Genomic DNA, 50,719 nt, shown 5'->3' with positions numbered 1-50,719 from the left:
GAGGAGGAGGAAGAGATAAAGAGGTAAAGAAAGAGGAAAAAGAGGAAGAAGAAAGATGGGGTTGGGGGGAGGAAGAAATCCAATTAAAATTTATCCTAGGAATATTATCCCGTTCAGGAGCATGGGTGTCATGACATGTAACACATAAAGAAGTAAGCAGTATATTTGGCTTTGGAGCGAATAATAGTTGCAATATACAAAGCAAAGAAAATGATATTTATGGACTATGTTAAGAATCAATCTACAAATGACAGCTTTAACTACAGTTACAAAACCATATAAGTGTTATCAACCTTGACAATGTAAAAGCAGCAGCATATTTTAGAGTAGTTAGCTGAAGGCAGGAGGTTAATGGAGGTAAAGAAGTAAGTAGAAGGACAGAAGAACCAATTTCCTCATCTTACAAAATGAAGAGACAAGTGAAGCTTCTAAAAAAAAGAGAGAGTGGTCAGTTTCTCAGTAGAGGATTTGAGACTAAAAATATGGCTGATCTGGAAGGAGGCAAAAGTTTTATGAGGATTGGATAAATTTATTAAATAAATATGTATTATCTCAACTTTATAAATTTTGAAACAGCTATATACTATTATTTAGAGATGTGACAACTATCAGCAAAAACAAAAACTGAAATGGTTAAATAAGGCTGATCGTCAGAAGATACTTCTTTTTCAATATAAGCCCATAGGTACCATTTGATATGTTTAACCATATGTATGAATTCTTAAGTTTTTGCTAAGTTGGTTTTTTTCCCCTTCCTCAATGAAGTATTATCATTAAAGTCAAGAATTAGACAAGAATATTTAGTTGTTAATCTTAACTATTCAGTACTGTACTGGAAAGCCAGGCCAATTCAAAAGAAAAATATGTATTGGAACACAGGAAGAAAATTTGTCATTTGTGAGTAATATGGTGTTGAGAAAAATCAAACACAACAAATGAAAAATTATCACAGATTACTTAAATTCTGTAAGATGACCAAATATAAGAGCAGTATCAAAACTCGGTTTTCAGGGCACCTGGGTGGCTCAGTTGATTAAGCATCTTGATTCATGATTTTGGCTCAGGTCATGATCTCATGGTTGTGAGATCTAGCCCGACTTCCCTTCTGGCTCCACACTGAGCAGAGAGTCGCTTAAAGATTCTGTCCCTCTCTCTGCCCCTCCCCTCCTGACCCCTAGAAATAGATAAATAAATCTTTAAATAAATAAAAATCAGTTTATTTCCTAAGAAAAAATCAATCATAAGGTATTATGGAATTTGTCACAATAGCAACAGAAACATAAAAATAATCCTAATTAGAAATGGGTAATACATATTGGAAGAAAAATATAAAGATTTACTTAAAAACATAAACAAAGACATGCAAAAATGACAAGAACTACCATGTACCTGGATGGGTAATCTCAACATTTAAACTATTCTCTCCAAAGAGTTAATGACCTCAATGAATCTATTTCAAAATCCGAAAAATATTTTTAAAAGGCACAAAAATGTTATACTGTTATTATGGAATAATATTAAATGAACAAAAATAAAAGGAAAATTGAAAGTGAACAATACACACAGGAGTGGACCACAGCTTTAAAACACTGTGGTCCTGGTGCAGACATAGATATGGAGATCTAATATCAGAATAGCATCCAAAACAGAACCAGGTGTATTCAGTGTGTGATAAAAAAGGCTTGGAAAATCATTTAGACATGATTACTCAATGATAAATGGTGTTGGGACAATATGCAACGAGAACCGAAAGTCATATTCTTAGAAAAAGAAATTTCAGATCTAACTACATAGACTTAAATGTCAAAAAAAAAACTTTAAAATTTAAAAATATATAAAAGAAACTAGCAGTGAAAACGGCAGAAAATCAAGAGCCCATAAATAAACTACTTACATATTTAACTGTATGAAAATTTAAACTTTTATATGAAGGAAAATACCATAAACAGATAACCGATCATTAGTAGGGAATACACATCACAAACAATATATGAATAATATGTGTATTATTCATATACTTAAAGCATAATAAAAAAGTACTCACAAATGTATGAGCAGAGACTAGGAAAGGCAACTGCCATGAAATGAAATATAAATGGTTAAATGAATTTATGAAAAGATGCTCAAATTTATAAATAAGTATGGAAACACAAGTTAATACAAAAACGAAATAGTGTTTTTCTCCTGTTAGACTGACAGGAATTTAAGGGCTCTAAATATTCCAGTACTGATAAGAGAATATAGTAAATGGGCAAATCTGAGACTGTTTAAGTAAATTGTACAACTGTTTGAAGAACAACTTGACAATACCTATCAAAATGTAAAATGACCAAACCATATCATTCAAGACCCCTATCTTACGAAGAATAGTTTATTAAAATATAGGTACAAGAATATCCATTACAGCATAGTTGTAATATCATCATTTAGAAGTTCTGTAACTGTCCAAGGATAAGTAAATGGATAAAAGACATTTTGGTACATTCATTATTAGAAAATATGAAGCCATTAAGAAGAAAATAAGGCATTCAATACGCACTAACTCAGAAGAATGTTCATGGTACAGTGTGCAGTGCAAAAAAGCTTTGCAAAAATATACATTTTCTAAAATAATAATCTTAAAGCATATAGATGATGATATAAATATTTTTAAAAAGCCTGGAATAATAAATATCAAACTGATAACACTACCCATGGAAATTAAGATTGGAAAGTGAGACTATCACATTTTATGTACTTTTTGATTTAGTATTTGTTCAAGGGGTATCTACTACTGTTGTAATTTCAATAATTATAGTACTTCAGAATTTTCCAAAGTCTTACTTTAATTAAAAAAAAACAACCCCAGCAAATAATTCCTGGCAATCTAGCTCTAACATAGCTTTGAATACATTTTCAACTATAGCCCTCTCCCATTTCCAAAACCCCACCCATACATCCATACCATTTCTAAATCTCATCCACTTCCCCAAACAATCCTGCTTCATCATCTGAGTTTAAACGCCCATTCTCCCTAATATGTATTTTATCTCCAGGTAAGATTTAACCTCCTTGAAGGCAAAAATTGTCTTTTATATCTCTTTATCTCCCAAAGTATCCCACTGAAAATGTATCATACATTTTTGCTGAATTTAATATAAATTTACTGACATGCTGTATTGAATATACTTACAAATACTAGTTCAAATTTGCTTACCATTTTTAATGAAGCTCTAAGACTAGATAGTGTTTTTGGAGGAGGCAGTTCAAGATAGTAACGTACAAAAGATCCTGAACTTGCCTCTTCCCACAGACACATGGAATCTACAGCTACATATGTAATAATTACCTCTGAAAAGACCTGAAAACTAGCTAAGGAATGCCTTTACATTGGGCAAATGAGAAAGAGGCCACATTAAGGCAAACAGGAGAGCTTGAGACCCAACTCACCATAAACACCACCCCCAGTGCAGTGAACCACAATTGGGAGGGAACTCACAACCCTGAAACTTCTTCCCGAAGAGCAAAGGCTTAGTCCCCCAAATTGGACACCCCAACTTTTTTTTTTTAAAGATTTTATTTATTTTGAGAGAGAGAATGAGAGATAGAGAGCATGAGAGGGAAGAGGTTCAGAGGGAGAAGCAGACTCCCTGATCAGCAGGGAGCCCGATGTGGGACTCGATCCCGGGACTCCAGGATCATGACCTGAGCCGAAGGCAGTTGCTTAACCAAATGAGCCACTCAGGCGCCTTTTTTTTTTTTTTTTTTAAGATTTTTATTTATTTATTTGACAGAGACAGACACAACGAGAGCAGGAACACAACCAGGGGGAGTGGGAGAGGGAGAAGCAGGCTTCCCACCAAGGAGGGAGCCTGATACAGGGCTCGATTCCAGGACCCTGGGATCATGACCTGAGCTGAAGGCAGATGCTTTAACGACTGAGCCACCCAGGTGCCCCTGGACACCCCAACTTTTAAGACCCCCAAAATGTATGGTTTGAAAGCTAATGGGGCTCATGTCCACAAGACCCAAAGGACTGTAATGAACTGAGAAACAGCTCTTAAAAAGGGTTTGCATGCAGAATCACTCAGCACAGGGCCCAGCACAGAAGGAGCTATCTGAAAAGCTTCCAAACCCGAGTGAAAGAAACTCATTTGCTAACCTTAAAAGCACTGGCCAGAAGGGCAGAAGCTTTTTGGGATACTCTCAGGGGATGGAGGCTGCTGGGAGACACTTTTGACACTTTCCCCCCACCCACCCCTCATCATCTTCATACTCTCCCTCTACCAACCACTCTCCCAAGTGCCAGAATTCCCCAGAGGGAAGCTCTTACACTCCTCTGATCCCCAGTTTTTACATGTGGTGTCCCTGACCTTATGGCTGCAACTCAGGGGAAGCCCCTGATCACTTTGCCCTGGCAGGCCTGTGGGGCTTGCATTCCTGGGTCCCATGGGCTATAACAACTGGGAAGGCAGCTCTTGGCAGATTACCATCCCAAGGGTACTGCACAGATAGCAGACAGAAGCACATCCTCAGTCTTTCTGAGAAAGAGGCCTATTCCTAGGAGCTTTGGCCTAAGGGCCAGCCTTCTGGTCTAGCACACTTCTAGAGGCCTATAGAGATTCTCTCAGGAAACTGTTAAAACTAATAAATTCAGTAACATTAACAGGCTACAAAATATAAAAGATTTGTTGCATTTCTATATACTAATAATGAACTATCGAAAGAGAAATTAAGAAAAAACATTTACAGTTGCATCAAAAAGAGTGAAATACCTAGCAATAAAGTTAACCAAGGAAATTAAAGACCTGTATACTTAACACTGTAAGATATTGCTGAAAGAAACTGAAGACACAAATAAATGGAAAGATACTCTGTACTCACAGATGGGAAGAATTATTATTGTTAAAATGTCCATACTACCCAAAACAACATACAGATTCAGTGCAATTCTTACCAAAATTACAATGGCATTTAAGATAGAAATAGAAGAACAATCATAAAATGTGTATGGAAACAAGATCCTGAATAGTCAAAGCAACCTTGAGAAAAAAGAACAAAGCTGGATGCATCACACTCCCTGATTTCAAACTGCATTACAACGCTATAGTAATTAAAACTGAAGGGTACTGGTGGGGTGCCTGGGCAGCTCAGTCAGGTAAGCATCAGACTCTTGATTTCAGTGTAGATCTTAATCTCAGGGTCATGAGTTCAAGCCCCAGGATGGGGCTATATGATGGGCATGGAACCTACTTAAAAAACAAAACCACAAAACAAGGGAACAGAATCCGGAATCCAAAATTAAACCCATGGCATATATTGTCAATTAATTTACAACAAAGGAGGGCGCCTGGGTGGCTCAGATGGTTAAGCGTCTGCCTTCGGCTCAGGTCACGATCCCAGGGTCCTGGGATCGAGTCCCGCATCGGGCTCCTTGTTAAGCAGGGAGTCTGCTTCTCCCTCTCCCTCTGCCTTTCCCCCTGCTTCTTCTCTGTCTCTCCCGCAAATGAATAAATAAAAATCTTTAAAAAAAAAAAAAAAATTTACAACAAAGGAGCCAAGAATATACTATAAGGAAAGAACAGTCTCTTCAATAAATGGTGTTAACAGGGAAAACTGGACAGCCCCATACAAAAAAATGAAACTAGATCACTATTTTACACCATACACAAGTTAACACAAAATGGATTAAAGACCTGAACTTAAGACCTGAAATTACAGAACTCCTAGAAGAAAACATGGGTGGCGAGCTCCTTGACATTGGTCTTGGCGATGATTTTTTAGATAGGACTCTAAAAGCAAAAGCAACAAAAGCAAAAATAAATAAGTGGGACTGTATCAAAGTAAAAAGCCTCTGCACAGCAAAGGAAATCAACAAAATGAGAAGGCAACCTACAGAACAGCAGAAAATATTTGCAAATCACCTATCTGATAAAGGCTGAATATCTACAATACATAAAGAATTCATAACAACTCAATAGCAGAAAAAGAATCCAATTTAAAAAAAGGGCAAAAAGGGACACCTGGGTGACTCAGTCAAGTGTCTGCCTTTGGCTCAGGTCATGGTCCTGGGGTCCTGGGATTGAGCCCTGAGTTGGGCTCCCTGCTCAGTGGGGAGTCTGCTTCTCCCTTTCCCTCTGCCCATCCCCATCCCCGCTCATGTGTGCTTTCTCAAGAAAAAAAAAAAAATCTTAAAAAAAATTAGGCAAAATATATGAATAGACATTTCTTCAAAGAAGGCATACAGATGGCCAACAGGTACATGAAAATGTGCTAACATCACTAATCATCAGAGAAATGCATATCAAAACCACAAGGTATTGCCTCACACCTGTAAGAATGGCTATTATCAAAAAGACAAGAAATAACAAGAGTGGTTGAGGATGCGGAGGAAAAGGAACCCTTGTACATTGTTGGTGGGAATATAAATTGATTCAGCCACTGCAGAAAACAGTGTTAAGGTTCCTCAAAAAATTATATAGGTACCATGTGACCCAGCAATTCCACTACTGGGTATCTACCCAAAGAATATGAAAACACCAGTTCAAAGATATACATGCACCCCGACTTTCACTGCATTACCTAACACCAGCCAAGACACTGAAACAACATAAATGTCCACTGGTGAACAAATGGGTATGGGTAGACAGGATACACGCATGCATGTGCGTGTGCGCACACAAACACAGGCTAAGACTACTACTCAGCCATAAAAAGAATGAAATCTTGTCATTTGAATAACACGGAGAAACCCTGAGGGTATTATGCTAAGGGAAATAGGTCTAACAGAGAAAGACAAAGGCCATATGATTTCATTTATATGTGGAATCTAAAACAAAAATCAAAGAAAACCCAGACTCACAGAGAAGAGATTGGTAGCTGCCAGAAGATAGGGAGGTGGTGGTACGAGAGGACATGGTAAAGGCAATTAAGTACAAAGGTCCAGTTATAAAAGTAGTCACAGGGATACAATGTACAGCATAGGGAATATAGTTAGTAACATTTGCATTAACTTTGTAAGGTGACAGACAGTAACCAAACTTTGGTGATGACCATTTTGCAAAATAAATGTCAAATCCACTATCTTGTATACCTGAGACTAATATAATGTTTATGCCAATTATACCTCAAATTTTAAAAAATATGACTGTGGGCTACTGAGTTAAAATAATGAGGCTCAAAATAAACAACAAAAAACAAAAACAATGAGGCTCAAAGCCTGACTTTATTGCATGCAATAAATTAAGTCTGAAACACCCACCAGAGATGATGTGATGATTAAATGTGACATAAAAGTTCTCCTTCGATTTTCCTCCTTACCCTATTTTTTACTATGCAACTCCAATGTGCTCTGAGCACCTTTCCTCCACATCCACACTTGGATCTGATGAGTTCAGTTACAAGACATATCCCTGTATGACTTCTGGATAAGCCGAAAAGTACTTTAACATAATCTGTTTGTCCCTAATGATCCTGCACCCTCATCCTCTATATTTTATTCAGATCTATAACCTCTTTCCAAATCCTTGACTGTACTTTCATGGTCTTTGTTTCAAGGTCCAGCGAAAAAGAAAAGTTCCTCAAAGACTAAAAAAAGTTCTATTCTATTCTATCATGCAAGGTAATTCTGGCTTTGTCTTGTTTGTTGGATTTATCTTAAACCAGTTTCCTCAAGCTGGCAAAATAGTTTTAACAATTCCAGGCTTCAGAGTCACATACTTTAGTTCCCTGAGGTGAAAAAGTATCTCTTCTAGTGTCTGTCTCCTGAGAGCAAGTAAATCTCTTTCCCAGAAATCCTCAGAAAAACTCCCATGGCATTTCACTGGCCCATCTATATATGGTAAAACTGCTCAGTTCTAAGCCAAGCCCTGACAAAAGGAATGCCATGCCCTGACTGATTTAGGAGTTCCTAGGGGAATAAACTAATATAGGTCAATCAAGTCTACTCTGAGGATGGGGCCAGCTGTTCCTAAATCCTCAAGTCTACACTTGAGGATGGGGCCAGCTATTCCTAATTCACATGGTGAGACGGGATACTTAAGTGATAGTTAAAGAACTGTTAGGATAAATAAAAGAATGGGGCCATATAGGTAATCAGTAACATTCACCATAACCATTAATTAACATTTAATAATAAAAAGTCAGTGGGGTCTGTTCTCAAGTTCTCAAAACTGTGTGTCCTCATGGCAGTAATGACAGCTGCTATATTATAATGTATGTTACTAAAGATTTCTGCTTACAAAGTATGATTATAGCCCCAGTTTTTGCGTGAGGTTTTCTAAACAGTGATTTTGAAATAAGACATGACAAAAATGGGGATTTAACCTTACCCAAAATCCCCAAAAGTCTGTATATAATATATATTTCATATGCATTTAAAGTTTGAAAACACAAAAATGAACAAATTAGTGTTCTAAGCTTAAAATTCATCCCAATAACATTTCATCCCCATAGATTTCAGTTCCCATAAAAAACCACTTAAGTCTTAATTTGTATCAGGGCACCTGGGTGGCTCAGTCGGTTAAGCACCTCCCTTGAGCTCAGGTCATGATCCCAGGGTGCTGGGATTAAGCCCTGCATCCGGTTCCCTGCTCAGCAGGGAGCCTGCTTCTCCCTCTCCTGCTCCCCCTGCTTGTACTCTGTCAAATAAATTAAATAAAATCTTTAAAAAGTCTTAATTTGGGGCGCCTGGGTGGCTCAGTTGGTTAAGCGACTGCCTTCAGCTCAGGTCATGATCCTGGAGTCCCGGGATCAAGTCCCACATCGGGCTCCCTGCTCGGCGGGAAGTCTGCTTCTCCCTCTGACCCTTTCCCCTATCATGCTCTCTCTCTACCTCATTCTCTCTCTCAAATAAATAAAATCTTTAAAAAAAAAAAAAGTCTTAATTTGTACCAAAATTCTCAGCTACTTCTCAAATATACTACAAATAAACAGGGAAGTACATTTTTGCATTCAATAAGCCAGTTATTTGCCAACTGATTTAGTATTTTCAGCTAAAAACCGAGCTTACATTTCAGAATTACTGAGTCCCTTAGAAACTTTGAGAGGCTAACTGTAGCCTCCCGTCTTCTTGCCTATCATATAATTTAAAAATAAAGTTCCGTTCAGTAACATCAGTGGAAGCCAAATCTGTAATACTGACCTGTTACACCCTGAATATCATTAGTAGGATTGAACAGTCTTTCAGATGCCACACAGAGACACGGAAAGAAGAAACTGAAAGGGAAACACAAAAGTGTGAGAGTTAGAAACGAGGAGGAGGCAAAAAATTAGATGAGCCGGATGACTGTAAGATTCCTATCCCTATTCAACAGTGAACTTGAGGTCTAAGTTTGCCTCCCACCCCACAAAAAGGAAGTTTGGCCCAATAATGTCACATGCCTCATTTTTAATAAGTGTACCAAATTGCATTAGGCATTTTTTCTATTCAAATCAAACCATTTTAAAAATCAGGATAAAACGATTCTTGTGTCAGTCACCCTTACCTTGAGGTCAGGAAACTCTAGAAATAGTCAGTGAAATGCTGGCAACAATTCTCATTTCCTTTTTCTTATTCCATACATCCAACATCCCTTGGGATAATTTTAATAGTATGACAAAGCAGGATCTATGTCCTTCAGAAGAGTGACCAATGCATTCTACAGCAGGATGAAAAGAGATATCCAGAAGAAAGCTATGCCTATGACAAAATATTCTGAGTGAAAAGTCAGACATTCAGATAATAATTCTATGAGATTGTGCATTAAATTTGATCAGACATCTGTTACTTTGTCATTTGGAAACTGTCCTTCCTGATCTAATTCCCCTGGAGCTGTGTTATCACCTGCCTCTTTTGCCTCCCACACTGGCTGGTCAAAGAACCCCACTTCCCTGAACACACATTAGATCAGAACTGGCTCCATGAAAACTATCATGGCTATTCAGTCCTTTTGAACTCAGTGGAAAACTGGTCTCTCTCCTTCTGACACTGGTTAAGAATACGGATAATGGAAGATTGGAGGTGGCGAAGAACATTTTTAGAACACTTAAGACTACAACTAAGAATAAAGCCATTATAGAGGAAAAGCAAAGTCAAAAGAGAAGTGACCTACCTGAACTCAATTTCATTCCCTTGAACTTTTACTCCAGATAATAAAATCCCAGACTTATTTCTAAATTTGGAATAACTGAATTTTCTCTTTTTGACTTGAACACATGGGACTGTATGTTACCAATGTAGAGATTTTTTAGAATTAACATCATAGAGTCCATGGAAGAAACCACGCCTTTCACAGTAAGAAAAACTATCATGTCTTCAATTAGCTAATCAAACATTTCAATTTTACAGGTCTATTATTTTGACTCCTCCGCATAGGGGAAAAAAATTGTAAAGCAATCTTTTATACCATGTTCCTGTCAGTTTTATCAAAAAAAAAAAAAAATCAGGAGAAAAGTTACTGTGAGGATTAAATGAGCTAACATACAGAATAATGCCTATTAGTAAGAACTCAATACATGTTAGCTTTTTAGAATAAATTAAGTGGATAGTTAATAAGCTTAACACCCAAAATACAAAGCATAGGTTAACTTCTAATTGACTGGGCACTTCAGGAAAACCCTCTCCTTAATAAGAAAAGCTAGAAGAAAGTATGTTTAATAACCTTAGTAGAACCTAGCACCACTGTTTTAAACATATATTATGTTCTATTTCTTTCCAAAACAGATGAAGTGGCTTCCTTGGAAACACCAAATTAGATAAAAATATGGAAACCTGCTCCATCAATTGCTACTTTTGTCCTCTTGGGCAAGTTTAATCTCTCTGGGCCTATCTCATCTATAAAAATAGGAAGTGGGATGTTATAGGAGGATGAAATTAGTAATGGAAGCACAAAGTACCTTTAACTGTTCAATATGATTTACAATTTTTTATTAGTATTACTATTATTTCAAGAAAATGACTTATTTCTTAAAATAACATTTTTGGTGATTCCACTACAGCTTAGAAGTTTTCAGTTTAAAAGGCATGGAGGAAAAAAAAACCCTTAGCTATTAACTTCTATAACTTTCTGATGAACACAAACTTCACAATATCACCGTTTTCAGTCTAACTGAAGGCAATGCAACTAGAACCCAGGTTCCCTATCACCTAGCAAAATGTTCCTTCTTCTCTACCACACTGCACATATTTAAAATATATCCTTAGGCTTTATTTTTGAAACAGGTAAATAAAACTACTGATTATGAGTGCATGGAAAAAATATTCTAAATGCCAGGGAGAATATAAAAGCAGTAAACTGATAGTTTTAAGTATCTTTCAAGAGTGAAGTTCCTGCATTCCCCTTTTCAGACCAATACAGATTAAATATAAAATTGTGATCATGATTTGGTACAGACTGCAAGGTAAATAGGACACTATGAAAAAAGTGGTCATATACTTAAAATACCCCAAATGTTTAAATATTCAACTTAATAAAAGCCAAAATTCAGGTATAACTCAAGAAACTGAAATGCAAAAAAGTCTTTCATAAACTATATTCTTGTGTGGCCCTTTATTTTATATAGCTTGTTACTACTGGGAAGGATTGATGGATAACTTAAACTATGTACCTGTAAGAGATTTAAAAGTATATTTTAAAAGTAAAATAGAAAAACATCTTTAAAGTAGTCCACTTATTGAAGATGAAAACATCAAAAAACCTGAAATAAAACAATCCTGTGACCAGAGTAAATCCAAAAATATTATCAAAATAAATATTTAACCAAATATCAACATAATTCCATCAAGTACCATTAGCTCTTATATTTGAAATAGAACTAGGCTTTTAACATAATTGGCCTAGGACAATCATTTCTGCTAAACTATGCAAGAAAGGGGTGGGGGAACCAGGGATCCTACAATTCCTAAACACAAAAATAATAAAAAGTTATTTTATGTCCACTAATGCATAAGAAAACAAACTTGCATCCAGACAAGAAAGAAGTACAACAGGTTAAGTGTCAATCTTTACCAATTTATTTTATACAAAACAGTAGCAATGTAGAATATGGGAATTATCTTCCGCTGCCACACACGCAAGTTGTGAACATTCCAAGCCAATGTATACAGTTTGGAGGGGAAGGCTAAATGACAGCATCAACCATGCTACTGAACATAGGAATTTCTTATTTAAAAAGATTAAAAATTAGATAGCAATGTCTTCTTAATATTGCTCTCATCACATTGAAGACTGAAGAAAAATAAAAAGTGACTTTTTAAGATTAAAAAAAGAGGGAAAGGGAGAAACAAAGAGGCTGCTACAACACTGCCATACTGTCAAACCATCATACTTCAATATTTGCATACTTGATAGCAGCATTATTTTTACTGAACCGTGTGCAACTACATTTAGAAACACATCAAAGCAAAATATGGCAGTCATCAATCAAGATCCAAAAAAAAGAAAACAAACAAAAAATAACTCTAGGATGAACACACTATAAGTAGATGAACATTTATGGAGAATGAATCAATATCTACATTCTTGGACTGTTCCATTCTGCTCCAATAAAAGTGTCAACTCAAATTGTCAACTGTGCATTTTTGGAGGATTTGAGTTTTTCCAGTTCTTATTATACTGCATGCTTGGAACAAAGAGGGATTTAATTAACCCTTCTACACAATGAACTTTAAGTAGACCGCTGAAAATAAATTTACTACTTGTAAACACACACACACACACAAAAAAAATACAAGATTTTTTTATCTTTAAACAATCAGTGCTTCCAAAAGCGCATTATCTTCTATATCGACCTCTCTCCCCTCGGTCTCTGTCCCGGTCACATAATCGCTCTCTTTCTCTTTCTCTATCACGTCCTCTATCTCGTTCTCTGTCTCTTCTGTTATCTCTAGGGCGGTCTCGCTCTCGCTCCCGATCTCTTTCACGGGGTCTACTTCTCCGACCACTGACAACAGCTTGTGTGCGACGAAGGAAATCATCCACCCTCATGTCATAATCATGCTAGAAAAGGTAAGAAATGGGTTAGGTATGTCAAAAAAAAAAAAGAGGAACTTATGGTCCCTATATTGTAATTACTGTACGGTAGAGAAAAAAATCTAGAGAAATGCATTAATGGATTAATTCACAAAATGCAATTTTGATACTGCTTAGAAAAAGGATTTTAATGTCTTACTAGACACCTACAACAGAAATTATTCAAATCCTGTTGAAAGTCATTTTGTGCAGCTTGCTATATAACTTCAATGACTTTTCCATCTAATCTTTCTGATAAGATTCAGGCCAAAGTAATCACCTAGTGATGATTATCAATGATCATAGATACAAGCCTGATGCCAACTATGCTAAGTATCATCAATGTTTTTCTGCAATAGGTGAACCCTATTTTTTTCCTTGATTCTACAAACTAACCTGAACCAAGTCTGCCCTCTTATGGTAAAATGAGGAATTCTTACATTCCAAATTTCCTTTCAAACTAAACCAGTTAATGACAACTTACGAAATAGGACGTGATTTTAAGAAAATACTTCAGTAAGATTGTTAAGTCTACTCCACACAGATCTAATAATACATAAAAGGCTGAGGAGGATGAGAGAGGGTAAGATGAGCAACTGTCCAAGTTGTCACTGTGGCTACTTATAAGCTTGCTCCCTGCTCTAGCTTTCTACTCTTGATTCTCAACTCTTTACTTACTGAACTTGGTCTTTCTTCAAGTCAGCTCAAATATTCAGAACATAAGGTTCAAAACCACAGTTCCACCCTACCTCTCACATACAATGAATACATGAATATATTAGCATAAAATATATACAATAACCAAAAAATTACATAAAAAGGACAAGTACCCTTTAGTAAAAGAATCTTAGAATTCCTATTTTGAAAATTATGTAATCATTTATAACACCACAACTCAGGATGCCTGGGTGGCTCAGCTGGTTAAGCATCTGCCTTCAGTGCAGATCATGATCCCAGGGTCCTGGGATCAAGTCCCCCATCAGGCTCCTTGCTCAGCAGGGAGCCTGCCTCTCCCCCTGCTTGTGTACTCATTCTCTCTCTCCGAGAAATAAATAAATCTTTAAAAAAACAAAACAAAAAAACACCACAACTCATCTTAGCCAACTAAGATTTCATCATACATAGGCTGTGTATTTCTTCCTGTGTGACTGAAAAAAAAAGTCTATTAGTCAATTAGGATTCTCAAATTGTTTCATGGAATATTAAAGATCCTAAAATGATTTGATTTTGAAGAATTAGTATCTTTATGAGAATAAGAAAATAATTAACATAAAAGTATCTCAAAGATAGGCTGGGCTACTCTTGACTGGCCCTCTCAAATATAAATGCTCTTATTCATTTGGCCCAGCCAAAAAACTCATGTCAAGTACAGGGGCGGGAAGGAGGTCGGGGATGTCCAAACTGTACATCCTACTACAACAACCAAACTATCTTTCTAAGACTATCAAATTTATACACAAAGTAATTATAATAACAAGTACAAGGAGACAATTTCAGTTTAAAAAAATAAAAGTATTAGGGGGAAAAAAAGAATATCAACCATTTAATAAACAATCTCTAACTAGTGTAATGAAAACCCAGAAATCTCCAACTAGAGATTGCCTTTCATTCATTCTGTTTTGAAGTTATCAAAAAAAGCTTCCCATATCAACCATTATCAAATTATTAGAACCAATAATTACTAAAGGACAATTACTCATCTGCCTTTCTTAACATCTGTTTGTCATTTGTTAGCATCATCTTAAGAATCAGACAGCGGAGGTGAATTGACAAAATCTGGCAGAGAAACAAATAACTAAATGAGACTACAAATGACCTGTTAAGTAACTTAATACACACCATCTATACTATGAAAACTAAGTCCGAATATACAGAAAGCTTAGAAACACCTATTTGCAATAATAATTAGTTATAATTGAAGACCCCTGTACAGAAAGAAAATATCCTAATTACGATATCCCTATGACATTAGGAGTTACAAGTAGAACTTGCCTCAACTTGAGCAGTCTGCTTGATCAGTGAAAAGAAATACTGTCTATTTAAATAATCCAAAGGGATTAGCCATTTTTAATTAAAACAAGTTGTGAATTACTTCAAAACAGCATTCAGTAAGAATATGAAACAGTCCATCACTCAACATAATCTAGTATTCCCACATTTAATTATCAACAGAATTCAAAGTAGTTCCCTCACACTTGAGCCATCTCGTGCACTTACTACTCGTTTATCTCTGTATCTTGCTTCATGTGGTACTGGGTGATGTCCTGAGTAAGGGGGATGAGCTTGAGGAGGTGGAGCATGGTGCTGATAGTAAGGATGGTGTGGAGGTTGTTCCATTCCAGGGTAAGGAGCCTAAAAAAAGAAAACCACTTCCATAAATATCTACCAAATATCCGTGTAAATAAACCATTCTTAGAATTTCCCTATACAAACCACCTATCCCAAACAATTAATTTAATAATCTGTACGATCCATTTACTTTGACATTAAGGTTCTTCAAAATACCCTTTATGTGCTTGTTGAAAATATGTGCGTAATTAATTATATATCCTTTAAGATTTTAAATACTAACAGAACACAACAAACCATTACACAGTGCTTACAATGAACGAGGCACTGTCCTAAGCACTTTACACATCTTATTTCTCACAGCAACCCAATGAAATAGGTACTGGTATTCCTAGTATACAAAAGAGGAAACTGAGCCACCAACTGGTTAAGTAACTTGCTTAAAATCACTGCTAGTAAAAAGGTGGATCTGGGACATAGCATCAGGCATCCCGGCTCTAGGATCAATCATTAACCACTATGCAAACATCTACCCTTAAAAAATAAAAAGACCTCCAGGACCTACTGAATTTTTAAATGCCATTATAAAATGAGTTAAGGGCAAATTAAAGATTACTTTCCTAGTTAGTGCCAAGATAATATTCTGACTTTTTAAAAATTTCACAGAGTCTAAAGGAAAGCAATCTTATAATTCATCTATCTGTATACAGTACCTTAAGTGAAATAAGTCAGATGAAGAGGCCACATTACAGGCAGCATTTTAAAAAAAAAAAAAAAAGATAATAAGAACTACTTAAACTTCCAAGTTTTTTATTTCTCAGGAATTAATGCTTCGGCTATCCTCAATACCTTAAAAGATACTCTAAGAATATTCAGTTTTCTTACAGAAAGAAAAAAAAACTAAAAATCATGCACAAGAAAAAAAATTATACACAGGATTTAATTACCTTAATTTTTTAAAAGATTTTATTTATTTATTTTAGAGATAGAGAGCACAAGCAGGAGGGGGAGAAGGGGAGAGAATCTCAAGCAAACTCCATGCTGGAGCATGGAGCCTGATGTGTGGCTCGATCCCATGACCTGAGCAGAAAAAAAGAATCAGATGCCTAACCGACTGTACCACCCAGGGGCCCCTAACCTTATTTTATTTTATTTTATTATTTTTTAAAGATTTTATTTATTTATTAGAGAGAATGAGATAGAGAGAGAGCATGAGAGGGGAAAGGGTCAGAGGGAGAAGCAGACTTCCTGCTGAGCAGGGAGCCCGATGTGGGACTCGATCCCGGGACTCCAGGATCATGACCTGAGCCGAAGGCAGTCGCTTAACCAACTGAGCCACCCAGGCGCCCCGCCCTAACCTTATTTTAGAAAGAATTTACTGAGCATTGGGATCAAGCACTATGCTAAACTTTACATATATTTTGTAAATTATCTTCTCCACACTCCCATTAGGTCAACATTGATATTCATTAAATTTCAAACCATACAAAGACAGACACAACGTCCATTTCATTCACCAACCCAGCGTAAAGCGGGGTGCCTTGCACAGAATGGGTACTAAATATTAATTTGATGAGCCAAAGAATGAACAAATGCCCATTGAGTTTTACAGATAAGGAAAACTAAGAAACTTGTCCAAGGTCACAGAGTTGAGAAGGGAACGCATTTGAACCCAGGCAGTTTACAATACTAGCCACTACAGTAATAAACCATAACACTTAAACTTGCATTAACACAAATCAAATTATTCATTAGTCTTTAGTTTTAAAAATAGCCCCCCAACTACTTAGATTTATATTTTAAGTCTCTTAATGGGTAACTGCAACAATCACATTCCAAATAAGCATTCAAAATATATGGAACTGCGAATAAAATTAAATAATTTGCAAAAAAAGAATACAAACCATTCCTTGCCAAGGTGGTGGTGGTCCCATGTTATGAAATTCCCTCACATAATCATTGTAGGACTAAAATGAAAAATATTAATGTCAATAATAAAAATCAAACCCAAACTATAAAGTAAATCAGATCCTGGTTTTATGAACATTAAATATATAAAATAAAATACTTACCCCATTTAAAAACACATCTCGGCGAACTCCTGAAAATCGTCTGTTGGGAATAAGATTTGTGAAACTAAATTCAGGTAATTCATAAGCTAGTTCCAAGAATGTAATTTAAAGCTAAGCAAGAGTGAACCCAACTTACCTGTCTACTTCCTGGTATCGTGGATCCTTTAAATACCCTGTTCAAACATCAAGCATTTTAGTAAATCAAATTTATATTTTTTTATTATGGCATTATAATTAAATCTTCCTTACCACTCATTTCAATTCTTCCCATGAAATATAGTGATGCTATTAAGTGATGCTATTATTGTATTACTCCATTTTCAGATTTTCTTCTCAGATTACATGAGAATCTAGGAAGTAACTAAATAACTTACTGATATCACAGAATTATAAACTGCTAGAGAGGTTTTCATATGAATCTTCTAAAATCCACACCCCAATTCTCGCTAGATAGAAAATTTCTTCATTCTGCACCATAAGGAAAGTAAGGGCAGAGGAATTATCTTGAGGACACTGGTAACAGGACTTCCTTAAAACAAATGTTTACCTTCCATCTTAGGTATACACAAGCTTTGCTAAGTCAACCGGATAGTTTTAAAAAATGCAAACTTAAGAGGGAGAAAAAAAACTGTAAAGGTCACAAAAATGAAGATTATACATTTTAAGTGAAAGAACCATGGTGAAAAAAGAAATATTCTTTCTCCCCTTCTTTAGTAGGGACTTAGCAAATTAAAATGTAAAAACATTTGTGTGGCCATGTTACTGAGGAAAAACTAATTTCACTCTCTGGAATATCCCATTTTGGAAAAGAATGAGGTTTATCAAGCCACTTGTTATGTAAAAATGCTGTAATGCTCACTAACACCAATTTTCAAATTGCCTAATTTTTATAAGTATTACTGTTTTAAATAAGTATCTTCTCTTAAATAGTTTGCCTTTTTTAATTGTTAAGGGAAAGACTAGCTGAAAAGATGCTATGGAGATTAAAACCAAGTATTTCTCATTTCTCTCTAAAAACATGATGTTAAAGATTTTTATTTAGAAAATATCGTGTAACTCCAGTGTCTAATCAAAGTTATATACCACATAAGATATTAAGTATAACAGGAAATAAAAAACATAATAAAGTGTAAGATCACTGCTTTCCCTAACCACTTTTTAATCTCAAAACATTTGTGCAGTTTCCAGGGTGAAATAATTATAAATTAGCAACATCGGGTAATTAACAGATTATGATAATGAGTCACACTAAAATAGCCTTCACAAAGTAGAAGAATTTAAGTGACAACTACTGATAATTTCCTATGGTTTAAGGAGTCACATCCTAAAGTTTTCTCACTTTTAGAACTATAGGATTATAATAATGTTTCTGTGTTGTTGTTGTTGTTGTTGTTGTTTCATAATTTTAAGTCAAATATCTGCAGGATTATAAAATATTAACCTGGTCTCTGGTGAAACTCAGGGGCATAGTCAATCCTTGGTTTCTTTCTGCTGTTATGAATATCATAATCTTCTGGTCGACGCCTACACAAATTAGACACATTAGAAATTAAACCAAAAACTGCTGGTAGAACAAACAGCAATGCAAGAGTTTCTGACAGAAGTAAGTACAAAGAATAGCCCATTATTTCCTTTAAAATAACATCCTAATTTCTGGTGAACAAATCTTAAAATTTCTAAATTTTAATCCCTCTAATTATTATAAATCAATCCTTGAATGTATTGCTGGAAATAGATATTCTCTAAAATCCTCATACTATGACGAAAAACTTGGAAAGAGTAGTCTGCTCAAAATATGTAAATCAAATTTTAGTATTTTAAACAAAAGTAAATGAGCGGCCCTCAAACTAATGTAAATATCAGGTTTAACAAAACACTTTCCCAAATAAAGTCTCCATTCAGGTGAAAAAGCAAGGAAATAAAAAATAACTATCATCATTACACACAATACATTAACTCTAAAATCTATATATTCAAAGTTATTAGAAGTCTAAACAAAATTAAGAATGTCTTATTTCTTTTTGCTTTGCACAAAATTATGCTTTTCACATGATCATACAGAAAATTTGATACGTACTAAGTGACTTTACAGGAAAGTTTTGAAACTCTTGATACTTTGAAAAACTAATTTCTATAGTTAATAACATTTAGAGTTAAGGGAATTTTTTTCTAGAGACAATGCCTTAAAATAAAACTAGAACGTAACGGGGCAGTTTTAACAGAGTTCATAAAACAATTTCAAAGTATATTGTTTAGAAGGTGAAATTTTACTGTCTACAGAGGGCTGCTCTTTACGGTCTCCCATAAATCTCAATGGTTAATGTAATACATCATAAATACACTTCATTTTATTTAGCATTTGATAAAGAACTACACAAAAACAAAAATTCCAAGTTTTTTTGGTAATAAGTATCTTTTTACCTTTTATGTCAAATAAAAATTCTATAATAACCTGGCATCACTAGTTTTCCAGCTATTTCTTTATCAACTGCTTTCATTAACTTTTCCAACACAAGTTCACTCAAACTGCAAAGTGCAATAACCCCAAGCCCCCCAACAAAATAAAAACAGTTGCATCTACAATAAATAAGACTAAGAAAATGAAAAGCTGGTTTAAAAAATAAACATACCGCTTTCTTGTAGTTTGGGGAGTGCATTTACGACCGGTATAAAACATGATAGTAACAGTTCATATAGTAGTCCAACTACTGACTTTAAGCTGTAAGCCACATACATATATGGAGGCCCTGGCAGGCTTGAGAGAAGGTGTAGTGGTGTAATAAGTATAGTTTGCAGTCCATTGCAAAACTGAGGTAAAAACTTCACTTGTATATATTGTATTGCACTGGAAACCTCTTAGCTTAAAACTTCAAAAGACATCTTGGTGTTCAGTCCTTTAAGGCCAAAAATAAGGGGGCTCTGCCAGGTTTCCTCCTACCTACTCGACAGTGTCCTTTTTAAGCTCAAAGAAATGGGGACTCTTGTTGGATTATCTGTACCTACCACAGGATGTTTCCATCAAAAGGAAACTTAACCAAAGGTTTCATCCCATCAACCATACATCCAACAGTCTTTAGCAGAATATTTTAGGTTTAGCTGTATGCAAATCTACACAGGGAAAGGTGTTGGGTAGAAGGGCTTAAATCAGTCCTTTGCAAAGACTTCTCCAATTCTGTAACAAGTTAAACCCCCTTTTCCTGGAAAATGCTGCTTAGTTCATAAAGTAGTGATCAATAACCATGGCGATCCTCTAAAAAAACACTTTAAGTCCACAGGTACTGCCAGCATCTGGAAAAGTTGTAAATAGACACAGCAACAGCCCTTCTTTTCGGTTTGTTGCCGGGTCTCCCAGGGCCACTTGATCCCCTTTGGAAAGAACCTATTGTTTTCAGAAGCTCAGCAAGATGTGTGAATTCACTGGGTACATGTTAGAGAATATTTGGCAATGGGGTTAACACATCACGGTGGTAAAATTTGAAACAGTCCCAATAATGCTCCTCTTGAATATCAAAATAACTTAAAATATTTTATCCTCTAAATGAGGCGTCATCTTCAGAAAAACCATTAGTGATCCTTTATAAAAGTCCCATATCTGATAAGGCTTATCCAGAGACACACCTGAAAGAAAAGGCTTTTTACAAAATATTAACAATTTTTGCAAATAAAGACTTCCTCCTCTTCCTCCTTTCTAGCCTGTTCTTAGCAACAAAGGCCTACCTCATTTCAAATTGTATACATTGTATAATCAGAATATTATCTAATTTAAACTGGTTATCACTCTTTAGCAAATACTTTTTTTCTGCATAAGGAAAGATCCCCATTTTCCTCTTGAAAAATGACTGAGACCAAGGTGACCATGTGAAATCCTCAATGAAGCCACAAACTAGTCCATGCAGCTTGATTTGAGGATTTTCTCTTTCTTCTTTACCGCAGGACAAACTTTTGACGAATCACATTCCTCCATCATGTTATTCTGATACATGTGCCTATTATCAGTCCAAAGAACGTTTCTAACCTTCCCACATCCCGGACTGGTTCTCGACGGGATGGACGTCCTCTTGATCGGGGCTGAGAATGCATTCTTCTCTTGTGACGCATTTTATGAATGACCTGATACAAGTCAATACTTTCATCAGGGGGAAATAGAAGACAAAGCTGGGTTCCACATTCAAGTTCAATTTCCTAGAATAGGAAAGTAGCAATTTACAAGACGAAAACAGGAGAAACTTTCAATAGACTTGTTGTATTTTCCTGAAGTACAAGAACAAAAACTGACTTGGAGACTTCCTTCTCAAGGCTGATGATCATATGGGATTCCAAAAACTTCCTTGATATTTTTTATCCTTATATAAAGGGTAAAAACTGAAAGTGTAGAATCTCCAAAGTTTAACACACCAATGCAGTTGCTTAAAACTGTGACAATGGTCCTCTACAAACAAAGGAATATTTCTTTGTGCAAAATATAAAAATACCAGAACAGGGTATCTACCTTAACTCAGCGGAGGAAAAACATGTTAGTGTGTGCCAACAGCTTTATGATAATCAGGAACTGCAACATACACTAAAATACATTAGATTAACTACAAAGAGATACTGATGTATGGACTTTTTAAAATGAGTTTTTATTTTCAACTACCAACAGTTTCATTTATGAGCAATCAAAGCACACCACCTGTGGTTCAAAGTTATGTGTAGAAACTATGGGGGTCAAAGATTTGGGTTTATTTTAAACCACCACACTTTTGATTTCATTTGCAGACTTGAAAACCTGGGTACATATACTTTTCATACAGCTTCCTTCTATTCAGAAAACTTGAATGAAAATGTTATAATGGCACTTCGAAAATTATACAAAGTGCAATAATAATACAATGAAAAACCATTTAAAATCAGGACCAGAATTTCTCTTCAGAAAGTCTTCTTTCAATTGTATTAATGAAAACACCATATAAAGATGCCTGTTTTTCAACATTTATGGAGGTCTTACTAAACGGTCAAAATCACAGTAATCATGAATTCCAAATAAGAGTATTTTCCCTTAATCTATCACATGAATTCTTTCAAAAATGGTTTAGAAATGCCCTTCGATAAAAATATCTAAAAGGACTGATTAAATGTGTGTATTTTAAATAATCAATTAAAACAACAAACCTGTCCATCACGTCCAATCTTTACTGGTTTATGTTCATTCCAAGGATTGGTGAGATGAGCTGACTTAGTGAAGGGTAATTCACGCCTAAATACAAAGTAATGTCAATTATATTCTTTTGCAGAATGCTTTAGGGACCTTAAACTATGCTTCAGCAATTAATCTTGATTTAAATGTGACTAAAATTTAAAGAATCACTTAGACTAGTAGCATTTATTCCCCAGGGAAGGAGCCCCTTTAGACATGTGTTCTTTCCACATTCTCCAGTGTTCTCAAAAAAAAAGCTAAATAATATAATGCTTAAGAACATGAGCTTAGAAACCAAGACAGTTTGGGTTTAAATCCCAGCTCTCTCTTAACCTCTCTCTGAGCCCGAGTTTCTTCAGCTTATAAACAAGGGTATCACTACCTACACTTCATACCTGTTCTAAGTAGTGTGCAAAACGATATATAAAATGTTTAGGCATCTCTTGCTCTGTGTACTCAAAAAATTGTGTTTATTAACTAATCAAAAGAGCTGAACTTTAATTGGACAGTTGATACCAAATTAGAGTAAGTGTTCTCTATCCTTGGTTCAGGGCTGCTCTCCCAGATTCAAATGTCACTGCCCCCTTTTTCTAAATAAATCTTTTATTTGAGAGAGAGAGAGACAGTTCGAGCATGGGGGGGGTGGGGGGAACAGTGGGATAAGCAGGGAGCCTGACTCAGGCTTGAGCAAACGACCCTGGGACCATGACCTGTGCCGAAGGCAGACGCTTAACTGACTGAGCCACCCAGGCGCCCCAGTTCTCCCCCTTTCAATAAGGCAATATTCCCTACCACCCATGGAATGGCTCTTGACAATATGAGTATTTAACTTAGAAATTCATCTATCTCACACATTAATTATGCCCTTCACTTACATTATAGTGCAGTACCTATATAACTTAAACCCTGGCTCTAAACTCTGAGCTACTGGGCAATTTGGTCTCACCAACATAAAAAAGATATCCTATATTTTTATATTCTTTATCAACCTAGCACAATGCTGAATGTAAACATAACATGTTAATTGTCAAGGAATAATGAAATTAACAGCATTTGATAAGGTTTTACCTATGTGTGCATAAAGTAATGCCAAACTAAATAAATGCTTTAAGGAACTATTCTCTGTTATCTACGATACATGAAACTGCTCAGCCCAAAGACATAAATTTTCTTCCACAGCTATCAAAAAAGAACAAATGAGCACACACAATTATTTTGGTAAAAGAATGGGTACCACAAATAGACAAGTTTTGTTGTTTTTAATATGGATGGCCATATCTATTTTAGAGAAAGAAAATAATCAAAAAATGCTTCCTGGAAGTAGCATATCCCATATGCTCAAAGAAAAGTGACCCAAGAAAAGCCAAATGTTAGGAGTTAAGGAAGAGTCACATTTGAAGCAATGAGAGAGCTTGTGCAAAGGTATAATGGAGAAGAAAAACACAAACAAGTAACTTGATCCAGTGGATAAGCGACATAACCATTTATTCTAATCTTACACGAATTTTCTTAAAGATGAATATAGAATGCTCAAATTTTGTAACTTCCTTAAACCTTGGAAAAAAAGAAATGTATATCTAAAGTCAAAGTAACAGGTGGCATGCTCTGTGGTGATGGTGATGTAAACATACAGGGGAAGTGGCCTATGAGGAATGGAAATGCCTACTAGGTATTACTTTTTAAAAAGCTTGAATTCTTAGTGTAATATTGATCTTACTTCACAAATCAAGAGTGGTTCAAGAATGTATACATACACGTATACAAAATATATACACACGCTTTTTTTTTTTTTAAACTTTTCAGGCTATCAGAAGTTAAAAGAAAAAAAGACTATACTAACAAGCCTATACCAAAGTCTACAGAGTATCTAGAGGGAAATCTCTAGTTAACAATTCTTCGTACTTTAATACTTCCTTAGATTATCCCTCTAAACTGCCAGTTAAAAAACAGTTACAGGAAAGGAATAACCTACAATCCACCAAAATATAGGAAAATTACAGATTATTACTGCAAAGTTATCACTGTTATTTAAATATTAGCAATGGAATACTGAAGGTCCAAAATAAAACCATACGTTGAGCTGGTTGAGTCAGTTGGGGTTAATCTTCTTTGGTGGCAGTGGTTCTAACTAGCTGGATTCTAGAGGTATTTTTCTGTGTTGACAAATTAAGCTCTACCAAGATATCAACAAAGAATTCTGAGGCCCTAGGCAAAACAGGACTCAGAATACGTTAAGAGAAACTGCAGGACTATGGTCATCACAACTAGAGAATAAGCATCCTAAAAATTACCTTTTGAACAGACATATGTAATGATGAAGCCCTAGCTTTACTGTGAGTACTCTAGAGAACATGAAAGTAACTCACTGATTTAAGGAGCCTGGTTAAGTGGGGGCAAATTTAACAAAAGAACATACAACTGTACAAAGGTTCTTATGTACTGGATAGTGTTAGATTCTTAAAAGGTAAAAGGAGTAATGAAAAAATTCTAGAAGAAAAGAGAAAATGGGTTATCTAGAATGGACATTAAAGGGGTGACCATAAAATACCATCAGTTTATTTCATTCTGGATGAATGACATTTCATAGAATATAGCCTTATTTTAAACTAACTCCCAGTGACAACTTAAGTCACTTTTTGTGGCTCCTCTCCTATCTGCTAACATGCACCATGTGGTCGTGAACTTCAGTGTGTCTAACAAAATACCTGAGCCATCAGAAATTCGTCAGTTTGGGGTGTGTCTCAAGATTCTACATTTTAACAATCAGATACTACTGATGCAAGTAATCTAGACACCACACCCAAAGATACTTTTATCTAATGATTATTAAATCCAAAGGGTGCTTAAACAAGTCTATCATAACTATTGTATCTGAAAAGAAAAATACTAATAGCAGTTACAGCAATTAAAGCCTTAGTTGTTTATAAAGTTTGATACTTTTAACTCTGAGTCAAATATAATTCTCATTTTATAATGAAAATTTAAGAGTACAAGAGATTTACCCCAAGGAAAATACCAATGTAATAAATATTACAAGCCCCTCAGAACTCTTAAGTATTATAAAACTACTCTTGAACGTAAGTGATGAGTATTTTCAAAATTAAAGTTATATATAAAAAAATTAAAGTTATAATTTTATTTAAGAATATTTTTTCAGAGGGCGCCTAGGCAGTTAAGCATCTGACTTTGGCTCAGGGTCCTGGGATCAAGTCTGGTGTCTGGGCTCCCTGCTCAGCAGGGAGTCTGCTTCTCCCTCTCCCCCGCCCCCTGCTTATGTGTGTGTGCTCCCTCTCTCAAATAAATAATCTTTAAAAAAAAAAAAAAAATTCGTTCGGAGCACAGGGTGGCACAACAGTCAGTTAAGCACCCAACTCTTGCTTTCGGCTCAAGTCATGACCTCAGAGTAGTGAAATCAAGCCCCTTGTCGGCCTCTATGCTCAGCGCAGAATCTCCTTGAGAGTCTCTCCCCCCCATCCCCCTCCCACTTGTGCGTGTGCTCTCTCTCTCAAATAAATCAATCTTTAAAAAAAAAAAAGGATATTCTTTCCAGATAAACCTAAACTTAAAGAAACTTTACTACCCAAAATTTTGTACAAAATGTTAGTAGGATCAACTTTTGGGTTTGTACCTCTTCTGTTGGTGTATGCATTTTAAACAAGTTAATAAAATAGCCAATAAGTCAATGAAAAGGAATAGGAAAGCAGTAATATATGAACAAATTAAGCTCACCTTCTGAAATAAATTTCCTTATCAAGAATTTGGAAATGAAGATTAATAGAACAAGTAACATTCAAAACAAAATTTGCAGCAACAAGTCTGAAACTGGGCAATTATTTTGTCTCCTAATCCTAGGACAACATCATCTCCAAATATTTTCCAGTAACACCAATGTTTCTAATCATAAAACCATAGACTAACAAACTTCTTGGGCCTTTACAGTTATAGTCATCCAAATAAGTCAGTCAGTCTATCTCTGCTAAAAAATAGTAAGCACCTTGTTTTCCCTATAAAGTGCCACCAGATTTTTAAATTTTATAATTTTAATTTGATTGTAATTTAAGTGTAACTTATTACAACCTTAATTTCTGAACAGCCGTAAATTTATATTTTAAAACCCTGGGTGCAATGGAGTAGGGGAATATCACCTACAGTCTTAACACTGCATTCCCACATTATAATTATGTAATTTTTTTATTTGTTATGTTTTTCCATGTTGTTACATGGATAATTCTGCATACTGCATTTAAGTGACAAACCATAATTTAACCAATTTCCTATATGGAAGAATTTAGTTTGCTTCTAATTCTTCCCTATAGAAAGCAATGATGGTGTGAGGAATAATGATGTATTTTCATGCAGACAGCTTTTTGCAACAGTATCACCAATCAACCTAATGCACTATTTTTAACTATATAGTTGCCATGTATCTTCATAGTCTTTCACTGTCCCCTAAATAAAAGTTTAAACTCCTTAGGCTGGCCCATATTATTGTTCATCTTTGTCTTTTATCATCTGCTTCATAAAAAAAGGTGGCTCCCTATCCCACTCACATACCCCCCCCACCCTCCCACCTCCTCAGCCCAATGGTTTGTGTTTCCATGCCCTTCCTTCTGCTAGTTTGCCTTCCAGAACATGAATAATATTTTTCATTCTACATCTCCATCAAAATCTAACACCCAAGCTAACTTTAACTTACAAAAACTACATATGTTCTGTTTCAGGTAATTTTTTACTGAAATTAATTTTATAGGCAATAGATGTGTGCATGTCATTATAAAGTTCACTCAAATAATTAGCTTTTTATGTTAAAATAACTTTCTAGGTCCAGGATGTAACTGCTCATGCCCAAGGAGCCATGCCAGCAAACTGAAGCTTAGATTTAACTTTTGTATCCCTGTATGTGCTTGGCTCGACCAGAAATGCAGTATATCCAATCAGCCAATCCCCAAACACCAAGCCACCCCAGTATGGGCTTTTTCATCCCAAACAAGGCTGACAACTTAGCCCTATCCAACCATTTTCTATTTTGTCTCTTCCTTGTTCTTTATTCTTTATCCTATAAAAGCTTTCTGCCTTCTGCCCCATTCTGCAGTTCTCCACAGGACACTGACCATTTCATGAAGTGTTAAATAAAGTCTGTATCACCTAAATTTACTTCTTTAATCATTTTTTAACGTTGCACATTCAGTAAGAACACAAAAATAGTGCTAATAACTCGGTGCTCAAAATGAGTCTATTTTTCTAATAAACAAATTTAAATCTTGATCACATCAGTTTCAAAACATCATAATGCCAACTAAACATGATTTGCTAACTTTCTTAAAGTAATAGCTGTTGGGGTGCCTGGGTGGCTCAGTTGCTGAGTGTCTGCCTTCAGCTCAGGATCCCAGAGTGCTGGGATCGAGCCCCTCATCAGGCTCCCTGCTCGGCGGGAGGTCTGCTTCTCCCTCTCCCACTCCCCCTGCTTGTGTGCCCTCTCTTGCGCTCTGTCAAATAAATAAATATTTAAAAAAAAAAAATAGTTGTTCACAACTAAATTAGTCACTTCCACATTGTTAACCAAGTTAAAGAGTGACTACTAATTTCCTATTCCAGTTACTAAATGACATAATTCACTAAAATAATACAGATCTAACCAGGTAACGTTTCAAGTAATTGTCTAATTCATGACAAACTTACTACTGTATAACTAATACAGAGAACAAATGAAATAAAGCTCTCGACTAAATAAACCTTTGCCCTTTACGTCATGTATTTATGAAGACAGTGAACAAGACAAGCAAAACATACTGATATATGTTTACTTTAACACTGCTAAATTTTTTTGCATCCAAATCAGCCTAGGAATGAAACAAACAAAAAGAGAAGATAATCAGAAAGAATAAATTAAAACTAAACAACTGTGGAGTTTTAACATTACTCCCAACTGGTAGCCCATTCAAAACAAGGGCAAATTTTATTATCTCCACTAATGTAAAATTTACCTGCAAATCCAGTCAATTTTAAAAACTCCTCCCAACATTTTAGCATTCATTCCTGCCGGCAGCACCCAATGTATAGGAGATCCTCCATGATGTGATTCTGAAGAAAGTCTTGCAAATCCTAAGGGAATCAAATCACAATATAAAATATAGATGCTAATATAAATGATGTTTTTATATATCCAAATTATTTTTATTCTTACCTTGAAATTTTCCACTCTCTCTGACAGAAAATATTAGTATAACACTCCTTGCAGATCTGAATGCAGCATTTAATTTCTTCTCATTTACAGGCAGCGTGGACCAAACACCCTACACAAATGATAAAAGGATCACAGACAGAAATTAATGCAAATCTTTCATCTTTGCAATTATATTTGCAAAAGACCAAAGCTACTGATACTGTTGTACTTTAAATTCAAGTCAGCTATAATAAAGAAAGGTCTTATTTAACAAGTGTCAAAATAATGTACTAATTTATTAAAAACTCAGGAAAAATACGGAGAAAATTCCGAACCTTAAAAGAAATCATTAAAGCAACTAGAAAACACCTTGGGGTGGGGGGATGTCAAATCTTATGGCCTAGAATTCTACATAATAGAAACAATCACCTACAATTATTTTAATATCACAACCATTTACTGTGGTAAAAACATGTTGTTTACAGGTGAATCACAGTAAGTACATTTTTCTCCTTAAAAAACTGCCTAACCAAAATAATTAAAAAATACTGTATTAGTAAATCCATCAGTGAAGATTTTCTCCAGTTCCCAGCATTTCTCATTTTTTCTATTTAAGTTCAAATGTTTATGCATTATTAGTGTGACTAGAGACCTGTGTTGTACACAGAGCCAGACAAAGTTATTAATCTCTAAAGAATTTTAATCTATTACTTGTTCGTGAAAAGATTAGAATAGTATGGTAAAGTAAGGCAGAGGCTCTAATTCAGTTCAATCTGCTCATACAAACTAGATCTCATTCATACTAAGTGCTTAGTTACTTCTGCCTAAAATTCACTCTAGCGGAGGAACAGAATAAACTTCTACTATGTAGTTATTTGGTATATAGCTTGCATTTATAAAGTCTGATGGGTAATTATTATTGTGAGAAATATTAAGATATTAACACTGACAAAAATATGGTTAGAAAAATTAACTTTCTAAAAATCAGTAGAAGCTGTAATGACTCATTTTAAGCCAAGAAAAGAAAAATTTTATAATGGTGTGACAGATGTATTTTTGCAGCAAAAACAAACATAAAATTAGTATCTTACAACATCCTACAGCAACTGGACATATCATTTTTGTAAAGCGTTGGGGTGGGCCTTTAAGTTAACTCTTTCCCTTTTCTTCTAAATTCAAGTGATGTTACTTCTAAAAATAAAAGAAATTCTCCATAAAAGAATGATTTCTTCTCAAGAAGATCTCAAGGTGTAAAACCATCATCAATATAAAACAAAAAAACGGTTAATTACAGAAACATTTAAAGAAGTGGTAGTACAGGAAGTTAGCAACTGAATACAGACAAAAAAAAATAATCTCCTATGGTACAAAGTATAAAACATACATATTCTTCAATATCAAATATTTTGACTTCTAAAATCACCTTTAGAAGACTCTAACTCAAATTACTACTAGGTTGCTTAACCAGCCACAAAGCAGACCCTCAACGGCAACTGGGCTACGGATCTTTAAAGCTTTAATGAAAATCACAGCATACTACTAAGATACTCAAGTCCACCTTCCCATTTAAAATTTTCAAGACTGGGATAGTTTCAACAGAACTGATGCTAATACCTTAGCTTTGGCAAGAGACACATTCTCATGGTTGTTACTCTTTATGAGAAAAAATCTTGCATCCTGTAGGACATATTTGAGTTTACTGGTTTGATCTGAAAAAAAAAAAAAAAAAAAAATCCAAACCAATTAACCAGAGGCCATTATCACAGAGGTGTAAGCTGTACTGAAATTAGCCCTCCACAACCCAGCTAAACTTTTAAAATTCATCATCACCCATTCGATCTGGAAAGCTAAGCCACAACATATAATAGAGCAAAGCTAAGAAAAGACACCAGCATTCTGCAAGAAGTTAAACCTAATCTAGTGATGTTCCGATATATCAGATTCATATTTAAGTATGAAAATAGCTATAAATTTTATAGATTTCTTTTATCAGATTATTCATTTAAATATACCATTATGCTATTAAATATATATGTGTGTGTGTGTGTGTGTGTATATATATATACACACACACACCATCCACTGTGTCCAAAACTATAAAATATCCTAAGGTGTTTGCTATTGTTCTAAAAGATATGCAGTTAAGAAATAAATGTGGAGCTCTTTGTAAGACTACATTAATTCTTTAATGTAATATATCAGAACATTACTACATTAAAACAAACCATTAATGGAGAACTAATAAGGCAAAATAATGACTTTATGCAGCATGCAATGAAAACAATTTCAAATTTAAATGATACCTTTTCGGACAGCACGAACGGAAGATGATAATTTCTCATGCTTCTTTTCTGAACCTGTATTTAGCCAAAGTACATTTGTTCAGATTGAGCTTTAATAGAGATAAGACAAAATTTCTACAGTCTTGTCACATAAAGTTCTCATTCAAGACAAATTATTCTTCCTGGCGCACCCACACACACAAAAAAAAAATACTTCTCAATGTGTACGAGTGTTTTTGTTTTTTGGGTTGTTTGGATTTTTTAAAAAATATGTATATTTGAACAGTTTCCCACTCAGAAAACTAGTCACTGAATCATCATCTTCCAAGAAAAAAAAAGTGAAATTCCACTTAAGCAGTAACAGAACAGGATTAAAATAATAAGAAAAAGCTCAGTTTCCTCTAGAATTATTACACTGAACATGCCAAAAATCAATACTAATGAACATCAACAAGTTCACACTAAACTACAGCCTCCACACTTTCTACAGCAAATTACATTAGAATCAGTCAGATATGATCACAAATAAAAGTAAAATGAGGATACCTGCATATGACTCTGATGCAGAGCTTCCACTTCTATCAAAAACAATTGGAGAGATGCCTCTAGCTCTCTTCCTTTCCTTCTTTTTCTCATCTAAAAAGAATTCAAACAAGATTTTTAAAAACATTACAATATAGGTACAGGTACTCGAACAAGAATATATCATGTGCCTGGTTTTTGCATAATCCTTAAGTATTAGTCATTGCTAATCTCTCCCCTAACCCCTCAATTTCCTCAGAAGGTGTTCCATTTCAAAGGCACTGTTCAAAAAACAGAAACATATTGCTTCTCCCACCAACTTCAAATTAAAAACACATGACCAAAAAAATAAATAAATAAAAAATAAAAACACATGACCATATAACTGAGAACTACTTATCCTCTACATAAAGGTAGTCTTAAACAAAATTTTCAAAGAGGGGGAAAAATCTGCAAAGCAAACACAACTTTTATTTCAGTCAAATATACTGTTTCTTTCTATGTACCAGGTACCACTGTTCTAGTAAGTCCACTCTCTAGAAAGTATACTATCATTCTTCATTACAATTCCAACTCTGATTCTCAGATGTCTGACAAACCCCAGAACCCAAAGCTTTTCAACTGTAAAAAATAGTAATAATAATACACTACAGCAAGTTAGTGATTCCTCTTCTGGTTGCCCCTGCTTACTTTTGTGTCTTCAATTCCATTCTTCATGACCATTTCCCTCTTGGATTACTGCTGTTGTTTTCAAATTCAATTTAAAATTCCTAAAATGTTATCAACAGCCTATGTATTTCTACTAAAAAGCTGAGACTCTTCAGTGGACAGAAGAGGTTTTGCATTACCTGTTATTTAAGAACAATTTCAAGCTTAATTTGGAACTTTATAAGCATATAAACAAACACCTAAAATTATGTACTAGGCTCTCCTGTCTCTGTTTATTGGTATTTTAATTATACCATTATAAGTTCCTTTACTTATCAGCTAGAAGGAGGAATAAATATGGAAAGAAAATGCACACATTTACTTTTATAAAGATAGCAGAAGGCTAAAAAAAAAAAAAAAAAATGGTCCTGCATATTTTTCCATTATATGACTATAAACAGTTACCTATTTAAAAAGATTTAGCTAAATTATCTCCCTAATCCTCATAACAAGCTCATGAAATACTTAAAGTCGTTATTCTCTTTTACAGAAAAGAGGAGAGGTTAGGCAACTTGGCCAATGTCCCACAGTTCCTGGATGGCAGAACTTCGTATCAAATCCAAGTCCTCTAACTTGAAAGTGCAAGCCCTGAGTTCTCTTCTTATTGAGCAAATAGAAAAGATATTTTATTACTATTCCTGAATGGGGATTCCAGGTCTAACTAGTTTGAAGATGGTAAATTCCAAGGACATTCTAAAGTTCCTTTATTTAAGCATCTTTCCCTTTATTATGTACTGCTGTCTCTCCAAATAGATGTAACAAGAAGCTTGTAAGTGACAATGATTTTCCTAACACAGGGCTGAAAGAGCAGGGAAACACGTATTGGCACAATTACAAAGCCAAGCCCATTTAAAGCAAGCAACCATGGGGATGATATCTCAAATAACCAGCTATATATTTATTTACAGAAAAGCATTTATTTCCAGGCTCACTTGCTTTGAATGATACCTGAACTTTAAAAAGGTTGTTGTTGTTGTTGTTGTTTTTAAGATTTTCTTTCTTTGAGAGAGCAAGAGCAAGAGAGATCACAGAGGAAGAGGAAGAAGCAGACTCCCTGCTCGGCACACAGGCCTCAATCCCAGGACCCTGAGATCATGACCTGAGCTGAAGGAAGACACTTAACCAACTAGCCACCCAGGCACCCACGAACTTTCAAAAGATTCAAGAATCCTTTCCCTCAGGGCCAACTGTAAGACTTCAAGTGAATAGACTGAAGCCTTTTAGTATTAAATGACTGAAAAACCTCACCCAAACAGATGAGAAACAGGAGGTTTTGTAAAATCCTAAATCTTTCTCATACATCTGTTTTGTTCACTGACTACACATTCCTATATAGTGCCTAGCACTGAACAGAAACCCAATTCAGTAAATCAATGAATATGACATTCATAGAGATTAAAAATGAAACCTTGTTAAATTTATTTTATATATAAATTATACATAAAATTCTAGCACGTTTATCATTTTTTCTCTCTGAACATGTAGGAGTCTAAGCATTACAAACTGAACACTAATAATACACCTTTTGTTGATAATTAAAAACAGTATTTTATAAAGTACTAAAAGGATCTCTCACTAACATGATACAGGAAAAAAAAAGCAAAGTTAAGATCCTGCCCGTTTTTTTTTTTTTAAGAGAAAACTTCCTCAACTTTTAAAATAAATACCATTAGAAATCTCCAAGGATTTTTCATCTTTTTTTTTTTAAACAAACAACTCCCACTGCTCTTAAGTTTATGATCTCCTCTCCCAACGATTAGTCTCAGGTTGAAAGAACAATGAAAGTCATCTAACATATAAACTTTTAATGACCACCAAAGTGCCACTTTTACAAATAAGTTACTGAAAATTCTGGAAAAAAAAAAAAAAGATAAACTAGAAGCTAGAAAATTCGTAACACAGAAACTGAACTGTGATCCCTTCTGTTTAAAAATAGACATCTCCTGGAGCGACTGGGTGGCTCATTTGGTTAGGCGTCCAACTCCTGACTGCAGCTCAGGTCATGATCTCAGGGTCATGAGATCTAGCCCTACACATCGAGCTCCACACTCAGCAGGGAGTCCGCTGGAGACTCTCCCTCTACCCCCACAACCCTCACGCACTTGCGCACTCTCTCTCTAAACAAATCTTTAAAAAAAAAAAAGACATCTCCTAATTCAGGAGTTCCAAATCCACTCCCATTTTTCTTTCAAACATTTTTATGGAAAACTACTCCATGATTAAAAATAATAACTTCCTGCACACTAAACAGTCTCTAAAACATGTTCCACATAAAGGATCTGCCAAGGAAAATCCAGTTTCTTTTAATAAGCAAAGTAAGAATTCCAGGTATCTCTTAAAAAAACAATAAATTCTTCAATAAACAGCTGATATCAAGGTTCATGAGACTACTGACTACCATTTAATCTGAAATGTCTTACCCACAAAGATATGAAGTATTATCAAGTACCTTGCTACAGCATCATCTAGGAGCTTGTTAAAAATGCAGATTATTTTAAGTACTATCCATTTAAATAAGTCTCCCTTGTTTGACTTAAATAGGACAAATAAATATTGTTCCTAACATAGATACCAAAAAGATTCCTAAAATAAAATATCCCCTACCCCATGGATATTTCACACATTCATCACAGTAAGTGAACATTCATTCATATTGTCAATGCACTTTTTGTTCTCTATCCATTACTAAATTATAAAAGATACATAATCCCATCAGTTTGCAAAAAGTACAATGGGAAAGTACAATTCAAGATTCCACAAAGTTTGGGGCGCCTGGGTAGCTCAGTTGGTTAAGCCTCTGCCTTCGGATTGGGTCAGGATCCCAGAGTCCTGGGACTGAGCCCCACATCAGGCTCCCTGCTCAGAGCGAGTCTGCTTCTCCCTCTCCCTCTGCCCCCACCCCTTGCTTGTGCTTTCTCTTGATTTCTCTCTCTCTCAAATAAATAAAATCTTAAAAAATATTCCACCAAGTTTTATATCAAACTCAACTACTCATCTACTCAATTTAACTCTTTATCCCCCTTTAAAATCCTCTCTAAACTCCCAAACCTAGAACTCCAGTGAACAAAAGGTTGAAAGCACTTCAGTTACCAATCTCTAAAAAACAGAAAATAGCTGGCCATTTGCTTTATCACCTATACAATTTTAAGAATATGATTTACTAACAATGTACTTTTAAAATGATATACCAACAATGTACTATAAAATGATAAAATTTTATAATAATGAAATTGTAACGATCCTATATAACAAAACAATAGAATTTTTCTTACTATTCCAACTTTTAGTTCATTTAGAATACACAGCAGATCCGGCTGCATCCGGACATAAGACAGCCATGACAGTATGCATAACCATCATAAAATGGCAAGGGATCTCTTAAGTACCCTGACCTCTCTCCTTGTTGTACGCTCTGAATTTCCCCTCAAAAGAGGGTCCCCCCACCCTTAGCCTAGTGACTGCAACTGCCTACCATTCCTATATTTACATCTCGTAGATCAGATAGGGATAAAGTGGTAGGACATGTAGTATTGAAGGAATGACCAAGACAGCTCTTAACCAATCTCCCCACAAAAATCTTAACTCTTATTTTCCACCTCTTGTACTTTTACACCCAGCCTTTGGGAGATCCCGCCCAAGTCAGTCAACCCACAAGTACAGAATTGAAAAAACACTGTGTACTCCCAAAAAAAAGTTAAGATTTCTATTACCATATGATAGAAATCTAGAGGCATTTAACATGGAATTACTGTAGTAACTAGACAGGTTCCATATCAATATACTTCAATTACATCAGACATCAGTGTTTAAATAAGCTGTTGACTCGTAAGAAAACCTAAGAATTTATAACTATAACCTGAAATACATTTCCATATAGAGAAATAATCAGACTTGTATTCATTTAGAACACAATCAATTTGAATCTGGGAAACACATTTACTATTACTCAAAAGTACATAATTATAAAAAAAAAACACAAGACAACCTTATTAACATCCTCAACTCAAAATATTTTATAATTCAATTTAAACATGTTCAGAAATAAAATCACCCCACTTGTTTTTTTAAAAAAAAAACAAACTTATAAATACAAAAAGTAGTACCTGATCCATCTGTGCCTGAACCAGATCTGACAGATCCATCTGTGAAAGAAACGGATTCAGAATCAGAGTCGCTAGCTTCACTTCGAGTATCATAATCATTTCCCTCTTCCTTCTGGTCTCTCTCATCCTGTTCATATTCTTCTTCCTCCTCCTCCTCCTCTTCCTCCTCCTCTTCCTCCTCTTCCTCCTCTTCCTCCTCCTCCTCTTCTCCATCTTCATCCACTTCTTCATCTTCCTCTGCATCTTCTTCTACCTCTTCATCTTCCTCCACATCTTCCACCCCTTCCTCCTCATTCTCAGTATTGTTGCCTTGCTCATCAGAAGAACCACTGCTGCCAGTCTCATGGTCAGAGCCATATTCTTCAGAGTTCACTTCTTCCTTAGAAGATTGGCTGGATCTGCTTGCACGTCTATCCACTTCAAGCCCAATTCTCTGATGTTTAAAGAAAAAGGGAATCAGCAGTCATATAACAGACAAGGTCAGAGTGAATAAATAGTTCTAAAGCCTCAAAAAGAATTGCTTTGTTTTACATCTGCAATAACATTTACTACCTCAGAACCATCTGGCGTAGGGGATTTGGTCCTCCTTTCAGGGTCCCTTTTTCGGAGACAAGTTTTTTCAGGTTGACTCTTATAAGGTTCTCTAGAAGCACTGCTTGACAAACGAATCTTCCGATCAGCTTCTAGACGCTTGCTTCTTTCAGATCTTTGATATTCCTCATTTTTATACTCTGCAACTGACTTTCCTTTAGTACTAACTATTCTTTTGTTATTGCTAGCAGATGAGCTCAGTGGCTTAGAAATCAACTGTCTTGAATGAACAGAAGGCTTTTGTCGCTTGATGTCAGTAGATTCCATTCGGTCACTTTTTCTTTTTGATCCTTAAAAATACAATTTAAATAAAGCATATAAATGTATTTTAGGCATTCTATTTGTTTCAGCAAAGATTAACAAATAATATGTATCAAAGAGAAAAAAAAAGGCTCATTTCTTTAAAATATCTTCTGAAATGTTAATCATAAAAAAACAAAGCCTGCAAATTTTGGAATAAATTCATGTATGAGACATTTCACACATCTGAAAAAAAAATAGATCACTTTTAATCACATAGAATTGGGTACCACAGTTTGTTATGATCGTACTTTTGGTGTTAATGGACTCAAGGAATAAGAACAAAAGGAAAGTCACTTTCTTAATAAATCTCTAAAATTATTTTTTAGAAAATTAAAAATATTACATACCCTTTTTCTCGTTTTTATCTTGTTCACTCTCTGGATTATACAGTTCATCATCCTGTTCTGGTACTTCAGTCAAAATATCATCTAGAACATTTAGTTCTCCATCTGAAAGCCAGAAAATTAAAAATAGGGAAAAATCATTACCATTAAGCATTTATCTTGGACTACTATATTGGGTCTACATAAATATGAAAACATAACCCTCAAAGACATTTTATTTCAGGATCAAGACACAAGACTAATTCTATAAAACCATACAAAGTAAAGAACATGACACAGACCTCTGGTCTACAAAGCCAGGAGTAGTATATACCCACCCCATAGGGTATGAAAGGATATCCTGGAGTGCAAAAAGAAAATGTTAAGAATTTCTGTATCTGTAGCTCATTTTCTAATTTCTAATTTTTCTAACTGCTTTAAAATGTGCACAAAATAAAGGTACAGAAATACATGTGTGTTAACATAAACACACACTTAACAAGGATTGCGTACTCCTCAAGATACTGATTAACAAGAAAAAAAAATTTTACAGTGGAGAAACATGACAGATTCCAACTTAACCACAGTGAGTCAAATCAATATCAAAGACTCCCTGGCAATGATGCACAACAATTCTGTGATTCTCTTATGCAAAATTCAAACTCTGAACCTGTATGTGAGAAAACATCAAATAAACCGAAATGAAGGGTCATGAACTACAAACAGTAAGAAATCACTCCAGATTAAAGGAGAATAAAAAGACATGATAACTGAATAAGGCATACAACTGGGAAGCTAGTAAAATTATAAAAAGGTCTGTAGATTAAATATCACTGTTAATTTCCTGAATTTTGATAGTACTATCGTTAAGTAAAAGTCCTAATTCTTAAGATATACATACTTAAGTATTTAAGGACAAAGAAGTATCATGTCTGCAATTGACAAATGGTTCAGGAAAAAAAGTGTGTCTGCACATGCGTATGTCCTCAAGAAAAACAATGTGGTAAAAAGTTAACATTTGTGGACTGTGGTTGAAAGGTAAAAAATTTTTTGTACTATTCTTATAGCTATTCTGTCCAAAAAATGTCAAAAATAACATTAAAAGAAAAAAAAGTACTTCTGTGCTACACAATCAAAAACATTTCAGACTACTGGTATAAACTAGGAAACATGTTAACTTGTTCAGGCAAGAGAACTGTTGACTATAATTGACATACTGAATGATCGTGAAAACCTTATGTAACTCAGTTTTCTCACTGCATCCCTACCCTCGACATTTCCAACAGGACAAAATAAACCCTAGAAATACACGCAAATATTTACTACTTTAAAAGCTGATTTCTTTTAATACGAGCGCCTGTGTGGCTCAGTCAGTTGGGCATCTGCCTTTGGCTCAGGTCATGATTCGAGGGTCCTGGAATACAGCCCCATGTTGGGCTCTCTGTTCAGCAGGGAGTCTGCTTCTCCCTTCTCCCTATGCCCCTGCTCACGTTCTCTTGCTCACTCTCTCTCAGATAAATAAAATCTTTTCTAAAAAATTTTTAAAAATAGATTTTTTTAAATAATACACTAAAGCTAATGATAAATGCTTTGAATACTAAGTATTCTGGTGCCAAAAATATCTTTCCAAATTTAAAGTGTGGTAAAGAGAAATATAAAGTCATGAACACTGATGAGATAGGACAATTTTATTTATGGCTCCAACCAAAAAGCAAAGCCCATTAAAAATTACAGCAAGGGTAGTAATTAACCTGACCTGAGGTCTATAAACAAGATAAATGAAACTAAAATATCTCCAAAGGGTGACAGAAATCAGTGACTGAAGAAAACTAAAATACTTAATGTAGGTATAAGAAAGATCAGATAGGATACAGAAAATTGCTATTTAAGAACCCATCTTCCTCAGTGTCTGGAGTTAGATAGTTGCGGCTTAAACATCTAGGGGCACCTGAGTGGCTCAGTCCTTTGAGAGTCCCACTTGGTTTGAGCTCAGGTCATGATCTCATGGGTCATGGAACTGAGCCCTGTGTTGGGCTCTGAGCTAAGCGGGGAGTGTGCTTGAAGATTCTCTCCCTCTGCTCCTCCCCCACAAAGCATGCACACTATCTCTGTCTCAAATAAATAAACAAATCTTAGAAAAAAAAAATCAAAAACTACGTATGCTGGAATGGCATAACAATTGATTTCTTTAGGTGGTTAACAGCGCACTTTACTGTTTTTCTAAAATGAATATATATACTATATGGATTGTTTTTATTTTTACTTATAGCTCTCTAGTCAATAAAAAGGTGTATCCAACAGGGGCACCTGGGTGGCTCAGTCGTTAAGCGTCTGTCTTCGGCTCAGGTCATGATCCCAGGGTCCTGGGTTCGAGCCCCACATCGGGCTCCCTGCCCAGCAGAAAGCCTGCTTCTCCCTCTCCCATTCCCCCTGCTTGTGTTCCCTCTCTCACTGTGTCTCTGTCAAATAAATAAAATCTTAAAAAAAAAAAAAAGTGTATCCAACAGATCTTCACAAGAATCAACTACATTTCTGAACCAAAAACAACCAAAAAAAAACTATCAGAATGAAATAGGCAATTAAGTAAACATAGTGCTACACAAATCTTTTCATGAAATCACTAGCTCTATATTAGAAATATCAATCCAAAATCCTGAACATTTACATGAAATTACACACTTTATATGTGCTAAATCTAACACAGAATGAAGGATTTGTGCAGGTTTTAAATCCTGGTTTCCCTATTGAAAAAAAAAGGTTATCGTTTAAAAAAAGCCTTAACAAATAATTGTATTCGTCAAATGCAGAGACTGGCTGTAGTTTTAAAAAGCAGCCATAAATTTTTAAGACAATAAATATTAACCAATGCTTACTTTTTTTAAACATTTTACCACTTTCATGCATATCATATATATACATACATGAAACACCTAAACTATGTTTTATCATCTATTACTTCACAGATAAAGAAACAGGAGCTCAAAAGTACAAGGTGACCAAATTCATGTGTCTAGAAACAGAAGGGTACAAGCCTACAGTTCAGGTTTTCTAAATCTAGAGTTAAATTAGATGGGGAACATTAGAAAAACCTTTAAACAAAGTACAAGGAAACAACAAAAATGCAAATTATTAAAAAGTCATGTGCACTAGCACTAGATTAATTTCAAATTAATGCACCAGAAAGCTCTATATAACTGACATTATAGCAGTCTGACATTTAAGATCAAACACTACGTCCTCACTTGATGGTCTACATTTTTATCCATATTATATTTCATGACATCAATACCTGTGTTTTTATCACATACTGACAAATGAAGGCCTGCAGAATAAATTCAGCCTATGGTTTATTTGACCAGCAAGATAAGAATGGCTTCTGCCTCTTAAAGGTTGTGTTTGGGGGGGTGGGGGGGGTGGATGTAAAGAACATGTGACAAACCCTTGTGGGTTTTTCCAACCCTTAATATAAGTGACATTTTAAATTACTTTTCTCCATTACTGAAACCCCTTATATATTTACTGTAATATAATATACAGAAGATCTGGATTTGGAAGAAAATCCAGGTTATCATTTAAGAGCTAAGTTATCTTCAGGAAGGTCTCAGTCTGAGCTCCAGTTTCTTCACTTCTGATAAGAGGCATTTAGAATAAAAAGATCAGTGTTTGGAGAAAGGAACAGGAGTGCAGTTATTTGAATCTCTTGAGTTTTTAACCTTTCCTTTATCACTATCAAATTCTAATAAACCCTGCCTGCCACAAACCTTGTGTTAATGACCAGGATACATTATACACAAAATCTGGTCCAGAACACAAAAATACTTTTTTTTTTAATAAACAAATATATACATGTTCTAATTATCTATTGCTATATAACATACCATCCCAAAACTCAGTGGCTAAAAGAATACAATCATTTATTATTATTGCTTAAGGTTCTGGGGCTCAACTAAGGTCTCTCATGTGGCTGCCATCAGATGGTGGGTAGGGCTAGAATCACCTGAAAGCTTGTTCATTCACGTCTGCCTGACATCTACACCAGAAAGACTCCAAACAGCTGAGGCTTCTAGGGCATTTCTTTCTGTGGTCACGCTCTACCATGGCAGCTTCAGGGTAGGCAGACTTTTTACATGGTGGTTTAGGGCTCTAAATACATACATCCCAAAAGAGAAAAGGCCAGGCAGAAGCTCGGTTCAGTATTTAATTCAGAGGCAATCACAAAAGTCTACTCAGGTTCAAAGAGAGGAGACACAGACTCTACCTAATTGATGGAGAAGTGTCAAATACTTGGTGTTTTCAAAGCTATCACCATCTACTTAGTTTTGTTTAAACTTAAGGATTTTAATTACAAACGTAAGGTGTATTTTTAAAAACCAAAATACGGTTTTAAAATGAGAAAGTTTACAGTACTGGTTATAAAGCTGACTTAAGCTCTTTCTCTGACCACTTCTTTCATTGGCTAGAAAAAGTACACTTTGTACATATTTCAATCCACTTTTCCAACCCAGAACGAATTATAAAGTAAATATTATTTACTTTCTTTATTTATAATTTATTTATAATTTATTTATATAAAATAAATTATTTTAATATTCTCAGAAGCTACTGCTGCTGAAGACTAAACATCATTGGCATATCCCTTTTGGGAAAAAAAAAATAATTGTCTTTAAGAGATAAAATAACACCCACTAGTTTTCTAGAGTGATCTTCTTTAAAACACCTTAATAAATTTAATTTTTATTTTATTTTTTAAATAAACTTAATTTTTAAGGGTTTTAAATCACTCTTTGTCCTAAAAATATACAATGTATATTTTATTATTTATTATTATTCTGTATATTTTAAGTATTCAATTCCTTCATAGCAGCTTGACAGCAGCACCCCAACCTAACAATGTTAAACAGTAAAACAAAGGTTAACAAATGCCAGATTAAGAAGAATTCTATGAACATAGAATTCATGTACTACAAAAATAACTCTAGTGTAATACTTCTATAAGATAGAGCACTTCACATAGTTTTTGGATAAGTCTTTACAACGGATCCAATATTGGGGCACCTGGGTGGCTCAGTAAGTCGGTTAAGTGTCTGCCTGCAGCTCAGGTCATGATCCCAGGGTCCTGGGATCAAGTCCTACATCAGGCTCCCTGCTCAGCGGGGAGTCTGCTTCTCTTACTCTCCTCTGTCCCCTGTTCATGATCTCTCTCTCTCTCAAACAAAATCTTAAAAAAAAAAAATACAGTATTTTTTGAAAATTTTGAAGACTCAAAAAACTGTTTAAGATGCCACAACAAAATGAATTTTGTCACAATGAACTAGCTCAAATGAAACACAAAATTATTCATTAAACAGTGTTTCTATTTACAGCTAAAATTCAAATTCATCCAAAAGTTATTAAAACTCCAAGGATTTAATACAAAAATGCACACCTTGCATTTTTTAAAAGGACTAGTTGGTCATTAAGGAACCAGATTCTCACCTGAAAGCAACCAAAAGGAGCAGTCCTGAGACAGAAAAGGTAATGTATGTCATGGTTTTGCAAGAGACAATCTGGGTTTATGGCTGGTAAACATGTGTATTTACAAATACTGCCTGCACACAGACCATGCTTGCTCTTTTACTTTTTTTTTAACCTAATAGCTATTAACTATTAAACAAGTACTTTATCTGTCTGACCCTAGTATGCATGTAAGCCTGTAACTCCTGAATAACAATGTTAAATAACTGCAAATAAATTTGGTATGCATGATACTCTGTGCAAGAGTAGAAATGGTAAGGAGGACAATCCTACACACCTCTAGTGGATTAACTGCCTTAACAAAATTCAAGCACCATGTTGTCCAATCTTCCAAAGTTTCAAAATTGATTCCCAAATTCAGATTTTCATTTGGAATTGACTTATTAAACACTGCCTCAAGAACAGAACAAAAATGCAGGTTGTTGCCAGCTTGACTACTCTGTGGAAGTGCAATCTGTGAATATTTTGTTTTCACAATACATGATGTAGATGGACGTCACTATCATCACTGATGCAAGCTAGCCAGAATCTTATTCATCCCAAACTATTAGCAACTGAGTTTTGAAATAAAGGTACAGATCCAGGGGTACAGGAAGCAAAACAAGAAAATAAAAAGAATCACTGTCTTTAGAGTCTGTTCAAAAACTGTCAAGATGTTAGGAGTAACAAGGCTGGTTTTTATTGTTCTACTGGGGGATTTTTGTTTGTTTTAGATAATCATGGGAAAATGGAAATCTAACTAGCTTTCAAAGTACTTGAACCACCAGGTTCAAGAATTCCAGAATGAAGCCTACAGAATTGAAGTGACTTCACTAAAATCTCCCAACTATGAATCCAAATTTAATACTCTTTGTACCACACCAGAATTATGCTTTAATCTTGAAACTCCTGGCCCAGGAAGGCCACTCCCAGGTATCAGTGTAGAAAATTAACCTTTCTCTGCAACACAGTCCATTGTTTAGGACCCAAAAGGTTCTCGGTCAGGAGATACAAAGTACTGAGGGTCCAGTGACAAACTAAGACCTAGAATATTTAAACAAAGAAAATCGGGCAGTTAAATATACTACACATTCTGTTTTACAACACAGAACACCAAAGTACATTCTATCTTTTAATTCATTTAATATAGTCTTAATGGACTTTGACAAGAAGCAAGAATTCCTGGAACCTCCCCTTCTGCTACATTTTACATTAGACCAGTCTCAGTTACTGTTTGTCATTCAAAACTGTCATTCCACTAAATGAAGCGTAGAGACCTGAATATCCCATCCCACACAAATTTGCTGCTCTCCAATAAGTATACAATTTGAAGTCTAAGGAGAGCATTTTAAATTTTTTATCCTATTTCTATTATGGGTAAAATAAATACACTGGAATATCAAATACATACTCTATGCTTTCTAAAGTCCTAATTAAAGTGGACCAAGGAAGTCAACCTTTTTCTAAGGACTTACTATAGTGAGGGCTATACTATGTACATATAATACGTGTTTATGTATATATAACTGTGTTAACATATTTATATGTACCTGCCTATATGATTGTGTGTGTACACATACAATTTAAACTGAGAAAACCCTTAGCTTTGACAGCAATAGCAAATGTCTCCTAGTGAGTTACCAATGAGTCCCAACCTTGAAGTCATTTATTCAAGGCTCTGAGTCATGACTAACTGTTCACCAAGAACCTGGTGAACAAGAGACACACTCCTGGCCCTGATGGAGCTTTCAGTCTGGAAATGCAGAAAACATATTACTTATGAAAGTGGTTAACTCATTACCCTCATTTTGGATATATTAAACTTTCACACTGTTTTTCGGAGAGGACTTCATAAAAGCTTAAGAAATAAAATGAATACAAGGTGTTTAAAATAGAAAAGATATGTATTCCTCATATAGAAAAACTAAGTTAACACCACCAACAGTGCAGTATCTTTCAAATCCACTTTTTGGACATATCATCACCATAGGAATGAGAGGGAGTTGGCAATTTACATAGACTTCAGCTTTTAAGTATGGGTATTATAGAAGCATTACAGAAGTTAATGTTTGCTTATTATACAGTTAATGTGCAAAGCCCAAAAATCCAAGGACTCTATAACCAACTCTTTTAACTGTTCTGTGACTAACAGGAGATTTCTGCAATTTAAACTCATTTCTTAACAAGATTCTATATCATTCATGAAATCATTTAAGGCCTGTGACAAGTCTAAGATTCTTATAGGGCTTAACTTTAAAATTTCAAAATGTTTCATATAAGATAAGTAATAAGTACTTCCCACTTTTCCTTGTTGAAGTATGAGAAGGAAGAGGGAATTAGGTATTCTAATTCTGGTTATTATTCTAGCTGAGTGACAATGATCAAGTAAGTGAGACACCTTGGACCTCAGTTTCCTTATTTGCAAAATGAATTATTCTAGAAATCTTCTCATTACACTATAAGCAATTCCAGTAGGTTTGTATTCGCCAGCTTTCCCAGTAAACTAGAGACAATCTTTGATCTAAACTATAAAAATAAGCACTTACATCAGAGGTTTTAAAATAGATATAAGTTCAACTACAGAAATTAAGTTAATTTTTTAAAACTATACAAATGTGAGATCTTGCAAAAGTTGGACTTATCCTAAGTATTGCTAATAGGTGGCATTATAAAGTCCCTAGGAATAGTTATAAAGTTTATGTATTTGGACTGCACTTTCATCACTACATCCATTTCTAAAACAATTTTTAAAACATAACCTACTTTTCTTCCAGTGTACGTTACTATGTCTATTACTGACTTAACAACTATGTTCATTTTAACAAAGAATTCTTGGGAAGTACTGGACTTTTACTCATTTTGTATTTGGTTTACCTCCCCCACCACAACCACCACCCACTCCCATACACACAGCTCACAGATTACACTCTGATACAATCAAATGTTGACTGAATTAATTTTTGATTAAAATCATCTATATTAATAACTGACTTTACTGATTTAAAAGCAGTTTCTTTTTGTCACCAACACCATGCAACGTGAAGTTCACATCCCTTTCACACTTCTCAAAATGCGGGGTGAGGTGGGTTTAAGATTTAAGGAAGGTAAATTAAACTACTACAACCTAATCGCTGAATTGCTTTAACATAGCAGCAATATCTTAAACATATTCCCAAACACACCACTTCCCAAGCTTGTCCCTATCCTAGCGCAGTTTACTGAAGCATGAAGACTCTTCTCTCTTTTAAGGAGAAAAATTAAAGAGATCATAGGCCTAATGCAACTTGACCTTAGAATCCGTTTAACAAATCCCACCCCCAAGTTAATTAGCCACACAAAAAAGTAGATCTATGAGATACAGGGCAGCAGCTGTGCCATATTTTTATCAACTATAACCTTTCCAAAACTATCACGGTAATCCTTAAAGTTAGAAAAAAACCCTAAAGGCAGCATCTAATCTAGATTACTCTCCAGAAGGGTATTGATCCAGGATATTCATTAAGATCTGCAGGGCCTGGGAGGTCGGTATTTCAAAAGACATGACATTCCATTCTGCCAACATCAGTTCTTCCTGTATTTCACTGTAATCTTATTCCCCCAGCTCTCTATAAATTACATCCGTTTGCTCCCGGTTGTACCCTTTGGGTGCTAGCACAATGTGTTTCTATCAGAATAGTGGCCAGGATTATTTTTGCCAACCCTAAATCATGTAAATATCTCTTCAAACATCATGTTTTCCGAAAGTAAGTATTCGAGGTACTAAATGGACAATTTTGCCACTCTGCCTATTTAACAGAAGGGCCATAAATTACTTGTAGATATTTCTCGAGACCACTAATCCACCTGTACAACTTCTTAAATATGGTCACTTACTAGACTGCCATCGTTTCGATCGTGGCATTAAGGATTTTCGAAATTTTGCCTGAAAGAAAGAGTCGTTCCGAAAATACGCATTACATCCGCATAATCCTACCAGGAAATAAACCTAAGGGCCTGCCACTCAGCAGAGGCCCTCTAAACCGCGCCCAGAACTGCTAAACGGAAAGTAAAGAGGCAAATAGGATTAAAAAAACAAAAACACACACACGAAAACCAACCCTAGGCGAGATGAAGTGCTAGGTCAAACGGAGATCGAGGACACAAGGGCAGGCCTGGTTTCTTCCAGTGAGTCCAAGTGTCTCAGGTGGGAAGGATCGGCTCCGCGCGGGACAAGCTAACCTCCCCAACCCCCACTCCGCAACGACGACCACGGCTCCATCGACCCACTACAGAGCGTCGCCTCCACCCGTTACCTTTCTCCGCACTAACCTTTCTCCTCCCGGCTGTCGGCCGCCATTGCTCCCCTCCTGTTTCCGCTGCTGCTGCCGCCGCCGCTGCCGCCGCCGCCGCCGCCGCTTCGACGCGACTCGCGCGGGCGCCGCAGCCGCGGCAGCCGTAGAACGGGCACGTCCGTCAGTCCGGCCGCTGGGCTGCGCGCTTCGCACCTTGGCCTCTACCGCTCACCGTTCTCGACTCACCCTTTTTCTTCCCGCTTCTTCCCTTTCTCCCTTTTCTCCTTTCACTCCAACCTCTGGCGCCCTAGGCCCAGCCTTCTCGTTGGGGTTTGGGTACGGGAGGGGGTAAGGGGGAGGGAAGGGAAACAGATGGCGACGGCGGGCGGCGCTAAAATGGAGCCTGCTTCCTGCGCGAAACAATCCCGCTCCCAAAATGCCCTGCGCTGTTTACGCTTCGTTCCTCCCTGGGAGCGTCACAGTGCGGAGAGGGGCGGGGAAGCGGGAAACGTGATAACGTTTGCACGTCGCTCCGTCTCCCGCAGCCCGGATGTTCCCGGCTTGAGTCTCTTTCTCAGTGATTGGGTCGCCGAAGTTGTAGTTTATTGGGCTGTGCGCAGCGGTCCGTATACCCAGGTGTCGCCGTTTTCTCACCTGAAAAGCCTGCTGACGGACCTTACTTAGCGCAAAATGCTTCCGGTTGTTCCGCGGAACTCCTGATCCAATTCTGGAAACCAGAGATTTAGAATAAGTCTGGGCCGGTCCCTTTGCAGCCGCCACTTTGGTTGCCGGATACACTTTCTTAGTTGGTGCCCTAGGCTTAGCCAAAGGCAGCGCTGGATGCACCCCGCTCGTCACAAAAGTCTACTAGTTTTGTTGTTAATTGGAGAAATTAGTTCTATTGGGTTTTAGTGTAGCTTTGTAATTCATATAATAGCAAATTTGATTTAAACATTTATCGAGGTGCTGGGGTACACAGTTGATTTAAACAGACTATTGAGAAATTGAAACTACAGAAGTGACCAAAAATTACCTAACTACATAATATGGTAAAATCTGCAAGGAAACTTTAAGAAAGTTCATTGTCCAACAAAGGAATGAAAATGTCATTTTGCTTCACTGTTCCATAACGGAGTTTAAAAGGGAAGGAAATTTTGAAGGGAAGAAAAGGTAACATTGTTATATAAAAACAAACTAACAGCATGTTCAAAGAAAGACAAATAGTATAGAGTGTGCTGGCCATTGTAACAAATTGAGACCAAGCTAAAATCTGTGGAAAGAGTTTAAGGAGGGCCTGCAGGAAAAAGAGGAAGGAAAAACAGGTAATATAAAACCCAGCTATGTATCAGATGCTTAGGAATGAAGAGTAAACAGAACAGTATTTCTGCCTTTAAGGAATTTTCCAGTATAATATATGGAAGAAACAAGTTAACAGAAAATTCGTGTGTAATGGTAACAGCTGAAAATTGTGTTTTTACTGTGTGCCAGGTACTGTTCTGAGGATTTGACCTATACAATCTGATTTCATCTTCCAAAAACCCAATTAGATTATATTACTAGCTTTATTTTACATAAAAGGAAAGTGAAGTAATATGAAATTAAAGTGCCCAATGTCACGAGTAGTAGTAACATGACTCAAGTCCATGCAATTTACCTCTGGCCCTCACCCAATTGAAAATAATGCCTCAAGTAAACTTAGAATGTAATTGGAACTTTCAGGGGCACAATACTCAGACTCGGGGTGGAGGAGCACAGAATAGAGTCAAGAAAAGCTTTCTGGAGAAGGGAAAATTAAGCCTACTTGAGAACTAAAAAGACTTATTAGTCTAGGTGAAAGGGAGAAAGGGCAAAGATGGTGGGTAGAAGGATATTTTTCAGGGGAAAAAAAAAATGGCCCTAGGTGGCAAAGCTGCCCATGGTTCAATTCAGATTGATACTCAATGGTTAGGTACGAAAAGACCGAATCAAGAAAAGCATTATATAATGTTCTACTCATTTATTAATTCAATCAGATAGTATTTGTTAAATTCTTATTCAGTCCAAATATTATTATAGGCTCTGGGATTAAAAAATTCATTTAGTATATGATCTAGTTTCTTCAAAGAGTTCAACTCTACATTCTAGTTAGGGAGACAAGGCGTAAGTAAACAAAAATCATGATGAATTCTATGAAAGAAACAAGTAAGAGGCTATTATGGTGAAGCAGAGTTGGGGAGGGCAGCTTTTTATGTGGAAAAACTAATAGAGGCCTTGTTGAGGAGGTGAAGTTGAGACTGATACCTAATAAAAGGTGGAGGTAAGAGTCTTCCAGAAAGAGAACAGCACATACAAAGGCTCTGAGGGAGAAAGAGGCCATGGTATGGTCAAGGATGTAAGGAGAGCGCCAATGAGATGGAGCCTAGATAACGAGAGGACAACTGACTGAAATAGTGTTTGATGGAGAGGCCATATCTTAGAAGTAAGGGCCTATTCAGGACCTAGACTAAAACAAAAGCAGTACAAGATTTGAGAAAAGACAGAAATTTGAGGTTGAGCCCACTGGAAGGCAGGAATGGAAAACACCTTGGGCTCTGTAAAGATTCATGCCTGTAAAATGTAAAACCAAGTATACACAAGTGCAAAGTGATCAGCACTCCTCAGAGGAAGACAATAAAATCTACAGTCTCTGAAACATATTTTTCACAATATTCAGCATTAAATCAAGCCAAGGCTAGGTTATATAACAACAGGTTGCAAATTGGTGCCTGCTGATCTTGAACCAACACAGTGTTTGTGTGCTTTTGTTGAAATGTAATGCTTTTAATCAAACATTTTTCGATGAGACGTGGCCTCCATCATCCCTCTCAGGTGCCTTACCCTGGCCGATATTACTGACTGAAGTGTCTATGTATCTAGAGTATGGATTCTGGGGGGTGTGGGAGGAAGGTAGTTGGAATCTTTTCCTGGAAAGGTTATATAGAGTGAGGAGTAAAGGAGACTCAGTCCCAAATCTTAAAGAATATTGATATAGGGAAGGCTAAGATACAATTTGAACCTAGGACATCTTGTCATACCAGAAAGCTATGATAAAAGAATGCTAGGATCCTGTCAAAATGACTCAGAAGAGTTGCTAACTAAAGTGGCTCCCACTAGCCAAATATGAGACATTTTGAGCATCTGTAAAGATAAAACTGCATTGGATTATGTTTCAATTCACAAATTCCATAATAATTCAAAAAATAAAAAAGCCTCAGTCCTCTTTGGATGATGCTAGGGAACAAGTTATTTTGAAACTGGTAAACAGAAATCATCATTGATCTTGTGTTTCCAATTAGAACTGTATCTCAGGGTTACCAAGCAAATAGTCAATGAAGGAAAGTTTCTCTATGGAAGTATTCCAGCTAATACATGGCCAGGGTGAAGCAATGATAAAACTAGGACATTGCCATTTTACAGCTATTAATGAAATACAGATC

The 50,719-nt window shown here is 35.7% G+C and overlaps 1 protein-coding gene across 5 annotated transcripts; it reads right to left on the bottom strand.

Annotated features, from left to right (window-relative positions):
• Window positions 1-11,948: 11,948 nt before the first annotated feature.
• On the bottom strand, window positions 11,949-47,705 carry YTHDC1 (YTH domain containing 1). Of its 5 annotated transcripts, none has more exons than XM_027598375.2 (17): window positions 47,302-47,329; window positions 37,525-37,626; window positions 36,836-37,164; window positions 36,284-36,716; window positions 31,497-31,586; window positions 30,972-31,025; window positions 30,283-30,377; window positions 28,690-28,798; window positions 28,490-28,607; window positions 22,481-22,565; window positions 21,345-21,511; window positions 18,771-18,853; window positions 17,466-17,502; window positions 17,330-17,369; window positions 17,162-17,224; window positions 15,186-15,320; window positions 11,949-12,956 (listed from the first exon to the last, which is right to left on the bottom strand). In XM_027598375.2, exons 1-17 carry the CDS (start codon window positions 47,327-47,329, stop codon window positions 12,732-12,734), a joined length of 2,193 nt encoding a protein of 730 aa, XP_027454176.1. In that variant the 3' UTR covers window positions 11,949-12,731. The 5 variants fall into 5 exon arrangements, with proteins under 5 accessions (XP_027454176.1, XP_027454177.1, XP_027454174.1 ...); XM_027598374.2 differs by having other exon boundaries at window positions 12,732-12,956; window positions 17,330-17,393; window positions 47,302-47,705; XM_027598376.2 differs by lacking the exon at window positions 30,972-31,025 and having other exon boundaries at window positions 17,330-17,393; window positions 47,302-47,705.
• Between the last annotated feature and the right edge of the window lie 3,014 nt (window positions 47,706-50,719).

The sequence above is a fragment of the Zalophus californianus genome, chromosome 2, assembly GCF_009762305.2.
Source record: "Zalophus californianus isolate mZalCal1 chromosome 2, mZalCal1.pri.v2, whole genome shotgun sequence".
Taxonomy (NCBI): domain Eukaryota; kingdom Metazoa; phylum Chordata; class Mammalia; order Carnivora; family Otariidae; genus Zalophus; species Zalophus californianus.
This window is presented reverse-complemented; position numbering and strand designations above follow the sequence as displayed.

What these genes read in the sequence shown, in the direction of transcription:
- YTHDC1 (XM_027598373.2), bottom strand. Translation starts at nt 37,675, where the DNA reads ATGCTTAATGGTAATGATTTTTCCCTATTTTTAATTTTCTGGCTTTCA. An exon ending in AAAATTGACTGGATTTGCAG is followed by an intron (nt 22,566 to 28,489) that starts GTAAATTTTACA and finishes CTTTGTATTTAG; the next exon opens with GCGTGAATTACCCTTCACTA. An exon ending in TGAGTTTCACCAGAGACCAG is followed by an intron (nt 17,503 to 18,770) that starts GTTAATATTTTA and finishes ATGTTTGAACAG; the next exon opens with GGTATTTAAAGGATCCACGA.